This window comes from Suncus etruscus, chromosome 15, assembly GCF_024139225.1.
Source record: "Suncus etruscus isolate mSunEtr1 chromosome 15, mSunEtr1.pri.cur, whole genome shotgun sequence".
NCBI classification, from domain to species: Eukaryota; Metazoa; Chordata; class Mammalia; order Eulipotyphla; family Soricidae; genus Suncus; species Suncus etruscus.
In genome coordinates this window covers 20,487,175-20,548,122 of record NC_064862.1, presented here as the reverse complement: position 1 = coordinate 20,548,122, position 60,948 = coordinate 20,487,175, and the positions used below count along the sequence as shown (strand labels likewise).

At 47.2% G+C, this 60,948-nt stretch overlaps 1 protein-coding gene and 2 non-coding genes across 3 annotated transcripts; 2 read left to right on the top strand and 1 right to left on the bottom strand.

Moving 5' to 3' along the window:
* The first annotated feature begins 649 nt into the window (after positions 1–649).
* Positions 650–36,902, top strand: BRAP (BRCA1 associated protein). Its single transcript, XM_049789343.1, has 12 exons — positions 650–771; positions 2,165–2,326; positions 7,044–7,221; positions 10,806–10,995; positions 13,592–13,705; positions 19,046–19,194; positions 20,485–20,560; positions 23,233–23,371; positions 23,982–24,091; positions 25,974–26,063; positions 29,560–29,663; positions 35,382–36,902. Exons 1-12 carry the CDS (start codon positions 690–692, stop codon positions 35,743–35,745), a joined length of 1,758 nt encoding a protein of 585 aa, XP_049645300.1. The 5' UTR covers positions 650–689; the 3' UTR covers positions 35,746–36,902.
* On the top strand, positions 22,057–22,160 carry LOC126031832 (U6 spliceosomal RNA). Its single transcript, XR_007503652.1, has one exon. It is a non-coding gene; the product is annotated as a U6 spliceosomal RNA (small nuclear RNA).
* A 19,719-nt stretch (positions 36,903–56,621) lies between the features above and the next one.
* Positions 56,622–56,728, bottom strand: LOC126031716 (U6 spliceosomal RNA). The gene has a single exon (XR_007503548.1). It is a non-coding gene; the product is annotated as a U6 spliceosomal RNA (small nuclear RNA).
* Between the last annotated feature and the right edge of the window lie 4,220 nt (positions 56,729–60,948).

Sequence of the window (60,948 nt, the reverse complement as noted above, 5' to 3'; positions counted from 1 at the left end):
TTCAAAGAAACATTGAGCGTGCTATGGAGAAGGCAGAGAAGCGATTCTCTAACTCTCGCGCGCCGAGTGCAGCCGATCCCCGCCAACCGTTCCCGGAGCTAGGGGCGGGATTCGAACCGGCGTCTAGAGCTGCAGGCATGAGTTCCTCTCTCGAAGCCTCCAGAGACCTACAGGGATCACGCGCGTTCTCCGCCAGCTCGGGGCGGAACTGAAATTAAAGTTCCTCGGGGGCGGAGTTTAGGCGCACGTCACGTGACCTCCAATACAATCAACGCACGGCGTCTGCGCAGGCGTGAGTTCCTCCCTCGAGCCCCCGGAGACCTGCAGGGGCCGCGCACGCGCTTCCTGACAGCTCGGGGCGGAACTGAGAGCGGAGTACCCCCTGGGGGCGGGGTTTGGACGCACGTCACGTGGCGCGGCGCAGCCAATCAGCACGCGCGGCGTCTGCGCAGGCGTGACCCCGGGGTCAGCGACGGAAGCCGGGAGGCGGAAGTGGTCGTGAGTGTCGCGCGAGGAGGAGTTGCTGCTTCTGCTGCTGCTGCTGCTGCCGGGGAAGCGGCGGCGGCGGCGGCGGCCTCGGTGCGGAGGCTGTGGCGGCGCTGCCGGCCCCGGGCCGCTTGGCCCCTCGGCTCGCCCCTCAGCCTCGCCGGAGCCCGCCGGGCCCGCGCCGGCCGGCCAGCGCCTGTCCTATGAGCGTGTCCCTGGTGGTCCTCCGCCTGGAACTCGCCGAGCACTCGCCCGTCCCCGCCGCCTTCGGCTTCAGCGCGGCGGGTGGGTCCCGGGGACCGACTTGGGGGGGCGCGAGGGACGGGTTCGGGGTGTGTGTTGGGGGACGGGGGAATCCCTACAGGCAGCCCCCGGCCCCCAAGAAGCCCCCCGGGCGCCCTGAGACCCAGCGAATTGTGTCCTGCAGCCCCCCCAAGCCCCCTAGACGGGGATCCCCACCCCGAGCTGGACTCGATCCCCTCGACTCGGACCCCGTCTCGGGCCAGCGTCCCAGGCAGGACTCGAACCCCGGCTTCGTCGCGGAGTCAGTCGATGGGCTCTGTGGCCCGCCCTGACCCAGCAATCAGTTCTGGGGGGTCCCTCACCCCAACTCACCCCGTGTTTGGGGACAACCGCTGTTTTGCTAAGCCGGCATTCCTGGCACCTCCGCGGTTCCGGGGTCACCCTACTTTGGGCCTCGAGCAGTGCCCCCCGAGAGAAGGAGTCTTGAGCATCCTTCTGGGGAATCCTTACGGGATGGATCTGTTTGTTGGCTTGCGGGGAGGGTTTTGGGGTCCAGGGCACGGTCCCGAGAAGCGAAATTTGGATTTTGGAAAGGTTCATTTAAGACAGGAGCGTGATTTTTTTTGTGGGTGACCGAGTTCTGACGGCCCCCTCCCACGCAGCTCTCCAGCAGTCATTCTTTGCTTTTGGTGATTTTAAGAAATTTTCCCGTGCTGCCCCAATGCCCTAAACCTAAACCTGGAGGAGACTGTAGCAGGTGCAGCAACCTGAATCTGGCGTTAGGTCAGTATCGCATCCTGAGGGTATTTGAGATGAGGCCCCAAACGCCTTTTCCAGTTTTGGCTTTTGCTGATTGCAAAGTGAGCGAACATACAGATTTTCAGGGCAGAAAACTTAAGTCCAGTGTTTAAGAAGGACGTAAAGATGCCTAAAGGATTTGGCTCTATCATTTGGTAAGGGACCTGCTTCTCTTTATTTTGGGCCCACCACCATTGCTTGCACCTGAGGACTTAAAAAAAAAATAGGGTTCATCTGGGGGCCAGAGCGATAGCACAGTAGGGTGTTTGCCTTGCTTTGGGCTGACCCAGGACAAACCTGAGCTCGAACCCCAGCATTCCATCCATATGGTTCTCCCGAAGCTGCCAGGAGTGATTTCTGAGTGCAGAGCCAGGCCCCCCCCCCCCCAAAAAAAGGAGAAGATTCTTCTGAGCATAATGACTTACACCTTTTCTAAAATCTCTGCCTATGACTTTGTTTGATCATGCATGTGATCCCCAAAAACAGCACTACATTTCTGGGTGCACTGCGCTCCATATCTAGTCTTTCTATTTCAGGGGAGGGAAACAAAATGCAAAGGAAAATTAATCCATAGTTCCACTGAGAGTGCTCATGAGGCCGTTGGTTATTTGGCATTAATTATTCATGCGTTCTTTAGCTGGGGAAATGTCTGATGAGGAGATCCAAAGGAAGACGCTAGCATCAGCTGGAGCCTGTTTGGAAGGGAAGTCAGCAGGCGAGAAAGCAGCAATCATACACCAGCACCTTGGCCGTCGGGAAATGACAGATATGATTATTGAGACCATGAAGTCCAGTCCAGGTAAGCTCTCTAAACCTCACCTGCATGATATCAACTTTTTGATATCAGGAATTGAGCCCAGAGCCTTTTTCTTTGGAAGCACTCTTCTACTGAGCTACACACTCAGACTCCACAAAACTCTGCTCTATTTCTAAGTTGGGTTGTTGTTGTTGTTGTTGTTGTTGTTGTTGTTGTTGTTTTTGGGTCATATTGGGCAGCGCTCAGGAGTTACTCCTGGCTCTAGGCTCAGAAATCGCCCCTGGCAGGCACAGGGGACCATATGGGATGCTGGGATTCGAACCATTGTCCTGCAGGAAAGGCAAACGCCTCTCCGGCCCCCTCTACTTAGCAGTTGTACACATGCTCTTGTGCTGTTGAATTGAGCCCATAATTTTGTTTTGTTTTGGGGCCACATCCTGCTGTGCTTGGGGATTATTCCTGGATCTGTGCTCAGAAATCACTCCTGGCAGGTTCAGGAGACTATGGGATGCTGGGGCTCAAACCCGGATCTGTCCTGGGTCAGGAACATGCAAGCAAACACCCTAACGCTGTGCTAACACTCCAGTACCAAGAGCCCATCGTTTTTAGCTTGTAACATACTTTTAACTGCCTGTGTTCCTCATTTAAGGACCATTTTAACTTCTCCTGAAACAGTCTCAACAAGCTAGTCCTCGGGGCTGGAGAGATAGCATGGAGGTAAGGCGTTTGCCTTTCATGCAAGAGGTCATCGGTTCGAATCCCAGCGTCCCATATGGTCCCCCGTGCCTGCCAGGAGCAATTTCTGAGCATGGAGCCAGGAGTAACCCCTGAGCACTGCCGGGTGTGACCCAAAAACCACAAAAAAAAAAAAAAAAAAAAAAAAACAAGCTAGTCCTCACAATTCTAGTCAATGAAGAGAACTGCTCACTGCCTATCTTGGTGCAGATCATGTACAGACCCAGAACCTGATACTCTGGATGCCAGCTGTCTAGACTTAGGGAGTGGCTGTATGCTCCCTCTCAAGTGTGGAAGTGGTTACAAATAGTAGGCTCAGTAGGTGGTTCACTAGCTCACTTAGGCGTGTACGGTGGAGGTGACAGAGCTCCTGTACTACCAAAGTTAAGATTTGTCCATGGGCCCGGAGAGATAGCACAGCGGTGCTTGCCTTTCAAGCAGCCGATCCAGAACCTAAGTGGTTGGTTCGAATCCCGGTGTCCCATATGGTCCCCCGTGCCTGCCAGGAGCTATTTCTGAGCAGACAGCCAGGAGTAACCCCTGAGCACCTCCGGGTGTGATCCAAAAACCAAAACCAAAAAAAAGATTTGTCCATGAGGGGACCGAAGAGATAGTAAGGTGTTTGCCTTTCATGCAGAAGTATGGTGGTTCGAATCCCGGCAGCCCATATAGTCCCCTGAGCCTGCCAGGAGTGATTTCTGAGTAACCCCTGAGCACTGCCGGGTGTGACCCCCTCCCAAAAAAAAAAAAGATTCATCCATGAGTTTCTGAGGACCAGAATAAGATTTTTTTTGCCGGGGGGGGGGGGGCGGGGGAGCCACATCTGGCGGTGCTCATGGGTTACTCCTGGTTATATGCTCAGGAATAGCTCCTGGCAGGCACGGGGGGCCATATGGGACCCCAGGATTTGAACCAACCACCTTTTGTCCTGGGATGGCTGCTTGTAAGGCAGGGGTCTCAAACTCAATATACCTGGGGGCCGCAGGAGGCAAAGTCAGGGTGAGGCAGGGCCGCATAAGGGATTTCACAAAAAAAAAAAAAGTCCTCAAATGTCATTATTAACAGGTTTTTTTTTTTTTTTTTTTTTTTTTTTTGGTTTTTGGGCCACACCCGGTAACGCTCAGGGGTTACTCCTGGCTATGCGCTCAGAAGTCGCTCCTGGCTTGGGGGACCATATGGGACGCCGGGGGATCGAACTGTGGTCCGTCCTAGGGTAGCACAGGCAAGGCAGGCACCTTACCTCTTGCGCCACCGCCCGGCCTACAGTTTTAATTATTTCTTCTGAACATGAATAGAACGTTGAGTGAAGATCCTGAACAGTTCTTTTGAACATGGCATCTTTTTCCTATTCCTTGCTGCCAGAGACTTGACAGCGCTTCTTCTCACAAATCTGAACCACATTTGGCTTTAGAGAGTAAGCAAATAATCGCGAATACTGCGATATTTGAAGAAGGCCGACCGCGGGCCACAAAATGTTGTACGGAGGGCCGCAAACGGTGCTATCTCTCCGGCCCCCAGAATAAGATTTTTATCAGAGCTCTTTCAACTTGAGATATCCACGCTGAAGAAATTGTGCACTGTAATGATTCAGAGTAATGCCCAAATTCTCACTGCTAATGTAAAGATTGCCTCTAGGGTGACCCACCTACTTTGCAAGAAGCCCAAGTAGAGTGATCTACCCGAAAAAAATGTACACCAGATAGTCTTGCATGCAGCTCACTAGGGTTCAATCCCTAACTTCACATATGAGCCCCAAAGCAAAAAAAATTTTTTGATATCCCAAAACTTAACCTTTTTGTTTGTTTATTGTTTTGTGACTACACCAAGCAGTACTCAAGAATTAATCCTGACTTTGCACTCAGAGATCACTTTCAGCCGGCTTGGGGGGACTATATGGGATACCATTGAAAAACACTCTTGGAGGGGCCAGGACCTAAGGTGCTTGGTTCGAATCTCGGCATCCCAAATGGTTCCCTGGGCCTGGTAGAAGCTATTTCTGAGCAGATAGCCAGGAGTAACCCCTGAGCACTGCTGGGTGTTGCCCAAAACCAAAAAAAAAAAAAAAGAAAGAAAAAGCGGGGCCGGGCGGTGGCGCTAAAGGTAAGGTGCCTGCCTTACCTGTGCTACCCTAGGACGGACCACAGTTCGATCCCCCGGCGTCCCATATGGTCCCCCAAGCCAGGAGCGACTTCTGAGCGCATAGCCAGGAGTAACCCCTGAGCGTTACCGGGTGTGGCCCAAAAACCAAAAAAAAAAAAAAAGAAAAGAAAAGAAAAGAAAAGAAAAAGAAAAACACTCTTGGCATTATGCTAGACTAGTGCCTTACCATCTGTGCTATCTCTTCAGCCCCTTATTTGTTGTTTCTTTTTTTTTTTTCTTTTTGTTTGTTTGGATTTGGGCCACACCCAGTGGTGTTCAGGGATTACTCTTGGCTCAGGAGTCACTCCTGGCAGTGCTCTGGGGACCATATGTATGCCAGGGATTGAACCCAGGTTGGTCATGTACAAAGCAAACACACTAGGCTCTGGAATATCACTCCACCCCATTCTGTGTATTATTAAGTAAATTTATTTATTGGTTTGGGGGCCACAGCCACTGGTGCTTGGGAGCTAATCCAGGCACAATACTTAGGGGACCATGTCATGCCAGGGATCAAACCCAGGTTTCCCACATCCAAAACAGTGTTCTAGCCTGGGAGCTGTCTTTCCCACTCCTATGAACATAGTTCTCTCTTTTTTGCTTTCTGGGGAGAGGGATCACACTTGGTGTTACTTGGGCTCCCCCAGTTTAGTGCTCAGGGTTCCTTCCCTGGTGTACAGAGTACCATGTGGTGCTGGGGATCAGGCTTAGGCCTCCTGCATGTGAAGCATGTGTTCATGACATCACCCTGGCTCCCAGATGAAATTTAAACAAATTTTCTGTCAGTAATTTTTCTTCTGATTCAAAAGTTAAATGGCCATACCATCCTGAATGTGCCCGATCTCATCTGATCCAAAAGTTTAATTAGGAGCTGGAGTGATAGCACAGCAGTAGGGCGTTTGCCTTGCATACAGCCAACAGAGGACAGACCCTGGTTCAAATCCTGGCATCCTATATGGTCTCCTGAACCGGCCATTAGCGATTTCTTTTTTGAGTTTGTTGGTTTGTTTTATTTGGGGGGTGGGGGGTTTGCATTACACCAGCAGTGCTCAGGAGTTTCTCCTGGCTCCATGCTCAGAAATCGCAGGACCATATGGGATGCCGGGATTCGAACCACTGACCTGTATGCAAGGCAAATGCCTTACCTCCATGCTATCTCTCTAGCCCCTTGTTTTTTGTTGTTGTTGTTGTTTTGGTTTTTGGGTCACACCCAGTAGCACTCAGAGGTTACTTCTAGCTCTACACTCAGAAATCACTCCTGGCAGGCTCAGGAGACCATATGGGCTGCCGGGATTCAAACCACTCCTTCTGCATGCAAGGCAAACGCCTTACCTCCATGCTAGCTTTCCGGCCCCGAAGCAATTTCTGAGCACTGCCAGGTGTGACCCCAAAGAAATAGTTTTAATTAGAATCCTTTGACATTTCTTTTTTTTTTTTTTTTTTTTTTGGTTTTTCAGGCCACACCCGTTTGATGCTCAGGGGTTACTCCTGGCTAAGCTCTCAGAAATCACCCGTGGCTTGGGGGGGACCATATGGGACACCGGGGGATCAAACCTCGGTCCTTTCTTGGCTAGTGCTTGCAAGGCAGACACCTCTAGCACCACCTCGCCAGCCCCTCCTTTGTCATATTTCTTATCAATTTATAATCTGAGTGATTTTTTTTGTTTTGTTTTTTGTTTTGTTGTTGTTTTGGGGTCATACCAGCGGTGTTCAGGGTTTACTCCTGGCTCTGCACTCAGAAATTGCTCCTGGCAGGTTCAGGGGACCATATGGGATGCCAGGAATCGAACCTGGGTCCATCCCAGTTCAGCTGCATGCAAGGCAAATGCCCTATTGCTATGCTATCTCTCCACCCCCTAATCTGTTCGTTTTTAATTTTTGATAGGTGAGTTGAAAGCTACAGAAACTTCTTCCACTGCACAGAGAAATAAAGATCAAAGTAAAGAATGCATGAACACTGCTCCAGATTCTCCATCTAAACAACTTCCAGAACAGATTTCATTCTTCAGTGGAAATCCATCAGTTGAAATAGTACATGGTATTATGCATCTATACAAAACAAAGTAAGAAAGCCTCTTTTCCTTTGGGGTTGGTCTTTTATTCTTTCCTTATGACAGAGAAAAGAAAAATATTTTGTCCCAAAGGGAAATGGGCATTTTTATTTTTTGTTTGTTTAGTTTGGGCCCACATTGCGGTGCCCAGTGGCTACTCCTGGTTCTACACTGAGAAATCACTCCTGGCAAGGCTCCAGGAACTATATGGGATGCTGGGGGTTGAACTCAGATTGGCTTCATGCAGGGCAAGTGCTCTCCCCCCATGCAATCGCTCTGGATGCTGTAAATGGACATTTTAAATTACCACAAGATTCTTAGATATTTTACAACTTTTCAGTCTTCAGATTTGGTCAAAGCTGTCCCCCTTTTTTTTGGTTGGGGGCCCACACCTAGCAGCACTCAGGAGTTACTCCTGGCTCTACACTCAGAAATGACTCTTAGTGGGGCCAGAGCGATAGCACAGCGGTAGGGTGTTTGTGGCCAATTCCTGGCATTCCATATGGTCCCTTGAGCCTGCCAAGAGCTATTTCTGAGCATAGAGCCAGGAGTAGCCTCTGAAGCCACCAGGTGTGACCCAAAACAAACAAAAAAAGAAATGATTCCTGGCTAGGTTTAGGGCATCATAGGGGATGCCAGGAATTGAACCCTATTCAGCCGCATGCAAGGCAAACACCCTACCCACTGTGCTAGCACTCTGGCCCTTATAAATGGTCATTTTAAGTTGCCAAAGGATACCACTTACCTATATTGTTGTAGAGGGTTCTTAGATATTTTACGACTTTCAAACTTTAAGATTTTAAGATTTGGTCAAAGCTGTTTCTTTTTTTTTGGGGGGGGGGGGTTGGGTTTTGAGCCACACCCAGCGGCGCTCAGGGGTTACTCCTGGCTATCTGCTCAGAAATAGCTCCTGGCAGGCACGGGGGACCATATAGGACACCGGGATTCGAACCAACTACCTTAGTCCTGGATCAGCTGCTTGCAAGGCAAACACCGCTGTGCTATCTCTCTGGGCCCCAAAGCTGTTTCCTTTTTTTTTTTTTTTTTTTTTTTGGTATTTGGGTCACACCTGGCGGTGCTCAGGGGTTATTCCTGGCTGTCTGCTCAGAAATAGCTCCTGGCAGGCACGGGGGACCATATGGGACGCCGGGATTTGAACCAACCACCTTTGGTCCTGGATCGGCTGCTTGCAAGGCAAACACCGCTGTGCTATCTCTCCGGGCCCCCAAAGCTGTTTCTTATTAAAGAAAAATGTGAGCTCTTCTTGAGAAATATTTAAAAAACAAATTGTCTGGAAAGGTAGAAAATAGTCACTGGCAAGATGATTGGGAAATTATGGGGTCGGAGCAATAGCACGGCAATAAGGCGTTTGCCTTGCATGCGGCCAATACAGGACAGACCCAGGTTCGAATCCCAGCATCCCATATGGTCCTCCCAAGCCTGCCAGGAGTGACTTCTGAGCTCAGAGTCAGGAGTAACCCCTGAGCACTGCCAGGTGTGACAACCCTCTCCCAAAATAAAGATGATTGGGAAATTAAAGAAAAAGAAAATGAAATTATAAGTGATCCATAACAACATTGTGGCCTTAAGTCCCCACGAAATCTTTTTTTTTTTTTTGGTTTTTGGCCCACACCCAGCGATGCTCAGGGGTTACTCCTGGCTGTCTGCTCAGAAATAGCTCCTGGCAGGCACGGGGGACCATATGGGACACCGGGATTCGAACCAACCACCTTTGGTCCTGGATCGGCTGCTTGCAAGGCAAACACCGCTGTGCTATCTCTCCGGGCCCCCCATGAAATCTTGACTGCTAAGAACGATGTGTTGTGGGCCGGAGAGATAGCACAGTGGTAGGGCATTTGCCTTGCACACAACAATTCAGGACAGACTGTGGTTCGAATCCCGGCATCCCATATTGTTCCCCAAATCTGCCAGGAGCAATTTCTTTTTTTTTTTTTTTTTTTTGGTTTTTGGGTCACACCCAGTGACACTAAGGTTACTCCTGGCTATGCATTCAGAAATCGCTCCTGGCTTGGGGGTCCATATGGGAGCTGGGGGTCGAACCATGGTCCATCCTAGGTTAGCATGTAGCAAGGCAAACGCTCTACTGCATGCGCCACCTCTCCGGCCCCCAGGAGCGATTTTTGAGCGCAGAGCCAGGAGTAACCAACCCCTAAGCGCTGCCGAGTGTGACTCCTCCCCAAAAAAAGATGTGTTGCAATTTCATTATAAAGTGTCTTTTTCAGGGGCTAAAGGGATGGCATGGGGGTAAGGTGTTTGCTTTGCATGCAGAAGGACGGTGGTTCGAATCCTGGCATCCCATATGGTCCCTCGAGCCTGCTAGGAGCAATTTCTTTTTTTTTTTTTTTTTTTTTTTTTTTTTTTTTTTAGGAGCGATTTCTGAGCATAGAGGCCAGGAGTAACCCTTGAGCGCTGCCAGGTGTGACCCACAAACCAAAAAAAAAAAAATAGTGTCTTTTTCTTTGGGCTGAGCGATAGCACAGTAGATAAGGCTTCTATCTTGCATGGGACTGCCCTGGGTTCCACCCCTGGCATCCCAGGTGATCCTTCAAGCACCACTGGGAGTAATTCCTGAACACAGCTAGGAGTAACCCCTGAGTGTAGCTGGGTATGACCCAAAAAACAAACAAACAAAAACGTTTCTTTTCTCTATTTTCTATGGGCTACTGTAGACCAAAAGGGAAGAAGCATTCGGCTGGATAATTTACAAGCTGTGCCACCGGCTCCTTGGGTAATTGGTAGCTGATCTCTCAATGATCAAGGACTGTCCTTGTCCTAACTTGTTTACTGGGTTCCATCTGGGAAGCAGGGGATAGGTTATATACGAGGTCGTCTGTTTTGGGACACAGCTGTCACACAGCGCTGCCGAGTGTAACCCAAAAACCAAACCAAACCAAAACCAAAACAAAAACAAACAAAAAAAAGAAAGTAAAATATTTTTCTTTCTTTTTTTTTTAGTGAGATATTTTTCTAATAAAAGGTTTATTTTGGAGGGGGTCATACCTAGTGGCACTCAGTGGTTATCTCAGAAATTACTTCTGGAAAGCTCAGGGAGCCATATGAGTTGCTGGGATCAAACCTGGGTTAGCCTCATGCAGGGTAAACACCCTACCCATTGCTATCACTCTGGCGCCCTAATAGAGATTTTTTTTTTTTTTAAATTTTTGGGTCACACCCAGCAGTGCTCAGGGGTTAATCCTGGCTCTACGCTCAGAAATCGCTCCTGGCAGGCATGGGGGACCATATGTGATGCTGGGATTCGAACCACTGTCCTTCTGCCTGCAAGGCAAAAGCTCTACCTCCATGCTCTCTCTTGTACCCCTAGTAGAGCTTTCTAACCAACATAGGCCATTGACTGTTTCAGAGCTTACTGTAAATTCCATTGCAGATCTGTCACAGGGCTTCTGCATTTACCCAGGCTGTATATTTTCAGGTAAAGTAGCAAGCTGTATTCCTTGATTTCTATGATACTATGTTTCATTTTTTCCTATTTTCTTAACTTTAGCAATGGTCTAATTAGCGTTTCTGAACTAAACATACCTCATTTATTCAAGATCCTCTGATGATTGTCTTTCCAGTAAGATGACCTCCTTAAAAGAAGACGTGAGGCGCAGTGCCATGCTGTGTATTCTCACCGTCCCTGCCACAATGACCAGCCATGACCTTATGAAGTTTGTTGCCCCATTTAATGAAGTAATCGAACAAATGAAAATCATCAGAGACTCTACTCCAAATCAGTATATGGTGTTGATAAAGTTTAGTGCACAGGTAAAAAGTATCTAAAATCTCTTCCACAGGGGCTAGAGCAATCATATCGCAGGGAGGGCAGTTTCTTATGCAACCAACCTAGGTTTGATCCCCTTTTACCCTATATGGACCCTCGAGCCTGCTAGGAGTGAACCCTCAGTGCAGATCTTGTAATAGGCCCTGAGCACCACCAGGTATGGCCAGAAAGATCTGCTGCAGAAAATATTTTGAAACAGTTTAATACTATGACTTACAGTGTTTCGTACTTCAGATTTTGGGGCGGGGGGGGGGTTTGAGTTTGGGGTCACACCCAGCAGCACTCAGGGTTTACTCCTGGCTCTGCGCTCAGAAATCGCTCCTGGCTTGGGGGACCAGATGGGATGCCAGGGAATCTAACCACTGTCCATCCTAGGTTAGTACATGCAAGGCAAGCGCCCTATCGCTTGTGCCACCGCTCCGGTCCCTGTACTTCAGATTCTTAAATGCAAAAAATGTTAAGTTCTGGATATTTTACTGCGTCAAAGCCTGGGTCTCCTCAAAGAACTGAAGTGCATGCTTTGCACACTTGGAGGCACGGGTTCAATCCCAGGCACTGCCTGGTCTCCCACTCAAGAGCAGTACCAGGGCTGGAGAGATAGCACAGGGCATCTGCCTTGCACACGGCTAACCTGGCATGGACCCAGGTTTGATACCCTGCATCTCATGTGGTCCCCTGAGCCTGCCAGGAGTAACCCTTGAGCGCTGCTGGGTGTGCCCCCCCCCCCCCAAAAAAAAAAAAAAGAGTAACACCAATTGGAGAATAATTCCTGAGTACCACCATGCGTGTCCGCTTAAGATTAGCAGCTCCTCCAAAGAGGGGAAAACACATCAGGCATTGAGTAGGTTTTATCACATGTTCCAGGTCACAAGAAACTGTGACCCTCTGAGGAGGCCTGGTCGCTTATCCCCTTGTTCTAAAGGTCTGCATTTCCTTACCCAGGGCCTGCAAGCAGGTCCAGATGAGACTTGACACTGAGCCTCACCTGTGATCACTCCCCTTTGTTGCATAAGTGCCTTTGTTCAGAATTGTTTATTCTTCCTTGGTTGCTCAGTTCACTTGGTTATATTAAAACAAAATAATCAAGGATCTTGAATTACATTATCAAACTGAAAGTAAAAGCCAGAAAGCTTATAGTAGTTTCAATGTTTCAGAGCCCTGTGAGGGTAGATACAGGACTTATTGCCTGGTAGACTTAAATTTCTTCCTTATTCTTTCTTTTTTAAGATTTTTTGGACCACAATTTTCCACACTAAAGGGTTAATCTTAGCTCTGTACTCAGAAATCGCTCTTGACAGACTTGGGGGCCATGTGGGAAATCAGGGATCAAACTCAGGTCCATCTTAGGCAGCCGCCCTACCACTGTGCTATCTCTTGACACCCTATTGTTGACATTACGACACATATTTCCTGTGTGACACTCCCAGAAGCAGCCAATTTGAACAGCTTCCTCTGATTGGATATGCTTATGAGGGCATGAAACCCAGAAAAGCTTAGGCTGCCCAGACGACTTTTCAAAGTGCTGAGTTGGCTCCAAAGGCACGTGCTCTGCTCTCTGAAGCCCCAGGCTTAGTCCCTGACATCGCATAGCTCTCCTAACACCATCGGGAATGGTGCTCTCTCAAGCACAGCTGGTCATGGTCCAGAAATCAACAACTAAGATGGAAGCTCTTTCATAACAGTCATTGGTTATAATTTGATTCCAAGCTTCACAAAAATAAGTGTCTATTTTCAGCAGTTGTGAAGGTGCTAACTAGAGATGGGGGGATTAACTATTGGTGGTTGAATCTGAGAATGATACTAGCTGTCAGCTATTGCACTTAGATCCTGGAGAAATAACACAGCAATGTAGGACCTTGTCTTGCATGCAGTCCACCCTGGTTTAAATCCCCAGTATGACATGACCCCTGAGCACTGCCAGGTGTGGCTCAAAATTCAAAAACAAAAATACCAACATCCCAAAACTCACCGATTAGGAAACAGATCTAGGATATAGACCTGCCAAGTTCCATTAATCTATGAACTTGTTTCAGTACTTGTTACTTTGGGCTGCTGTCTTTTCTCCCAAGCATACTTTTTTTTTTTTTTTTTTTTTTTTTGGTTTTTGGGCCACACCCGTTTGACGCTCAGGGGTTACTCCTGGCTATGTGCTCAGAAATCACCCCTAGCTTGGGGGGACCATATGGGACTCCCGCTGGATCGAACCTCGGTCCGTTCCTTGGCTAGCGCTTGCAAGGCAGACACCACCTCTAGTGCCACCTTCCTGACCCCAGGCATACATTTTTTTTTTTTTTTTTTGGTTTTTGGGCCACACCCGTTTGATGCTCAGGGGTTACTCCTGGCTATGTGCTCAGAAATCGCCCCTGGCTTGGGGGGACCATATGGGACGCCGGGGGATCGAACCGCGGTCCGTTCCTTGGTAGCGCTTACAAGGCAGACACCTTATCTCTAGCGCCACCTTCCCGGCCCCTCAGGCATACATTTTTAAAGCTGATGAGAGAATAATTGAAGGATGCATTGTGATTATAAGAAGCTTTTTAAGTCTCGATTTTTTTTCCTTCCCCCTGTTGATGTACTTAGACTGATGCAGATAGTTTTTATATGGCATGCAATGGCCGCCAGTTCAACTCAATAGAAGAAGACGTTTGCCAGCTGGTCTACGTGGAGAGGGCGGAAGTGCTGAGATCCGAGGACGTAAGTGTGATGGGTTTTGTTTGAAGTAAGCATCAGGCTGCTAGAACGCTGAATGTTGACTAATGGAAATCCATTTCTCCAGAATGTGCCAGTCTGTGGAGACAGAGAGTAGAGCAGAGGGGCCGGAGCAATAGCACAGCAGTAAGGCGTTTGCCTTGCACGTGGCCAACACAGGATGAACCCTGGTTCGAATCCCAGCATCTCATCTGGTCTTCTGAGTGCAGAGCCAGGAGTAACTCCTGAGCGCCACCAGGTGTGACCCCAAAACCAAAAAAAAAATTAGTAGAGCAGAGCCAGGAAGAGGGCAGTGAGGAGGAATTGCTAATGAGGAGGTTTTATTTGGAGTGGTATAAATGTTCTGGGATCATCCTAGGTCAGCCACATGCAAGGCAAACACCCTACTGCTGCGCCACCACTCTGGCCCCTTATCTCAAATTTAAAAATCTTCCTGGGGACCACAGCGATAGTATAGCTGTAGAGCATTTGCCTTGCATTCAGCCGACCCTGGATGGACCCGGGTTTGATCCCTGGCATCCCATGTGGTCCCCTGAGCTTTTCAGGAGCGATTTCTGAGCACAGAGCCAGGAGTAACTCCTGAGTGCTGCCAAGTGTGGCCCAAAAATCCAAAAAATAAAATAAAATAAAATCTTTCTGGGGGCTGGAGCAATAAAACAGTGGTTAGGGCGTTTGCCTTGCACGTACTCAACCTGGGTTTGATCCCCAGCATCCCATATGGTTCCCTAAACCCACGTAGAGTAATTCCTGAGTGCAGAACCAGGAGTACCCTTTGAGCACTGCAGGGTGTGACCCAAAAAACATCAACAATAACAAAAAAGTCTTCCTAGATGATAATGAAAAAAGATATTGTGTATATGGTTGAAATTGACTATTCCATGGGGCTGGAGCAGTGGCACAAGTGGTAAGGCATCTGCCCTTGCCCACGCTAGCCTAGGACGGACCGCAGTTTGATCCCCTGGTATCCCATTTGGTCCCTCAAGCCAGGAGTGATTTCTGAAGCACATAGCCAGGAGTAACCTCTGAGCGTTATCAGGTGTGGCCCAATCCCCCCTCTCAAAAAATAAATTGACTATTCCAAAATATTTTTTAATTGCCTGAAGAATAACATAATTACCCTAATTTTACTTTTTTAAGTGCCTTATTTTGAAATATTAGCCCTTAGAGCCAGAGAGATAGCTTTTTTAAAACTTTATTTAAAGAAAATTTATTACATAGTTGTCATAACTGATGATAATACATTTGTTTCAGGATGACAGAGATAAAGCTATTAAAGAATAAGAGAAAATAGGGCCCGGAGAGATAGTACAGTGGCGTTTGCCTTGCAAGCAGCTGATCCAGGACCAAAGGTGGTTGGTTTGAATCCCGGTGTACCATATGGTCCCCCTGTGCCTGCCAGGAGCTATTTCTGAGCAAACAGCCAGGAGTAACCCCTGAGCACCGCCGGGTATGGCCCAAAACCAAAAAAAAAAAGAATAAGAGAAAATCGATAAAGCTAAAACAGGACAGAGAGGTGGCGCTAGAGGTAAGGCGTCTGCCTTGCAAGTGCTATTCTAGGACGGACCGCAGTTCGCTCTCCTGCATCCCATATGGTCCCCCCAAGCCAGGGGTGATTTCTGAGTGCATACCCAGGAGTAACCCCTGAGCGTCAAATGGATGTGGCCCAAAAAAAAAAAGAAAGGAAGGAAGGAAGGAAGGAAGGAAGGAAGGAAGGAAGGAAGGAAGGAAGGAAGGAAGGAAGGAAAGAAAAGGCTAAAATATTTAATAAAAATAGGGCCAGAGAGATAGTGAAGTCGTAAGGCGTTGGAAGGAAGGAAGGAAGGAAGGAAGGAAGGAAGGAAGGAAGGAAGGAAGGAAGGAAGGAAGGAAGGAAGAAGGAAGGAAGGAAGGAAGGAAGGAAGGAAGGAAGGAAGGAAGGAAGGAAGGAAGGAAGGAAGGAAAAGGCTAAAATATTTAATAAAAATAGGGCCAGAGAGATAGTGAAGTCGTAAGGCGTTTGCCTTAGACGCTGAAGGACGGTGGTTCAAATCCCAGCATCCCATATGGTCCCCTGAGCCTGCCAGGAATAACCCCTGAGCGCTGCCGGGTGTGACCCAAAAAAACATAAATATGGGGGCCGGGCGGTGGCGCTAAAGGTAAGGTGCCTGCCTTGCCAGCGCTAGCCTTGGACGGACCGCGGTTCGATCCCCCAGTGTCCCATATGGTCCCCCAAGCCAGGAGCAACTTCTGAGCGCATAGCCAGGAGTGACCCCTGAGCGTTACCGGGTGTGGCCCAAAAACCAAAAAAAAAAAAACAAAAAACATAAATACATATATATATATATATATATATATGTATGTATATATGTAATAAAATGGAAAAAAAGGAAAGAAAATTTCATTAGCAAGTATATTTGTGAAAATTATTGATATCTCCAGTAAAGCCATTATTACTCTACAAGAGAGTTTAGTAAGGTTCTCCTCTCCCCCCCTTTTTTTTTTTTTTTCTTTTTTTGGTTTTTGGGCCACACCTGGTGGTGCTCACGGGTTACTCCTGGCTGTCTGCTCAGAAATAGCTCCTGATAGGCACAGGGGACCATATGGGACACCGGGATTCGAACCAACCACCTTTGGTCCAGGATTGGCTGCTTGCAAGGCAAACGCTGCTGTGCTATCTCTCCAGGCCCTCTCCCCCTTTTTTTTTTTAACCCTTAGCACTCATCTTATTTTGTTTGTTTTTGTTTTGAGTCACACCCGCTTCTGCATTCAGGCGTTACTCCTGGTTTTCACTCAACAATTACTCCTGGCAGTACTGGCGATCAAATGCTGGTCAACTGCACACAGGCAAATTTCCTACCCACTACACTACCTTCTTGCCTCTTTTTGTTGACTTTTGTTTTGTTTTGGTTTTTGGGTCACACCTGGCAGCCTTAGGGGTTCCTCCTGGCTCTATGCTCAGAAATCGCTCCTGGTAGGCTCGAGGGACCATATGGGATGCGGGGGATCAAACCATCTTCCGTCCTGGGTCGGTTGCTTATAAGGCAAACACCCTACTGCTGTGCTATCTCTGAGGCCATATATAGGTAGCATACCCTGCCTGCTGTACTATTGCCATGGCTCCAACTCTTACAGTTTTAAGATTTCCTTTATTTATTTATTTTTTGTTTTTTTGGGCCACACCCATTTGATGCTCAGGGGTTACTCCTGGCTAATCGCTCAGAAATTGCCCCTGGCTTGGGGGGACCATATGGGACACTGGGGGATAGAACCGTGGTCTTTTCCTTGGCTAGCGCTTGCAAGGCAGACACCTTGCCTCTAGCGCCACCTCGCCGGCCCTGATTCCCTTTATTTTAAAGTAGATCTGAAGATGTTTACCTTGAAATCAACTTGATGGAATAAGATTGGTTATATGTTATTTGATCAGCTAAGATAAAAATAAAGTGATAAAAATTGGCATAGCTTCTTGAAGGATCCTGTGAAATTCCTATGAATGTTCTTTTTGGGGGGGCCACACCTAGTGGTGCTTAGGATCTGTGTTCAGGATCACTCCTGGTAGGCTCAAGAGACAGTATGGAGTGCTGGGGATCGAAGCCAGATTGGCTGTGTGCAAAAGTTCTCTGTCTACTACTGTACTACCTCTCCAGTCTTTGAATATCCACTTTAGAGAGATCTTAGGTTAATGAAGGTTAATGAAATGTTTGTCTGCATGGCCCTATCTATGTACCCCTTACCTTTACTTAATTAAATCCTGTGTGCTTCAGAGCCTGCATAGCTAAAGTCATGTTGCTGGCTTAGGGTATTATTTTTCCACCTACACAGCTATGCCTCTTATTTCCCTGTTAGCGCTTTCTATCATTTGTGTTTCAATGTCACTGTACATGCAAGGCACAAGCTATACCCCACTGTGCCATCTCCTTGGCCTTGCGTCCTGTACTTCTCTTTCTAGTATTTTAGACTATTGGTAACTATACTTTTAGATGTTTTACATATTTGTCTCAGATGCTAAGTCCCATGAGGACAGGGACTGGCTTTGTTTTCTTTGACTGACTTTGCCTGTGTTTATTTTTGTTCCACACCTAGAACAATGTCTGGCACACATAGCAGACATTCGACAAGTATGTGTTAGATGAGTAAATAAACAACAGCAGTGTTGTTGATACTATTAGCACTTAGTAGAAAGTGTTGAATTTTTACTTGCACTCTGGAAAATCATCCAGCTCTTCTAATATCCACTTTTTCTCTTTCTCTGTATAGAGAGCATAAGAACATTTAGAGCTGGAGCTAGGAGTCTGGTGATACTCTCTAGGTTTTTTTCCCTAGAAGTCAGTCCCATGAGGACAAAAACTTTGTTTTGGTTTTGTTATTGTTGCTCTTGGTTTGGGGGCCACATCTGGCAGTGCTCAGGCTTTACTTCTGGCTGTGCACTCGGGATCACTCTTGGCAGGCTTGGAGGACCATATTGGATGTTGGGAACAAACCTAGGTTGGCTGCATGCAATGGAAAACGCCCAACGTGCTGTACTGTACTCTCCTAGAACTTTTGCTTTTTTTCATCACTGTATACAGTGCTGCAAATATAGGTGCTTGATAAATATTGAATGGATAAGATATTATCTCTGTATATATTATTTGCAAGGCAGTTTTGTTTAGAACCCTTGCCAGCAGTCAGAAATTACAGGAAATTTTTCATTTAAAAATAACCAACAATTCTGTAGGCTTTAAAAAAAAAATGGGGCCAGAGAGATAGCATGGAGGTAAGGCATTTACCTTTCATGCAGAAGTTCATTGGTTCAAATCCTGGCGTCCCATATGGTCCCCCCAGCATGCCAGGAGCAATTTCTGAGCATGGAGCCAGGAGTAACCCCTGAGCACTGCTGGCTGTGACCCAAAAACCAAAAAAATAAAATAATAATAACCAATAATTGGGGCTGGAGAGATAGCATGAAGGTAAGGTGTTTGTCTTGCATGAGAAGGATAGTGTTTCGAATTCCGGCATCCCATATGGTCCCCTGAGCCTGCCAGGAGCAATTTCTGAGCATAGAGCCAGGAGTAACCCCAGAGCGCTGCCGGGTGTGACCCAAAAACCAAAAAAACAAAAACAAGAATTGACAAGGCCGGAGAGATAACATGGAGGTATGGCATTTGCCTTGCATGCAGAAGGACGATGGTTCAAATCCCAGCATCCCATATGGTCCCTGAGCCTGCCAGGAGCGATTTCTGAGAGTAGAGCCAGGAGTAACCCCCCTGAACGCAGCCAGGTGTGAACCCCCCCCCCCAAAAAAAAAAACAAAAAAGAACATCAGAACTGATGAGAGAAAGTTAATGCTTCTATTATGTTTGTCTGTAGGGTGCCAGTCTCCCTGTGATGGACCTGACGGAGCTTCCCAAGTGCACAGTGTGTCTAGAGCGCATGGATGAGTCTGTGAATGGCATTCTCACAACATTATGCAACCATAGCTTCCACAGCCAGTGCCTGCAGCGCTGGGATGATACCACGTGAGTGTACCAGCTTGTCCCTTCACATCCCCAGATGGAAGAATCACACCACCAAAAGGGGGCCACCCCAGACATTTGACTCTCCAAACCCAGACCTCTCCATAGGGAAGAGCCCATATGGAATTTCAGCTTCCGGTTTTTCTTCTTCCTGCCCTATTCCTCAGTATACAGGAAGCTCCATATTCTCACACCAAGTTCATTTTAGTCTACTGATTGTGGAATCAGGAAATTTTGTGTTGTTTCCCAAAGCAGCACACATTCTTTCCATTCAAAAGTTAGAGAGTGGGATAAAAAAACAACTCACTGGGGCCTGGAAGGTGACACTAGAGGTAAGGTGTCTGCCTTACAAGCGCTAGCCAAGGAACGGACTGCGGTTCAATCCCCCGGCGTCCCATATGGTCCCCCCAAACCAGGGGCAATTTCTGAGCACATAGCCAGGAGTAACCCCTGAGCGTCAAATGGGTGTGGCCCAAAAACAAAAAAAACAAAAACAAAAAAAAAACAACTCACTTAGCTTTGAGCTCTTATACCAAAAGAAAATTTAGATCTCGAATCTTTCACTCAGTGGGGTAAGGGGTCTTTATCTAATAGTGCTGGGGACCACCAGGACTATACCCTGTGGTACTTAGGGGTGATCAGGATTGCCAGAGATTGAAGCCAGGGCCCGGTTTCTACTATTCCTGAGCTGCCGTCCTTTGAGCTCTCCTCAGCCTCAGGCTTAATTCCTTTCTGTCCCCAGTACTTGATGTTTCCTATTACTTTATAGACCATTGCCTTCTCTCAACTGTATTATAGCAGCCTAAGGTTTGAGATGGTATGGTTGGCAGGAATGACTGCGCCCACAGAGCAGAAGGCTCACAAATTTTGGAAGGATTTCCCTCTTGATATCACCAGGAAGATCAAACCCAAAATAATTTTTGGAGGCATACGCAGGAATAACCTTTTTTTTATTTTACAACAGTGCAATGTTATTTTATACTTGCATCAGTGCTACATCATACCTCCCACTTTAGTGACTGGCAGGAAGAATTTAATCAATAATGGATGAGGTGCTTTATCAGTCATCTTTGTACACTTGGGGTGGGGGACAGGGACTCACAGGCAGAGCTCAAGGCCTGAGTGCCACTGCCATTCCAGGGCCCAGGAATGACATGCTGCTCAAGCCCATGGTGCTGGAGACTTTCAGTACCACAGCCTCTGGTGTTCAGAGGCCTTCCAAACTATACCTGGATTTTGTCAGCTGAGTTTTATATTTACTCTTATCCATTCTCTTGTTGTCTTGCTGGATAGGTGTCCTGTTTGCCGGTATTGTCAAACCCCAGAGCCAGTGGAGGAAAATAAGTGTTTCGAATGTGGTGTTCAGGAAGTAAGTAATGAAGTACAGATCAACCTGGGTTTGATCCCCAGCACCCAATATGATCCCGCAAGCACTGCCAGTAGTGATTACGTAGTACAGAGCCAGGGGTAACCCTTGAACAACACTGAGTGTGCTTTAAAACCAGCCAAACAAACCAATCAAAAAATTATTTTAGGGCCAGAGTGGTGGCACAAGAGGTAGGGCGTTTGCCTTGCACGCACTGACCTAGGACGGACCACGGTTCAATTCTCCGGCATCTCATATGGTCCCCCAAGCCAGGAGCGATTTCTGAGCACATAGCCAGAAGTGACCCCTGAGCGTCACTGGGTGTGGCCCAAGAACCAAAAAGAATTTTTTTTTTAATAAGACAGACGGGCTGGAGCTACGTAAGGTGTCTGCCTTGCTGACGCTAGCCTAAGACAGATGGTGGTTCTATCCTCTGGCATCCCATATAGTACCCCAAGCCAGGAGTAATTCCTGAGTGTCACTGGGTGTGCCCCCCCAAAATAAGACAACTAAAAAAAGAAAACAAAATAAAACAAAAATTTTTTTTGGTTTTTGGGTCACACCCAGCAGCGCTCAGGGGTTACTCCTGGCTCTATGCTCAGAAATTGCCCCTGGCAGGCACAGGGGACCATATGGGATGCCGGGATTCAAACCACCGATCTTCTGCCTGAAATGCAAACGCCTTACTTCCATGCTATCTCTCCGGGCCCCCCCCCCCCCAATTTTTTTTTTTTTTTTAGGTTTTTGGGCCACACCCGTTTGACGCTCAGGGGTTACTCCTGGCTATGTGCTCAGAAATCGCCCCTGGCTTGGGGGGACCATATGGGACGCTGGGGGATCAAACCACTGTCCGTCCTATGCTAGCGCTTGCAAGACAAGACACCTTACCTCTAGCGCCACCTTCCCGGCCCCTCCCCCTCCCCAATTTTTTTTTTTTTTTTGGTGTTTGGCCCACACCTGGCGTTGCTCAGGGGTTACTCCTGGCTGTCTGCTCAGAAATAGCTCCTGGCAGGCACAGGGGACCATATGGGACACCGGGATTCGAACCAACCACCTTGGTCCTGGATCAGCTGCTTGCAAAGCAAACACAGCTGTGCTATCTCTCCAGGACCCCCCAATTTTTTTTTAAACACAAAGTTTTGTTTACTTTTTTCCCTCCTGTATAGCTTAAGTTTTTTTGTTTTTTGTTTTTTTTTTTTTTTTTTTTGGTTTTTGGACTACACCGGTGGTGCTCAGGGGTTACTCCTGGCTGTCTGCTGAGAAATAGCTCCTGGCAGGCATGGGGGACCATATGGGACACCGGGATTTGAACCAACCACCTTTGGTCCTGGATCGGCTGCAAACGCCTCTGTGCTATCTCTCCAGGCTCAGCTTAAGTTTCTTTAAATTCCTCCTGAGGCTGGTTTTTTTTGTGTCTAAGCAAAAAATAAAAATATATGCATTATAAATCACTTTACTCCTAAAGTACTCTGCTTTTGTTTCTTGTTCTTTAAAGTCTAGACTGTGCTTGCTTTTGTTTTATACTAAAATTGGAACTAAACAAAGATTAGCATGGCTCCTGTGCAAGAATAACATGCAAATTTTTGAGGTTTTTTTTTTTTTTTTTTTTTTTTTTGGTTTTTGGGCCACACCCGGCGTTGCTCGGGGGTTACTCCTGGCTGTCTGCTCAGAAATAGCTCCTGGCAGGCACGGGGGACCATATGGGGCACCGGGATTCGAACCAACCACCTTTGGTCCTGGATCGGCTGCTTGCAAGGCAAATGCCGCTGTGCTATCTCTCCGGGCCCAAAGTTTTTTTTCTTTTTTTTTTCAGAAAGGAAACAAAGGTTTAGATTTGGGTCTGGAGCAGTAGTTCAAGAGTCTTTTAAGTACTTTTTTTTTTTGTTTTTTTGTTTTTTGTTTTTGGGCCACACCCGGCGGTGCTCGAGGGTTACTCCTGGCTGTCTGCTCAGAAATAGCTCCTGGCAGGCTCGGGGGACCATATGGGACACCGGGATTCGAACCAACCACCTTTGGTCCTGGATCGGCTGCTTGCATCTCTCCGGGCCCTTAAGTACTTATTTTGCATGCAGGAGACCCACTTTAAGACTGGGCTGAGAGAGTGCATGCTTACCTGCTGGAAACGCAGAGTAGGTCTACCTTGCCACTTCACAGTCCACTGCAAGATGTGGCCCCCAAATCAGAAAGAATAAATTAATGAGTACTTAAAACCAGACTCTAATTGGTAAACTGTGAGGGGTTCTTCTTGCTATTTGTGTAGTGCCATATATTAGAACAAAAATGATTGACTCATTATAAGTTGTATTTCAGACCCCCTTCTCACCCTAGGTGAGCCAGGTCATATATTTCTATTTGACTCAACTTTTAAATTTTAATTAAGGGTCAGAGAGATAGTATGGACGTGGGGCATTTTCCTTGCATGCAGAAGGATGGTGGTTCAAATCCCGGCACCCCATATGGTCCCCCGAGCCTGCCAGGAGCAATTTCTGAGCGTAGAGCTCTGAAATAATTCCTGAGCGCTGCCAGGTGTGACCCAAAAACTAAAAAAAATTTTCTTTTAATCCCCGCAGCACTCAGGGATTATTACTCCTAGCTCTACATTCAGAAATCGCTCCTGGCAGGCTTAGGGACCATAAAAGAAAAGATTTTTAATCAAGATCTTACCTTCTTGGCAGAACCTTTGGATTTGTTTAATATGTGGCCACATTGGATGTGGACGATATGTAAGTCGACATGCTTATAAGCACTTTGAGGAGACTCAGCACACCTATGCCATGCAGCTCACCAACCATCGTGTCTGGGACTATGCTGGAGGTAAGAGCACTGATAGCCCGTTGGATGAATCCCTTCTTTTTGAAAACTCCCTCTGAATGTCTTCCTTCCATGAAATCACCCACAGCTGTTGCAAACTCAAATTCTTGTGGTTGCCCTTCGGGGCATATGTCCTCTGAATTGCCTGAATTCCATATTGTAGAGAGAGTTAATACTCCCACTGTGCCCTTTCTCTCTTCATAAAAGTCACATGACTCAGACAGAGAGACAGGTCAGAGGTAAGGTCTTGCCTTGCACACAACCGCCTTGGGTTAGGTTCCCACCAGGAGTGATCCCTGAGTACAGACCCAGGAATAAGCACCACCTGAGCACTGCCAGGTGTTTTTACCCAAAACCGAAAAGTGAAAATGAATAATAAAACTCAAATGACTTGGTCTACTTTTAAGGCAAAGTCTTTCATGTAGATCTATAAAAATACATATGTTGGGACCGGAGCTGTTTTATCACTCCAGCTCTGATACTGAAGTGTTTTATGCATGGAACCCTTAAAGTTTTGCGAACTGTTGCTAAAATAAAGTTTAGAAAAGAAAGTATTTAGAGACTCTTTTAGCCTGGGAAACATGCTTGGGTGACTCCTTCTTTTTCTTTTTAGATAATTATGTACATCGACTGGTTGCAAGTAAAACTGATGGGAAAATAGTCCAGTACGAATGTGAAGGTGATACTTGCCAGGAAGAAAAAATAGATGCCTTACAATTAGAGGTAAGGTACTTTATCAATAACTACCAAATATCCTATTTTTATTGCCTTTTAGTATCCTGACTTGATAGGGAGTTTGGACCTTGGGCATTGTCATTTACTCTACATGCAAAAAAATTTTTTTTCACTGTGCCATATTTTCACTGTGATGCTCTTAATGGTCTCAAGTTCACGTTTAAACTTTTTCTCTAATGCTGCATTAAAACCAGAAAATAAAACACTCCCAGTTGGCCTCCCAGTGACAGCGGGAATCTCGGTGGGAAAGATTGCTGATTTCGGTGAGAATGGGGCAACCCTAGTGGAGTTTGACCACGTCCTCAGAGCTTTCTCATCAGATTGGCATTTCATGAATCTGAGGCTAAGACATAGGAAGCCATTTACGGGTTTTAGTATATTTTAGGAAACTACCAATTAGTATGTCCGGATATTTCCCCAGCAGTAAACCCCACCTGTTCAAAAATTGAACATGTAAATTTTACATGCATCCAGGGAAAATCTAACACGTGAGCTCTCTTTGGTATCGATTTCACAAAATAATGATTATTTTGAAAAACTGCCTTAGCCTTGAGAGGAAATTGACGCTTGAAACTGCCCATCGCCCCAATGGTTGTCTTTTGTGGTGTCGGGGATGGAAAAACCCAGGCCCAACCCATCCAAGCAAATGCTCTTCCACTAAGTCATATCTCTGCCCTCTTACCTCCAGACTTTTCAAATCTTATAAATTCAGTACTCAAAAAAAGTTGATATTATCATTAGTAAATTATATTAATAGGAAAAAGTTCAGCTCTTCTACATGAAAATCCACAAGTGGAGAATCTTTTTTCTGCCTGGGGCTACTTGGATGTTTTTAACATTACTTGTGGGTCATACAGTTCAAGTAACTAAGCTGTGGACAGTTTATGTGTCTGTCCTGTCACATACCAGGGCCTGGTCACATGATTTCATGGGCTTTACATTCCCCACTGCTGTTTTTTTTATTATGGGCCACACTTGGTGATGCTCAGAGGTTTTTCCTGACTCTGCTTGGGGATTACACTTAGGGGACCACCATATGGGATGCCAGGGATCGAACCCAGGTTGATTGTGTACAAAGCAAGTGCCCTACCCACTTTATTATCTCTCTAGCCCTTCCCAATGCTGGTTTAGAGTGAGTAACTAGCACAGTAATTATAAATATATTCAGGGGGCTGAAATGATAGTACAGTAGGTAGGGTGCTTGCCTTGCATGCAGCTGATCTGGGTTTGAGCTCTGGTACCTCACGTGGTCCCCAAGCCTGCCAGATGTAAGCCCTGAGCACAGATGAAAGTGACTGAAAACAAACAAAACAAAGTAAGTTTTTAAATTAACATTTCTCTTTGCCATAGACTAAGTCAGAAGGGTACTTCATATTTTTGTTCTCCTGGTTTGTGGAGGAGAATGGAATGAAGGATATCATCCATACATTTAGATAGTAGCTCTTCTAAATGTTCTGTAGGTTTTTAAAACTCAGGTTTGGAGGCCGGAGCAATAGCAGAGCGGTAGGGCATTCGTTTACCTTGCACGGAGCAGGCCCAGGACAGACCTGGGTTCGATCCCCGATATCCCATATGGTCCCCCAAGCCTACTAGGAGCAATTTCTGAGTGCAGAGCTAGGAGTAACCCCTGAGTGCTGCCGGGTGTGGCCCAAAAACAAGTTTAAAAATAAAGTCGGATTTTAGGGGCCTAAATGACAGTACAGCGGCTAAGCTCTTACCTTGCATGCAGCCAACCTGGCTTAAGTTCCCAGCACCCCATATGGTCCCCAAGCACTGTTGGCTATAGCCTAGAAACAAAAGTATCTTTTTTTAATTGAATTTCAGAGACTGACAACAGTGACTTAAACTTTGGTGTTTATTCTGTTTCTAGTATTCATATTTACTAACAAGTCAGCTGGAATCTCAACGAATCTACTGGGAAAACAAAATAGTTCGGATAGAGAAGGACACAGCAGAGGAGGTGAGTTTCTGCTTTGTGATGGTGTGACTGAAAACTATTCATCGCTTTCAAAAACCTTTGTTCATGTTAGTTATATCTCATTAAGGCTTCAGAGAGGAGGCCGGAGCGATAGCACAGCGGTAAGGCGGTTTGCCTTGCACTTAACCAACAGGATGGACAGTGGTTCAAATCCCAGCACCCCATATGGTCCCCCAAGCCTGCCAGGGGTGATTTCTGAGCACAGAGCTAGGAGTAACCCCTGAGCGCTACCAGGTGATCCCCCTTAAAAAAAAAGTCTTCAGGGAAAGAAGAGAGGCTCATTTTGGCCACCTCCATTAACCTAACTATATCAGAATTCCAAAGAAACCAAAGACATCTGTTATTGCTATATTAGAGACTTAATCTCTGGAGACAGTATTAAGGAACAAGAAGTCTTTTCTTTTTTTATTGTTAAAGTATCTTTAAACACCGTGATTGTTTTTTTGGGTCATACCTGGCAACACGGGTTACTCGTGGCTTTACGCTCAGAAATCGCTCCTGGCAGGCTCAGGGGACTATATGGAATGCCGGGATTCGAACCACCAACCTTCTTCATGCAAGGCAAATGCAGAAGGACAGTAGTTCGAATCCCAGCATCCCAGATGGTCTCCCGAGCCTGCCAGGAGCAATTTTTGAGTGTAGAGCCAGGAGTAATCTCTGAGCGCTGCCGGGTGTGACCGCCCCCCCCCCCCCCAAAAAAAAGAAATCTTATGTCTTAATGAGTGAAATTTGTCAAAAAGAAAAAGGAAGAGACGGACACTGCTGCACATACTGCCAAACAAGCATGATTTAAGAAGGCAATGGAAGCAGACATCTTCTCACCGAACATTAGTAAATTAAGAAGAATGTATTAAAGTTTTACTCTATACTACATTCTTTAGTAAGTTAAAAATAGAATTTCAAAAAAAAGAAATAGAATTCCAAGGGCCAGAGTGGTGGCACAAGTAGTAAGGCCTCTGCCTTGCACGTGTGCTAGCCTAGGACGGACAGCGGTTCGATCCCTCAGCATGAGCGCATAGCCAAGAGTAGCCCCTGAGCATCATTGGGTATGCCCCCCCCCCCAAAAATAGAATTCCAAGGGCGTATGCAATAGTATAGCAGTAGGGCACATGTCTTGCACATGGCAGACCTGAGTTCAATTTTCAAAACCCTATATTGTCCCCCAAGCCCACCAGGATTGATCACTGGAGCAGAGCCAGGAATAAGGCCTGAGTATCACCGACTGTGGTTCATAAATCAAAAGTAAAATGAAATACCAGGCTGGAATTCTAGTACAGTGGGTAAAGCACTTGCCTTCTGCCTCTCTGACCCAGGCTTGTTTCCCAGCCATGCATGTGGTCCCCTGAGCATAGCAGGTGTGACCCAAAAAAATCTAAAAAGAAAATATCTGGTGTGTTCCCAAATAATGAGGGTTTGGGGGAGAAACCTTGGCTTGAAAGTCTTGAATATTTGGTGTGGGATTTTTTGTTGTTGAGGCTAAGTGAGGGGGCTGGGCTGCTCTGGTCCTGCTCAGGGCTGACACCTGTGCTTATGGATCACTCATGGCAGTGTTCAGGGAACCATATGCTTGGCTTTCCCACATACAAACAAGGTTTTCCCACATACAGGACAAACGCTTTACTCCTGTCTCTCCAGCCCTAAAGGCTTGCTTGCATAGTTTGGTTATTTTGAGATTGGGGGATTGTTTTTTATAACTGAGTCAGGTTATCTCTAATGCCTTGTACGCTTCCAAAGAATTGCCGTAGATACACAGGACTGTAACTTGAGTCAGCCATTTGGTTTGGCAGCTTGGAACAGCTGCTTTCTGGAGGTGACTGTGGGCCTCAGAGGCAGCAAGATGGTTCTTAGCAATTGACAGTAAAATCAAGAAAGACTGAAGCCTAGGAGGGCACCATATTGACTGTTGATGTGGGGGTAGTGGTGCTCATATTTTAACCACAGTTCTTCCCAGAAGATAACATTTATCTGGGGACCTATGAGGAGTCGAGTTGTTACCTGCCTTGCAGACGTGAAGCCACCGAGTTGGGTCCCTGGGTCTCTGACATCACCCCACATTCCCAGGGCAATCCCAGTGGTTCTGCCTTTGGGCTCTGCCTTGGTGCTGCAACAATCTTGAGTGCACCTCAGCCAGGTGTGTGCAGTCTCTAGCAAGTTTCACGACCTAGAGTAAAACTGCCAGTCTGAGTGAGCACCACAGCTGAGTATGTGGCCTAGGTCTCCACAGAACAAAGGAAAGGGGACCGGAGAGATAGTACAGCGGGTCGGGCACAGGCCAGACCTGGGGGGGTTCTAGTTCTGTCACCACATACATTGAGGGAAAGCACTTGCCTTTTATGAAGCTGACCTGTTTCTATTCGCAGCATCATACATACATGGTCACCACAAAAACATCCAAGAGAGATTCCTGAGCACAGGCAGGTGTGGCATAAAAACAATAATAGGAACAGAAATAGAATCTAATCTTAGATTGAAAAGGATGATGATGGGGCCAGAGAAATAGCATGGAAGTAAGGCGTTTGCCTTTCATGCAGAAGGTCGGTGGTTCAAATCCCGGCATCCCATATCGTCCCCTGAGCCTTCTAGGAGCGATTTCTGAATGCATAGCCAGGAGTAACCCCTGAGCGCTGCCGGATGTGACCCAAAAAGAACAAAAACAAAACAAAAACGAAAAGGATGATGAATTTTTGGACCACACCCTGTGATGCTCAGGGATTACTTCTGGCTATGCACTGAGAAATTGCCCCTGGGTTGGGGGACCTTATGGGATGCCGGGGGATTGAACCACAGTCTGTCCTGGGTCAGCCGCATGGGTCAGGCAAATACCTGACCGCTTGCACCATCGCTGTAGCCCCTTTGGCTTGTTTTGAGATTATACCTACCGGGGCTGGGCGGTGGCGCTGGAGGTAAGGTGCCTGCCTTACCTGCGCTAGCCTTGGACGGACCGAGGTTCGATCCCCCGGCGTCCCATATGGTCCCCCAAGCCAGGAGCGACTTCTGAGCGCATAGCCAGGAGTAACCTCTGAGCGTCACCGGGTGTGGCCCAAAAAAAAAAAAAAAAAAAAAAGTAAAAAAAAAAAGAGATTATACCTACCAATGCTCGGGGGTTATTCTTGGTTCTGCACTAGGGATCATTCCTGGCAGTGCTCAGGGAACAAACCTGGGTTGGCTGCAAGCAAAGAAGTGTTCTTCCCCGTTGTGCTCTTTCTCCAATCTCAGGATGGTGAGTTTCAAATGGTGATCTCTGGTCTGGACTTGAACAAACCATCTGCTTTACTGACACACTTCTTGACTTTTGAACTGTGTCTCAACAATCAGTTGTCTATCCTGGTGTAGAAAAATAGAAAAGAAAGAAACTTTTCATTTTATAGTAGATGTCTAGGATACATAATAGATTATTGGAAAGGTTGTAGTTAGTCCAAACTTCAGGCAATTTTATTTTGATGAAGTGAAAGTGATTTATTTTTATTTTTTCCTTCAGATTAACAACATGAAGACAAAATTTAAAGAAACAATTGAGAAATGTGATAACCTGGAGCACAGACTAAATGACCTTCTAAAAGAAAAGCAGTCCGTGGAAAGAAAGTAAGTATAATTTGATCTATTCTTTTGTGTTTTGTTTTTTTTTTTTTTATGGTCATAGATAATTTCCATGTTATTTCCTTCTTTTTTTTTTTTTTGGTTTTTGGGTCACACCTGGCAGTGCTCAGGGGTTACTCCTGGTTCTATGCTCAGAAATTGCTCCTAGCAGGTTCAGGGGACCATATGGGATGCCAGAATTCAAACCACCGACCTTCTGCATGCAAGGCAAACACTTTACCTTGATGCTATCTCTCCGGCCCCAGTTTTCAAGAGCCTCTCATAGGGAACAAATTCAGTAACTTCTTGTTTACTGAAAAACCTGGTGTTTCTAGAGCCACCAGGAGAAATAGTACAGGGGGTAAGGCACTTGCTTACATGTGGTTCAACCCCCAATACACCAAATAACCCTGTGCCCACCAGAAAAGACCCCTGAGCTCAGAGCCAAAAGTAAGACCTGAATACTGCTGGCTGTTGCCAAAAAAAAAAAAAAACAAGTCCGGTGTCTCGTGGCAGATGACTCATTTGGAATGCAACCCTCAATGCTGGAGTTTTTAAGCCACATCTGGTGGGATTCAATTTCTTCTTCTTATTTTGTGCTCAGAAGTCATTCTTTGTAGTGCTGGGGCACCATATGGTACCAGGGATCCAACTCAAGTCTCCTGAATACAAAATATGCATACTTTGCCCTTTGAGCTAGCTCCCCTACCCAAGACTGTCCGTGTTGGCCTATAAGAAGCAGTTAGTTTCCTTGTGTCCACAATGGCTGCTGCTCTGAGTAGCAGTAGCTGAGGCCTGATAAGTTAGAGATTTTTGTCCAAGCTGAGGATGGCAGATGTCTGGCCTTGGAGAGCAGTGAGAGGACAGAGATGTTAATGAAGCAAGAACTCACGGTTCACATGGTAAGGACATATATGAACCACTGTGATTTGGGAGACGGATCTACTGTTGAAAAAAAATTGGCTTCCTTGTTTAAGTTATACCTGCAAAAATAGTTGGATTGGGGTAATACAGTTTCTGAAGGTGTCTTTGACCACACCAGCTATATTTGGGGGGCTTTGCTGTGCCAGAGATCAGACTCCAGTCAGCAACTTGAAAAACTAAGTGTCTTGCCCCCTTTGCTATCTCTGTAGCCCAAGTGACTGAATTTCTATCTCTAGACAAATGGATCTGAAATCATTTCAAAGAATTTCAGGCTTAGGGATCTAGTTTGGTAGTAGAACATCAATCTCACTCACATGTGATAGTCTGGAGTCTTTTTTTCCTTTTATTTTTTCTTTTTTCGGTTTTTGGGCCACACCCAGTGTGATGCTCAGGGGTTACTCCTGGCTCTGCACTCAGAAATTGCCCTTTGCAGACCAGGGCCCACATGGGATGCTAGGACTCAAACTTGGTCCCTCCCAGGTCGGCTGCATGCAGGCAAATGCCCCACTGCTGTGCTCTCTTTTCTGGCCCTTGGAGCCTTTTTTTTTTTTTTAAAGAAACCTCTTAGGGGCTGGAGAGATAGCATGGAGGTAAGGCGTTTGCCTTTCATGCAAGAGGTCATCGGTTCGAATCCCAGCGTCCCATATGGTCCCCCGTGCCTGCCAGGAGCAATTTCTGAGCATGGAGCCAGGAGTAACCCCTGAGCACTGCCGGGTGTGACCCCAAAAAAAACCACAAAAAAAAACAAAAAAAAAAAGAAAGAAACCTCTTACAGGGCAGAAAAAGCTCAGTAGGCTTACCACATAGTTTGTGTGTTTATCCCTGGCACCATGGGCGTGGGCCAATCTACTTACCCCAAAAGAAAAATGAAAAGCAATTTTTTTGGGTTTGGGGTCACACCCAGCAGCTTTCAGGGGTTACTCCTGGCTCTATGCTCAGAAATTGCTTCTGGCAGGCTCGGGGGACCGTATGGGATGCTGGGATTTGAACCACCGACCTTACACATGCAAGGCAAATGCCTTACCTCCATGCTATCTCTCCGGCCCCAAAAAGCAATCTTTATTTTCTTAAATTGTAGATTTATTGAAAAGTTGTAAAAAGGGGCCAGAGTGGTGGTGCAAGCAGTAGGGAATTTGCCTTGCACGCACTAACCTAGGACAGACCTGCGGTTTGATCCCAGGGCGTCCCATATGGTTTCCCAAGCCAGGAAATATTTCTGAACGCAAAGGCCGGAGAGATAGCATGGAGATAAGGCATTTGCCTTACATACAGAAGGATGGTAGTTCAAATCCCGGCATCCCATATGGTCCCCTGAGCCTGTGGGGGGTGATTTCTGAGGATAGAGCCAGGAGTGGCCCCTGAGGGCTGCTGGGTGTGACCCAAAAAAAAAATTTCTGAGCGCAAAGCCAGAAATAACCTCTGAGCATCACCGGGTGTGGCCCAAAATCCAAAAAAAAGAAGAAAAAAGTTGTAAAAACCATGCCAAGTATGCCATATACTTTTCACCTATCTCCCCTCGCCCCCATTATCAAAATGTGGGTTTTTAAAAATAATCCTTTGGGTTTGGGGCTGTAAACTCTGAAAACATAAGTTTTGCCATTTGGGAGGTTTTTGGAGCTACTCCCAGTAATGCTGAGGGGCTTCTCCTGGCTTCTCCTGTGTGCTCAGTCAGAGATTATTCCTGATGGTGCTGGGGGACCATCTACAAAGCCAGAGATCAAAGTGAAGTCAGCCACATGCAGTGGCTACTTCACCCCAGTGCTACCTCTGAGGCCCCATTTCACTTCTTTGAGAGGTGTTGGTTACACCCAGTAGAGCTGGGGTGGTGAACAGGCAACTCTTGAGCCGCATGTCTCCCAGCCAAAATGAATGTGGCTCTTTGCCTCTTATGTGTTTAATATATTATTAAAAGTATATGCTTTTGTGTGAGTGTTTGTCTGTTTTGGCAGGTCACTGCGTGGTGTGGCTCTCTGACTCTCACAGTTTAAAATTTTGGCTCTTTGTGTCGAACTTGTTCGCCACCCCTGCAGTAGAGGTTAGGGAGTGACTGTGCTCAGGAGTCAACACTGGTCTTGCTCAGGCAACCACATCTGGGTGCAAGTGCATGACCTCCTGGCTCTCTTTAGCACCCTTACCATTTTTTTTTGGGGGGGGGGGTTGGTTTTTGGTTCACACCCGGCAGCACTCAGGGGTTACTCCTGGCTCTATGCTAAGAAATCGCTCCTAGCAGGCTTGGGGGACCACCTGGGATGCCGGGATTCAAACCACCAACCTTCTGCATGCAAGGCAAACACCTTACCTCCATGCTATCTCTCCGTCCTGTCACCACCATTCTTAAACTTTTTATCACTGCAAGCAGAAGTTAACTAGAGATATTTGTTTCTATTTTCTTGGGGCCAATCCAGCAATGTTTAGGGTTTTCTCCTGACTCTCTACTCAGGCATTATTCTTGGTGGTGCTCAGAGATGCTAGGGATTCAATCCAGGCCTGCTCCTGCCAAGCAAACACACTTCTTGTTGTACTATCTTAGAGATATTTTTATTTTTATTTTCTTTGGACCACACCCAGTGATGCTCAGGGATTACTCCTGGCTAGGTGTTCAGAAATCACTCCTGGCTTGGGGGACTATATGGGACACTGGGGGCTTGAACCGCTGTCCATCCTAGAGCACCATATGCAAGGCAGATGCCCTGCCGCTTGCGCCACCACTCCATATGTTAGAGGGTTTTTGTTTGTTTTTGGGTCACACCCAGCAGCACTCAGGGATTACTCCTGACTCTACACTCAGAAATTGCTCCTGGCAGTCTCAGGGGACCATATAGGATGCTGGGATTCGAACCACTGTCCTTCTGCATGCACGGCAAATGCCCTACCTCCATGCTATCTCTCCGGCCCCAGAGAGATGTTTCTATTTTATTTGTGGGGTAGGGGCACACCTAGTAACATTCAGGGGTTATTCCTGGCTTTGCTCTGAAATCACTCCTGGCTTGGGGACCATATGGATGCTGGAGGATCGAACCTCGGTTCGTCCTAGGTCACTGTGTGCAAGGCAAATGCCCTACCGCTGCACCGCCGCTCCGGCCCCTAGAGATTTTTTTTTTTGGTTTTTGGTTTTTAGGCCACACCCGGCAGTGCTCAGGGGTGACTCCTGGCTGTCTGCTCAGAAATAGCTCCTGGCAGGCACGGGGGGCCATATGGGACACCGGGATTCGAACCAACCACCTTTGGTCCTGGATTGGCTGCTTGCAAGGCAAACGCCGCTGTGCTATCTCTCCGGGACCCCCTAGAGATATTTTTAAAACTGTTAAAATATGGGGCAGAATGGGGGGCTGGAGAGATAGAACAGCGGTAGGGCTTGCCTTGCAAGCAGCCAACGCAGAACCAGCAGTGCTTCAAATCCCGGCATCCCGAATGGTCACCCCTGCCTGCCAGCAGTAATTGCTGAGCACAGAGCTAGAATTAACCCCTGAGTGCCACCAGATGTGGCTCCCAAAACAAACAAACAAAAAATGGGGCCGGAGAGATAGTATAGTGGTAGGATGTTTGCCTTGCAGGTGATCCAGGACAGACCTGGGTTCAATCCCCAGGTTCCTATAAGGATCCCTGAGCCTGCTAGGAGCAATTTCTGAGTACAGAGCCAGGAGTAATTCCTGAGTACTACCTGGTGTAGCCCACACACACACAAAAAAATGAGCAAGGACAGTTAACTAAAACTCTACCTCCAACTCTAGCCCTTCCAGTTAACTTACTTAAGTGTGGAAGTTTGTTCTTCCCTTTTCAGTATTTTTTTTTTTTTTTTGGTCTTTTTGGGGGTCAAACCTGGCAGCGCTCAGGGGTTACTCCTGGCTCTACGCTCCGAAATTGCTCCTGGCAGGCTCGGGGGACCATATGGGATGCCGGGATTTGAACCACTGATCTTCTGTATGCAAGGCAAATGCCTTACCTCCATGCTATCTCTCTGGCCCCAGTTTTTTGTTTTTTGTTTTTGTTTTTCTGTGCAAGGAGCAATTTCTGAGTGCAGAGCCAGAAGTAATCTCTGAGCACTGCCGGATGTGACCCAAAAAAACAAAAACAATAGTAATAATTATAATACTAAAATATATAGCATAGTGGTAGAATACATGTTTTGCATGTATGAGGCCCTGGGTTTGATACCTAGCACCTAAAAAGAAAAAAACAATATGTACCTTCAACACCCTAATTAATTGAACCTGTAGTAAAGAATTAAAAGTTGGGTTGGCTGGTGGCTAGGCAGTATAGCTGGTAAGACATTTACTTTGGGGGCTGGAGCAGTGGCACAAGTGGTAGGACGTTTGCCTTGCACATGCTGACCTACACAGACCCTGGTTCGAACCCTCAGCGTCCTTTATGGTCCCCCAAGCCAGGAGCACTTTTTCTGTTTTGTTTTGGTTTTTTTGGTTTTGGGCCACACTCAGTAATGCTCAGGGGTTACTCCTGGCTCTAGTGCTCAGAAATTGCTCCTGGCAGGCTTGGGGGACCATGTGGGAAGCCAGGTATTGAACCCAGGTCAGCCAAATACAAGGTAAATGCCCTACCGCTGTGCTAGCACTCCAGCCTCTGCTACTGAGATTTCTGGTTTTGAATATATGCTGTGTTCTCTAGAGAAAAATCTTGTTTGTGTGGCTGTTGCAACAGCATCTAACAGGTCCACATTTGCGGGAGGCACTCTCCTGAGGGCTCACCAAGGTCAAGGCTCCTCTGTTGAGTCCCAGAGCTGAGAGGAAATGGCCAGCACAATTTCACGATGGGCTTTTGCCTTTCTCTGTTGTCCGACCAAAGGTGCACCCAGCTGAACACGAAAGTGGCGAAACTCACCACGGAGCTGAAGGAGGAGCAGGAGATGAACAAGTGCTTGCGCGCCAACCAAGTGCTCCTGCAGAATCAGCTGCAGGAGGAGGAGCGGGTGCTGAAGGAGACCTGCGAGCAGAAGGACCTGCAGATCACCGAGATCCAGGAGCAGCTGCGCGACGTCATGTTCTACCTGGAGGCGCAGCAGAAGATCAACCATCTGCCCGCCGAGACCCGGCAGGAAATCCAGGAGGGACAGATCAACATCGCCATGGCCGCAGCCCCCAGTCCCCCCACCTCGGGGAGCAGTGGGAAGCTGTCCAGCAGGAAGGGCCGCAGCAAGAGGGGCAAGTGACCCTTGGAGCCACCCACTGCCCTGAGACTCTTTCCCTGGAATCCCGACTGTGCTGGGGCCGTCAGCTCCCTGTTAGGGCTGCCCTAAAAAGTCCAAGTGAGCTTCGAGCCATGGCCGTTGGGTCTTTTCTTTGCTGGTGTGTGGTTCAGCGAGTGGTGATGTTGCCAAGTAGGAGAGCGGATGGCAGGGGCCAGGATGCTACAAGGGGTCTGCTTTTCATCCTGTCCTTAGATGTTTTGTCTGAGGTCCACGAGGTCCTAGTGGACATTTTGCCTTTCTACTTGATAGCTGCTCCAACTCCGCTGTGTTTTTTTTTCCCTTTCATTGTATTTATTGACTTGTATATTTGACTTTCGTTTTTGTTTTCTTTTTTTGGTGACCTCAAAGGCAACATTACCTCGCACTACAGCACCAAATCTTCCTGAAGTCAGTGTGGCTGCTTTAAAGAGAGGTGCCCATTGACTTCTGAGGAGTCACAAAAATTTCCTGGCAATTTCTCTTCCCTGGTCTGCCGCCCTGCCTGCCTTTCAGGAATTGAAGAATGGGCTGGATGCTGTAGAGAACGACTGGGTCGGAAGCTGCCGGCACCAGCTGGCCTCCACAATACCTGCAGCTTCTCTTCCTTGCTCCAGGGCCAGCCAGGAAAGCTCAGGAGCCAGGGCACATTGAGAAGCTCCAGGGTGGGAAAATTGGTGTTTCCTTTTGTTTTGTTTTTGATGATTCCACACTTCAGTCTGAAAGTCAAATACGTTGTCTTCATGGTACTCTTGCACTCGCATCTCAAGAGTAGATTCCCTAGCATCGAGCAAGAATAAGCAGGCAGATTTATCACCCCTGTGAAAGTAGAGAGCAAGGCCTCTGGCTGGTTGTGTGTTTTGCTGGGATCAGTATTTTCTGAATGTTCACAAAAGATTGGGCCGCAGCTAGAGGGAGCTTGGGCAGATTTCCAGATATAACCAAAGGCTGTGTCTAAACCCGAAAATTAGAATCTCAACAGAGCTCCCCCAACCACATACGTAAAAATAGAGAATGCTCGTTGTGGGTCAACAGAAAAAGGCTGTGTATTTTATCTAGAGCAAGAAATGTCCAATAGGGGCCGGAGCCATGGTGCAAGCGATAAGGTATTTGCCTTGCATGCACTAACCTAGGACGGATCGAGGTTCCCATATGGTCCCCCAAGCCAGGAGTAACTCCTGAGCGTCACCGGGTGTGGCCCAAAAACCAAAAAAAGAAAAAAGAAACGTCTAATAATTTGTAATATTCAGTCATTGAGCAAAACTAACATAAAACCTGTGTTGGAATTTCACTCCACAAAAGGTAGATGGAGAAGTTAATGACACATAGTGTTAATGATGGGGTATGTTTTCTGCTTTATAACTAGCCAAAGTTTTCACATTATCATTTTCAGATATTGTTTTATAGCTTAGGAATAGGCCTCATCCCCTTTACCTAAATATCTCACCTATTACTTGTTTAGCACAACTATATGGATAATCCATCAGTTTTTATGGGATGTGCTGGAGCATTCCCAAAGAACCTTACTTTGCAAAATGAATGTGCTCAGACATCATGTGTTTTTCCATAGGGCAGAGGAACTTAAGTCTCCCTTGGATTTTGGGAGCAAAGAGTGGGAATGTAAAGCATAACCTACTGCTTTTTCCTATAGAGATTCTATTTTCTTTAAAATCTATTTTTACACTAGTTAGATCCTTGCTTTTTTGGTCAAGTATTTGTGTTGCATGTCTTACCTTGCAGAAGCTGGGATGGATTGTAGCATACTAATGAAGAAAGTTAACAGTAGTTGACAAAGCTTATTCACTCTTCTTTCTCAATGATCACCTCCATCCAGCACCCCAACCATCAGCAGGGAGAACAGATTTTCAGAAATCAGTGTTCTGAAAGGCTCTGTGCCCAGATAATGAGCAAATAGGCAAATGTTTCCAAACTACTTGAAGGTTTAAAAAAAAATGTTACAGGGAAAAAATCTTACCAAGATGCATAAAGAAAATGATTAGTTTCCTTTAGTTAATGGTCAGAGTTCTCTTTGATTTTTACCAAATTACATAAGACAAGCTGTTGGTGGGGTAGGGGCAGCACGATAGCACAGCGGTAGGGCGTTTGCCTTGTACATGCCAGATCCAGGACGGACCTGGTTCAATCCCCAGCGTCCTATATGGTCCCCCTAGCCAGGAGTGATTTCTGAGCACATAGCCAGGATTAACCCCTGAGTGTCACCAGGTGTGGCCCAAACCCCCCCTCCCCCGCAAAAAAAGACAAGCTGTTGGTGTTTTCTTTGGGTTGAAAATGAACCACTTAAACATATCCACATTACCTTGAACAATGAAAATGCATTAAAATATCCAGACTTTGAAATGGTTCTGCCCAGTGAGAAATTTGTGTCTCTGGTTGATGTTTTCTTTTCTTTTCTTTTTTTCTTTTTGGGCTACACCCGGTAACGCTCAGGGGTTACTCCTGGCTATGCGCTCAGAAGTTGCTCCTGGCTTGGGGGACCATATGGGACGCCGAGGGATCGAACCGCCGTCTGTCCAGGGCTAGCGCAGGCAAGGCAAGGCACCTTACCTCTAGTGCCACCGCCCGGCCCCTGGTTGATGTTTTCTTGGGAGTGTGACACGAAATAATCCAAGCACACATCAGTAGTTTATATTTCAAAAGCAACTGTCCATGCAAGTCAGACTTGCAGCTGAATAGTGAGCAGCTGGACTGTGGGTCTTACTGTCCCGTTGCTCTGACTTCCCAAAGGATCCAAAGGCTGAACCAAAATACAGCAGAATTGGGAGGCTCGAAGTCCTGGAACACCACAAGCACTTCTCCATTGCAACCTCAAAGCAAACCTAAGGCTTTTGTCCAGGCCTTCCCCCAAGCTAAGGTTGCTTTATTTTTGGAAGCTGTCACAAGTATGAGTTTTCGGGATACACTGAGTAGTACAAAGCACGGATGCAGCGCCCTGCCCCACTTGCTCCATGAGGGCTGTCAAAAGGGCAAAGAAGCCACTTGAAATGGGAATTTGGAGAATGGCAAGTAAACAGATTTCTGTCACCATTTCGACATAAACACACACACCCATGGGGAAAATCAGCTACAAATCCCCTCTGGCAGACTTGGCTACTGTACACCAGGCCATGCCACGTTGCTGAGACTGGTGACAAATTTTGGTTCCTGGGATGGAGCTCATGGGCTTAGATAAAAGAAGATAAATCTTGGGGCCGGAGCCGTGGTACAAGCGGTCTGCCTTGCCGGCACTATCCTAGGACAGACCGCAGTTCAATCCCCCAACATTTCATATGGTCTCCCGAGCCAGGAGCAATTTCTGAGTGCAGAGCCAGGAGTATACCCCTCAGTGTCACTGGGGTGGTCCAAAAACCAAGAAAAAAAGGTAAAGTCAGCCTTGACAGCCTTTGAGGAAAGCTATTTTCTCCAAGATCCAGCTGAATGGACTCCGTGGGAGTGATTTTGCTGCATCGCTTCTCCCTTGGCAGCAACATCTTAAGAACTGGCTCCTGCTCCCTCAAGATACGGTGACATCCCGAGTCCCCGATGACTTGGCCACCACCCAAAGAGATCGGAGGATGCCATTCAGGCTCCTTGGCTGGCCTCTTGCATCGCCAGGCTTGTTCCTGGCCTGAAAGAATGCTTGGAAATGGGAGTCCTAGCTGAGCAGATGGAATTTTTTTTAAAGTTGAAATGTTGAAATCACAGGAAGCAGCGAAATAGGGGGCAGGGTCTCCCCTCAAGTACTCATGGCTTTACCCCAGAACCAAAGGCTATTGTCTCTCCCCCTCGACAGTGGGAGGTGTTAGCCCTTAAATGCTACACTTTGGTCCACATCAAGCTAACCTCTGCATTGGGTGCATTGAGGGAATTAGTGAAAATAATTAGTGAAAACAAAGTGTTTCCTTTGAGAGAAAGGTGTTACAGCATATTTTGGGGGGGAAGGGGCTGTCACACCCACTGGTGTTCAGGTTTTATTCCTGTACTCATAGATCACTCCTGATGGGGCTCAGGGAACCAATGGGATGCCTGGGATCGGACCCGGTTAGCCATGTGCAAGACAAAACAACATGGCTCCAGCCCCATGTTGTGGCCTCTTTCCTCAGTGAATGTCATTCCAGCCCCATGTTGTGGCCTCTTTCCCCAGTGAATGTCATTATCAGCTTTTCACTGCATTCCTCAATGGCAACCAGTTCCCTGTCTCTGGTATCTCTGCCATCCTGAAACTCAAACACACACACCCGGAAAATGCTCACTTCGAAAAGTCAGTTTTAACAGACACTAATTTTGCAAGTTGTCCTTTCAGAAGCCAGACTATTTCAGAATTGTTCTTGCTAGTGTACTTTTTCTGCCTGTGGAGCGAGCAATCTCTTGCTGTAATTCTGGAAGCTGAGGAGAGGAAGAAAGGGGCCCTGCAGTTGGCTCTAAATCTGGATTTGGCAGTCTTGCTACATCAAGGAGGCCAGGAAGAGATGAACAGTCTGTTGTTTTATACAAAATGACTGGTCTTTGGGGCCTAGTGCTGAATCGCTTTGGGTCGAAACTTTTCTCTGGAATCGTCTGGAAAATGTGGTTTGGGTGCTGGCACAGAGCGGCGCTGGTGCAGATAACATTGGTTACTCGGAGGCTAATTATCAAGCACAGTCTGTGAATTCAAGCAGCTTTGCTTCTTTTCAAATCATGTTCTCAATCCCTTGACCCAAAACTCCTTCCAGATCCAGTTTCTCAAGATAAAAGCAGAGAGCTTTTATCCAGGGTGGGAGGTCACAGTGTGTTCAACAGGAAAGGTTTATGATAATCAGGCTCAACCTCCCGCAAACTACAGTGGGGCTAAGTGATGGGGCAATTATTTTGCAAAGATGAAAGTGAGCCAAGAGCACTGACAAAAATGTTGAAAAAGAGGCCGGAGTGATAGGGCAGCAGGTAGGGTGCTTGTCTTCCACATAGCCGATCCGGATTCTATCTCTAGCATCCCAGGTGATCCCCTGAGCCCTCCCGAAGTAACTTGACCATCGCAGGTGTGACCCCAAAACCAATCAAAAAATGTTGAGTAGGGGGGCTGGAGTGATAGCACAGCGGTAGGGCATTTGCCTTGTATATGTCTAACCCGGGACAGACCCGGGTTCGATTCCCGGCATCCCATATGGTCCCCAGAGCCTGCCAAGGGTAATTTTATTTTTTAAGAGTAATTTCTTGGGGCCGGAGAGATAGCAAGGAGGTAAGGCGTTTGCCTTTCATGCAGAAGTTCATTGGTTCAAATCTCGGCATCCCATATTGTCCCCTGTGCCTACCAGGAGCGATTTCTGTGCGTGGAGCCAGGAGTAACCCCTGAGTACTGCCGGGTGTAACCCAAAAACCAAATAATAATAATAATAATTTCTTAACCCTTAAGCGCCACCGGGTGTAGCCCAAAAACAAACAAACAAAAATGCTGAATAGGCCAATATATTCTGACCTGTCTCCTAGAGATGTCTTTTGCCTGGAAGACAAGTCCCAAGTCAGACCTCCTTGTCCATTTGTTGCCTTGTTAAGGAAAACTGTCCACTGAGCTCTCCCGCTGCATCACTTCCTAATAAGAAACTCTCAATCCCTGCTTTGTGACCCTGTTAGTAGGAGGCCAGAAGTCAGATCTTCCCTCCAGGCTGACAGAAGCTGAACACCCTTCGTTAAATGAATGAGGTGTCACCTCCATTTAAACTTGTCTGTCTCACTTTATATCATTAACATCATACTTCGCACCAAATGACTTCAGTGCTAACTGGGAAGGGACAGGAACCAATTTGGAGGCAGAAGAAGAGAAAGACCTAGACATAGGAAAGAAATGGAAACTTTTTGGAGGAATGAAACCCAACCAGTCAGTCCCCCTTCCCAGCCACACTCCAATAGAGAACCAACAAATTGTGACTTCTCACACACAGTGGATCCTCCCATTCCATTCCCCAAGAACAATCTTGCGAAAGACTTCACCGAACTCTCAGCTATGCCCCTTCACACAGTCATGATTAGTTTATCGTCATGCAAAAATGCTGAACCCCAAACGGTTTACAAAGAGGGCAGCGGTGTAAAAGCAACATTACAAACCCACCTCCCCCTCCACACACACAATATGTCCTCATCCCACCTGTCCTTGGAGGGGGATTGAAATCCTCTTCCCAAAATGCATGCCTCAGGAAATCTGCTACCTCCTGTTTTCCATGCTGCAGAACACCACCAACTAGGGGCCGCAGAGATAGCATGGAGGTAGGGCATTTGCCTTGCATGCAAAAGGACAGTGGTTTGAATCCCAGCATCCCATATGGTTCCCCGAGCGATTTCTGAGCATAGAGCCAGGAGTAACCCTAAGCGCTGCCGGGTATGACCCCAAAGAAAAAAAAAAAAAGAAAAACACACACACCACCAACTGGCTGGGATCCCAAATGGGGCCAAGTGCAGATCTGGGAGGGAGGGTGCATTCTGCAGCCAGAAGGCTCAGGAGGCCTTTGACCATCCTTCCCACCCCCACATTCGACTCCAGTTATGTGGGAACATGCCTGGGCCAGGGGGCTCTGCCAGAAGTCTCCTTGGCCCAGTGGAGGAGGCCCCAAGCTGTGGCCCAGAATCTTTCCTGAAAGTCCATCCAGGCTCTCTCCTTGCTGCCAACCCAGCACTTTTGTGTTGGCTGGATTCCTGGCTCCGCTTGGCCAGAGCAGGGCTCAAGCTCTCTCCGATTCCTCCCTGCCCAAATGCCGAGTTCTCCTCTCCCTGCCGCCCCTTGGCCCTTCACCCTTGTCAAGACAAATGTCCCACAGCTTTTCAGCACCAGAAAATGAGCTGAAAAACAGAAGCCATGCCAAGCCCCCACCCCCCATCCCCTGCTCTGTGAGCTTCAGGATTCACACTGTGCTGCCTTTTGGTGAAGAGTTTGAAGAAACAGTTTTCTTTTCACCTCCGGAGATAACATTCTTGTGGGAAGGGAGGTAATTGAGGCTTAACAAGGCTGATTGGATTACTGTTGGCTTGTGTGAACCTGTGGAGGAGGAAAAACCTAGAAGGCCATCCTGGGAAGAGATGGCTTGGCCATGCAGAGGGCAGAGCCAGTCTTCTTTCTCTCTCCTCTCTCTTCTCTCTCTCTCTCTCTCTCTCTCTCTCTCTCTCTCTCTCTCTCTCTCTCTCTCATCTCTCTCATCTCTCTCATCTCTCTCTCTCTCTCTCTCTCATCTCTCTCTCTCTCTCTCTCTCTCTCTCTCTCTCTCTCCCCCTCACTCACTCACTCCCTCCCCCCCTCTCCCCCCTCCCTCTAGAGGCTGATTCGGGGCTATAGGAAACCTGGCATACCCCAAGGCAAACCTGGCATACCCCAAGGCCACTCACGCCCTGTCTCCCTCACACTGCTGTGGGTTACCTCGTTGTAGGCCAAGCCTGTGCTGTGCCTCCCACCCCAGAGCCAGCTTGTGAGGAGGATCGAGCCAGGAGACCGGAAGGAACGTGCCCATCGAGGTTGCATGGCTGTGGGGGGATACAGGCTGCCAACCAACCATCTCACCAGTGTGATCCCCCCAATCCAGGTCCTCACCCCTGCTGGGGAGTTTGGGGATGGGTAAACCACAGCACCCAGATTGGGTCTGTGGGAAAGGTGTGAAAGCACCAACTTCTCTCTTTTAGAAGTTTTCAGCTTTGTCTGGTTCTGTTTCCCAGTCAGCAGAGCCAAAGCGAGGAAGGAGGAAGAAAACAAGGCTGGTGCTTTTGACAAGCTGGCTTTGGACAAGGAGCAACGGCCTTGTCACACCCCGGGGCCTGCGCCCAGGTTACCCAACCCTGGAAGCTCATGTCTCAGCATTTTCTTTCACAGGACAGAGCTTCATGGACATTGAGGTGCTTTCCTGGCTGGAAAAGTTGCTTCTGGAACAAAATTATCTAAACTCGAAGGAGTCCTTTCTCTGAGAGCATTGCTGCAGTAACTGCCCCCAGAGGCCCCGTGAAACACGCAAACAGGCTAACTGGAAACAGTATGTTCTGGAGGGACTGGCTTAATTTGTGGCTTCAATTTATTACAGCAGAAATGAGAGAGGAAAAATTCTTGAAAATTTTTTTTGCATAAACTGCAAAAGGATATTTTTTATCAGTGTTGAACTGACAGGTGTATGTCGGTGGTGGTGGTTGCTTTCCAAGAGCTTTTAGTGTTTGTTTGTTTGGGTTTTTTTTTTTTTTTGGTTTTTGGGCCACACACCCAAAAGCAATGCTCAGGGGTTACTCCTGGCTGTCTGCTCAGAAATAGCTCCTGGCAGGCACGGGGGACCATATGGGATTTGAACCAACCACCTTTGGTCCAGGATCGGCTGCTTGCAAGGCAAACGCTGCTGTGCTATCTCTCCGGGCCCACCTTTTTGTTTTTGTTTTGTTTGAGGGGAGGGCCTCACCCGGCACCACTCAGGGCTTACTCCTAGCTCTGGAGGCTCAGGGGACCATATGGGATGCTGGGGATCAAACCCAGGTCAGCCGCGTGCAAGACAAATGTCTTACCGCTGTGCTAGCACTCCGGCTCCACAAGAACTTCACCTTTCTTTTCTTGTCTTTACCTTTTGTTTTTGAACCACACCTGGCTGTGCCAGGGCTGCTCCTGGCTCAGTGCTCAGGGGACTCTCAAACCCACCCATCCTATATGCAGAGTATGTGCACAACCCATTGATCTTTTTGGGGGGAGGCTATACCCAGAGGCACTCAGGTTTTACTCCTGGCTCTGCACTCAGAAATCACTCCCGGCAGGCTCGGGGGACCATATGGGATTCCTGGGATCAAACCTGGGTCAGCCATGTGTAAGGCAAAAGCCCTAGCCGCTGTGCTAGTGCTCCAGCCCCCTCCAGTCTTTTTTGGGGGTAAGGGGTTTGGGTCATCCCCGGTGGCGCTCAGAAATCACTCCCGGGGCCGAAGCGATAGTGCAGTGATAGGATGTTTGCCTTTTACCTGGCTGACCCAGGACAGACCTCGGTTAGATGCCCCATGTCCCATACAATCCCCCAAGCCAGGAGGAATTTCTGAGCGCTTAGCCAGGAGTAACCCCTGAGCCTCACCGGGGGTGGCCCAAAGACAAAAACAAAGAAAAAAAAAAAGAAATGGGTATTTTTGCCACTGAAACAAGAGGAGGCGGGGCAGGTGAGGGAACGGAGGAGAAGAAAACAACTTTAACCTTAACCCATATTTCTTCTAGACATCTGTAGACAGGTGTAACCCCTGAGCGTCACCAGGTGTGGCCTAAAAACAAAATAAAAAATAAAAAGAAATCACTCCTGGCAGGCTCAGGTGAGCAGGGAATTGAACGGCTCCGTCCAGGTTGGCAGAATGCAAGGCAAATGCCCTTACCGCTGTGCTAATGCTCCAGGCCCCCTGAGTCTTTTATTTTTTCCTTTCTTTTTTTCTTTTCTGGTGGGGTAGTGGTGGTGGTGGTGGTGGGCCCCCTGAGTCTTAACATTTATGGTTCCCTCTTTGGTGAGGCCCTCCTTAAATAATAGTATGCCCCATCTGCCACTGGCCCAGCTAGCTGTTCACCTCTATTCCTTTTCAGTGCCTTTCTTTTTTTTTGTTTTTTTGTTTTTTGTTTTGTTTTGTTTTTGGATCACACCCGGCAGCGCTCAGGGGTTACTCCTGGCTCCATGCTCAGAAATTGCTCCTGGCAGTCTCAGGGGACCACATGGGATGCTGGGATTCGAACCACCGACCTTCTGCATGAAAGGCAAACACCCCACCTCCATGCTAACTCTCCGGCCCCTTCAGTGCCTTTCTAATGTTTGTATTTGCAACCATTTTCTCTGTCTGCATCTGTATATTTTTTTTCCCATTTCTTTCCTTAACTGTAAACTCCTCCAAGCCAGACTTTATTTTTCTCCCTGTATCCTTGCATTTCTGAAACAAATATTGGGTCCAGGTTAAGGTCCAGGTACTCACACCTTGGAACTGACTCCAGATCTCTTCCACCATAATCACTCTGGCCTGTCACAATTCTAGCCTAAGAAGGTTTCTTTTACTTGAGGGCTGTTTTAATTTAGGGGTATTTTGTTGTTGTTGTTGTTGTTGTTGTTTTTGGGGCACACTCAGGTGTTACTCCTGGCCCTGTGCTCAGAAATCGCTCCTGGCAGGCTCAGGGGACCATACGAAATGCCAGAGATTGAACCTGGGTTGGCTGTGTGCAAGACCAATGCTCTAACCTCTGAACTATCACTCCAGCCCCTGGGCTTTAAGGGTTTATGGACTCGGACCCATCTTGACCATGTGTGAAGTGAGCGTCTTACCTGCTATACTCCAGCCTCTAGTTTAACTTTTTTGTTAATTTTTGGGCCATATCTGGTGGCACTCATGGGGTTTACTTCTGCTCTGCACTCAGAAATCGCCCCTGGCAGGCTCAAGGAACCATATGGAATGCTGGGGATCAAACCTGGGTCGGTCCTGGGTCAGCCACATGCAAGGCAAATGCCCTACCCACTGTGCAATCGCTCCAGGCCACTAGTTTAATTTTTATTTATTTTTTTGGGGGGTCACACCTGGCAGCGCTCAGGGGTTACTCCTGGCTCTGCACTCAGAAATCACTCCTGGCAGGCTCAGGGGACCATATGGAATGTCGGGATTTGAAACACCATCCATCTGCATGCAAGGCCTTACCTCCATGCTATGTATCTCCAGCCCTAGTTTAATTTTTAGAAGGGCCATTTCTGATGGTACTGGGGAGTCCATACCATGCCAGAGCTCTAAGTCAGGGGTTTGCTTGTGCCTTACCACCTGAATTATCTTCCAGCCCCTGAAATGCTCCTTTGGCTTGCAGGTGACTGATTGGGAGAAGAGGTGGCAACCTAGAGGGGACTCTGCCACTTTCTCTCCTCACCCTGGTCCCTGGGGAAGTTTAGGATTACGGAGGGTCTCTGAGCACTGACTCATACAGCTCCAGGTAGCTGTCCTCAAACTACAGCTGCATTCCACTTGTTCTGCCTGGCGTGGGAAATAAACCCTGCAACCTGATTTCTCTTGGGAATGATTTAGAACGCAGGCTGGAGCAAGGAATTATTCTGCAGCAAAGGAAAATCAGCCGTAATTACTACCCAGATTTCCCAGGAATGTCCCCTTCCCTCAATTCAAAAGAATCTAAAAAGGAGAAGGGGGGGGAGGAGAGTAAAGTAGACTCAGAGATTATGAGGAAGTAAAGAGAGCAGCACATTTAAGAGAGAACCAGGGACTTCTCCAGAAAGGAGACAGCCAAGAGACCACTTGAGATGCAGATGACTCCCACCCCAGAACAGGGAGACACCTGCTTACCTTTGCAAAGTTGGTTTATAGGTTTTCTTTGGCCTGGCAGGGGTTAGAGCTCACGTACATTGTTACGGTTCTCCTCAAGCTCACTCCCCTTTAGTGGTGATACCTTTCCTGGTGCCCACCATGCTCTGTAGCTGTCATGATCAGGGAATGTATTAATTAAAGCATATTCAAATGTGAGCAACCAATGGTATAATCCAGTGTCAGTATGTCAGCTTTAATCAGTGACCACCAGATGCCAGATTTTTTTACTTTCTTTCTTTTGAGGGTGGGGGGGTCACACCTGGTGGCAATCAGGCATTACTCCAGGCTCTGCACCCAAAAATTGCCCCTGGCAGGCTTGGAGGACCATATGGGGTGCTGGGAATCAAACCGGGTCCATCTGAGGTTGGCCACGTGCAAGGCAAACCTACCACTGTGTTATCACTCTGGCCCCCAGATGCCAGTTCTTTTCTTTTTTTTTTTTTTTTGGGTTTTTGATTTTAGGGTCACACCTGGCAGCGCTCAAGGGTTACTCCTGGCTCTACGCTCAGAAATCACCTCTGGAAGGCCTGGGGACCATATGGGATGCCGGGATTCAAACCACCGTCCTTCTGCATGCAAGGCAAACGCCCTACTGCCTATCTCTCTGGTTCTGAGATGCCAGTTCTTTTTTTGTTTGTTTGTTTTTTTGTTTTGTTTTGGTTTTTTTTTTGTGTGTGTGTGTGTGGTGTTTTTTTTTTGTTTGTTTGTTTTTGTGGTTTTTGGGTCATACCCGGCAGTGCTCAGGGGGTTATTCCTAGCTCCAGGCTCAGAAATTGCTCCTGGCAGGCACGGGGGACCATATGGGGCGCCGGGATTCAAACCGATGACCTCCTGCATGAAAGGCAAACGCCTTACCTCCATGCTATCTCTCCGGCCCCGAGATGCCAGTTCTTAATCTACCTTCATCTTGTTTCATTTCCCCATCAGACTAGCCCAGCCATCATGAGCCTTATTTAAGCACTAGAAAATAAGCAATGCTCTCTTCCAAATCTGCACAGTCAGTTCTGCTCTCATCTCCACTGGATAGATCAGGAAACTGAGGCAAAGAAAAGTGAAACCATATGTGCATGTTCACCCAGTTAGCCAAGTGAAGAGCTGGCTTCTGTCCCAGGCTAGTTTACTGGAAGCGAGGTTGTAGAGGCCAGGGGGAGGAAGGGTAATGGATGGGAGTTTGGGACACTGGTTTTCTGGAAATGAACAGCAGACAAGATGTGTTTAGAGATCAGGACAGGGAAAATGAAGGGATTTCGTCACTGTATAGACACAACTCAAGTGTTTGGTAAGAACAACTGGAAGAGATTGGAGGACTAAGAAGCTAAAAAGAGGAGCCCGAGCAATACACAGCGGTAAGGCATTTGCCTTGAATGCAGCCAACACAGGATGGACCCGGGTTCAAATCCTGGCATCCCAGATGGTTCCCCAAACCTGCCAGGAGTGACTTCTGAGTGTATAGCCGCCAGGTGTGACCCAAAAACAAACAAACTAAAAGAAACTAAAAAGATTTGAAGGCTTGGGACCAGAAGGATAGCACAGTGGTAAGGCATTTTGCCTTGCATGTGGCCAACCAGGGACCAACCGGAGTTCAATACCCAGCATTCTAAATGGTTCCCCGAGCCTGCCAAAAGCAATTTCTGAGCATAGGTTTAGGAGTACCACCTGAGTGCTCCTGGTTGTTACTCAAACCCCCACCCCCCAAAAAGAAGACTTGAAGGCTGCAGGCAGAGCCAGGAAGCAGAGCCTGAGAACAATTGTCAGTAGGGTAGGGGTGAGAGAAAAAGTTCCTCTCACAAGTGGGAAGAGGACCAATTGGGAAGATGCCTAGAGAGGAGCTTGATGAAGGCCTGGATTCAGCTTGGGTGTGCAGAGAGATCAGGCAGGAGACAGGTGGAATCAAGGCCCACACCACTGCCCCCAATATTTTGTGTCAACTGGCTAGACTGGAACCCATATTATTTGGCATTGCATATAAAAGTCAGGAGGTAGGGCAGAAGAGATAGCATGGAGGTAAGGCGTTTGCCTTTCATGCAGAAGAACGGTGGTTTGAATCCCGGCATCCCATATGGTCCCCCAAGCCTGCCAGGAGCGATTTCTGAGCGTGGAGCCAGGGTGTGATCCAAAAACAAAACAAAAACAAAAAAAGTCAGGAGGTTCAGCCATCCTGGTATAGATTATGAGTTTGGCAGCAAAGCAGAGGGTGCCAAGCAAATGCCGAGGGAAATGCAGAATGATTTGTTTTCTCTGAAAGCTGGAAGAGACCAGGATGTTTACACAAAGCGTCAGGACACAATGAAAGTTAGGAAAAAAAAAAAAGTTAAAAAAAAAAAGAAAAAGTTAGGCAGAGAGAGCTCAGCTTTCTCTGGCCACTTTTCTGGAAGGCTCATCCTTGTCATTCCACTAAGCCTGGATCCACACTTGCCCATGACTTGCCTGTAGCCGTGTGACCCAGGTCTGGCCAATCAACTGTACTAATCCCTAGGTCACACTGTTCATGTGATATAATTCCACTCAGTGATCATTTGTCCTGGGACTTTTGCTGGAACTCTGTCTTTTGGGACTGCCCAACTTGTCAGGATGAAAGCATGGATTAGTACGGTGTCTTTGCTAAAGTGAACAGGCCTGGGAATGAAGTCAGCACAGATGGACCTAGTGACAGTGGCATCGTTTGGGCCCTGAGTCTAAGGGGTTTTTGTGTCCCAAGTGTGGGACTTTGAGTTGTTTGTAATGTAAGAAAAAGGAGGATTGGGGGCCGGAGAGATAGCATAGAGGTAAGGTGTTTGCCTTTCATGCAGAAGGACAGTGGTTCGAATCCCAGCATCCCATATGGTCCCCTGTGCCTGCCAGGGGCGATTTCTGAGCACAGAACCAGGAGTAACCCTGAGCGCTGCCGGGTGTGACCCAAAAAAAAAAAAAAAAAAAAAGAAAAGAAAAAGGAGGATTGATTTGTCTGGGACAGGAGTGATTCCTCCTCTCACACACAGGGATCAGAGTGATAGCGCATTTGCCTTGCCTTGCCCCGAGCTGATCTGGGTTCCATCCTTGGCATCCCATTTGGTCTCCTGAGCCAACCAGGAATAATTTCTGAATGCAGAGCCAGAAGTAACCCCTGAATGCCTCTGAGTGTGGCCCAAGAACTAGAGTGCATGACTGATGACTGACATCCATGGAGCTCCAAGAGTACCCAGAAGCAAAGTCCTAAACTCAGATAGTTGTGGCTCTGATGAGCACTGAGTGACTGGCTTTAGTGACTCCCAGAACCACCAGGGACCAAGCAGCATCAGGGTGCTGGCAAGAGCATTAAAGTGCCCTCCAGGGGCCCGGAGAGATAGCATATCGGCATTTGCCTTGCAAGCAGCCGATCCAGGGCCAAAGGTGGTTGGTTCGAATCCCAGTGTCCCATATGGTCTCCCGTGCCTGCCAGGAGCTATTTCTGAGCAGACAGCCAGGAGTCACCCCTGAGCAACACCGGGTGTAGCCCAAAAACCAAAAAAAAAAAAAAAAAAAAAGTGCCCTCCCAGCATTTTCACCCCCCCAACACTGGGATCACAACCACATTTATCCCCATAAAAGAACAGTCGGTGATGCTAAATCAACAGCCATTGCTGTAGGGATAGCGGGATCCTGGTGGTATCTGCTAAGAGGGACAGAGATTTCAGGGGAGAAGTGCTAAATTCCACACTGGGGGAGTCAGCTTTTTTGGGAACATATTCACACGAATAAAGAGAAGCAGATGAATGGAGTTTCCTCTCTGACTTGGAACCTAGTTTTATTTCCTCTGCCCTAGAAAGATTATAATTTGTGTTATTTATTGAGTCACAATAATCCTTTTTATCACTGAGTTGCTGCGGAAATAAAAAGGTTATTTCTTACATAAAACAAGGTTGTGTTAGTAAAAGGGTTTCTCAGGAGACAGTGTGTGTGTGTGTGTGTGTGTGCGTGTGTGTGTGTGTGTGTGTGTGTGTGTGTGTGTGTAACTGAAGTAAAGTTCACACGACATAAAATGAGCCAACTAAAATTCTATTTCTTTTTAGGTTTGATTTTGGATAGAACGTAGCGGTGGACCAGGACTATTCCTGGTTCATTGCTCTATGTTTATGAATTGCTTCCAGCAGTGCCAGGAACTGAACCCAGAACTCCCACAGAGAAGCATGTGTTTTAGTCCTTTGACTAATCTCCCTAGCCCAAATTAACCATCTTAAAATGAACAGTGCAGGATTGGGTAGTTAGCTCAAAGGGCTGGCACACAGGCTTTGTACACTGGAAACCCAGATTCTGTCTCCAACACAGCAAGTCCCCTGAGCACCGCACAGAGAAACCTCCAAGCACTGAGTCAAATATAACACCCTGAACATTGCCAAGCATGGCCCAAAAACAAACAAAAATGTGCCCAATGCAGTGGCATTTACAGTATTTGTAATGTACAATCACAACCACTCTCTAATTCCAGGACATTTGTATCAGAAAATCTGGGACCTTTTTTGTTTGTTCGTTTTGTACCACACCCAGAGGTGCTTAGGGGTTACTTCTGGCTCTGTGCTCAGAAATAGCTCATATAGGCTCAGGTGACTATATAGGACCCTAGGGATTGAAACAGATTGGCTGCATGCAAGGCAAATGCCCTACTATTGCTATTGCTCTGGCCCCCAACCTGGGACCTGTTTATTTATTTTGGTTTTTGGGCCATACCTGGCACTGTTCAGGGCTTATGCTTGACTCTGTGTCAGAAATTTGTTCTGGAGCTACTTGGGGGATCATATGGGATGCTGGGATTGAACCTGGGGCAGCCATGTACAAAGCAAATGCTTCACCTGTGGTGCTATCCCTCCAGCCCCCACCTGGAAACTTTTATTTTATTTTTGTTTTTGTGGTCACAACCGTTGGTGCTCAAGGCTTACTCCTAGTTCTACATTCAGAGATCAATCCTGTTGGGCCTGGGGCGGGGGGGAGGGGGAAGCCCATATGTGGTGCCAAGATTGAATTCAGGTTCCTCATGCAAGGCAAGTTTGCCTTCCCCACTATTCTATCATCTTCTTTTTTTTTTTTTTTTTTTTTTGGGTCACACCCTGCAGTGCTTAGGGGTTACTCCTGGATTCACGCTCAGAAATTGTTCCTGGCAGGCTCGGAGGACCATATGGGATGCCAGGATTCTAACCACCGACCTTCTGCATGCAAGGCATGTTATCTCTCTGGCCCCCTATTCTATCTTCTGAGGCCCATCCTGAACTGTCTTACTCGGTTCTCTTTTCCCTCCCTGTAAGTGCAATTTCTTCTTTGTCTCTCTGGTCTACCTAGCTTAGATATTTCATAGACATTGAATATAATATATGCTATGTGACTTTTAATGCCTCAGTTCTTTGACTTGGCACAAATTTAAAATTCTGCACTAGGCTGCATCAGAGCTGAATAATATTCCACTGCCTAGGTGTCCCCTACTACTGGTGCATTTACCCTGTATGGAGTATTTGAGATGTATATTGCTTGGCTGTTGTGAAAGTGCTGCTATGACATTCATGTACAGAATTACTTTGCCTGTTTTTAATTTTGGTGGTCATATTCCTATGAGTGAAATCATATTTCTATGAGTCATATGATATTTCTATGTTGAACTTAAAATCAGTTATGGAGGGGCCAGAGAGATAGCATGGAGGTTGGGCATTTGCCTTGCATGCAGAAGGATAGTGGTTTGAATCCCAGCATCCCATATGGTCCCCTGAGCTTGCCAGGAACAATTTCTGAGTGTAGAGCCAGGAGTAACCCCTGAGCGCTGCCAGGTGTAACCCCCCAAAAAAAATCAGTTATAGGACTGAAGCGGTGGCACAAGTGGTAGGGCGTTTTTGCCTTGCTCACGCTAACCTAGAACGGACCTCGGATCGATCCCCTGGCATCCCATATGGTCCCCCAAGCCAGGAGTGATTTCTGAGTGCATATCCAGGAGTAACCCCTGAGCGTCACCGGGTGTGAACGAAAAAGAAAAAAAAAATCAGTTATGAAGCCACTTGTAGTGGCACTCAGGGAGGCATGTGGTGGCCAGGATTGAACCCAGGGTCTTTCTTGTATGTGCCAGCCATGTGTCTACACTTAAGCCACATCCCAACTGCTAGACTAAATTTCTTGAGAAACTCTCAAACTTCTTTCTAGAAGCAACGACACCATTTTACATTACCATCAGCATATATAAATGTTCCACTTTCTCTACATCTTTGCCAATATTTAGTACATTTTCATTTTTTTGAATATGGTCACTCTAATGGGTGTGAAGTGGCAAAACAGATGTAGGATGTGCCATTAATTTACTAATAATGTATGGCAGATCAATAAGGACTTTTTTTTTTTTTACCATTTTTATTGAGGTACCAGGATTTAGTGCAGCTAATGATACTTTTGTTTGATTTTGCTTTGGTTTGGGGTCAGACCTGGCGGTGCTCAGGGGTTACTCCTGGATCTTCATTCAGAAATGGCTCCTAACAGGCTCAGGGGACCATATGGGATGACAGGATTCGAACCACTATCCGTCCTGAATCAGGCACATGCAAGACAAACATCCTAACTGTACTATTGCTCCGGCCCCTGTTAATGATACTTTCATGCTTGCATTGTTCCAACACCACACCTCTTACCCGAGACCCTGCTTCCTGTCTCCATGTCTTGGCGGTCTCTCCAAGCTCCTGATCCCTCTATGATAGGGGTGCCAAACAAGTTCGACACAAAGAGCCAAAATTTTAAACTGTGAGAGTCAGAGAGCCACACCACGCAGTGACCTGCCAAAACAGAGAAACACTCACACAAAAGCATCTAATTTTAACAATAATCTATGAAACACATATTGCATTTTGCCATTTTGAGTGAGGGTCAAAGTCCTGCAATGATGGTGAGGGTGTGCTGCGTCCTCCACACTAAGAACTGACGGCAAGATGTGACCCAACATGTGCCACACGGGTCCCCCGCTCGCTGGCCCGTGCAATGGTTTCCGAGGGATGGGAGACGGGAGGACGCAGCTTGGGGAAGGGAGGGACCACACGCTGGGAGATCTCTCCTCAGAGACCCCTCCTCAGAAGCAGCAGAACAAAATCCAAACTTGGCAAAGAGCCACAGTATACAAAATAATAAGAGGCAAAGAACCGCATTCATTTTGGCTAAGAGCCGCCACCCCTGCTCTATAAGATCAGTTCTTTTTTTTTTTTTTTTTTTTTTTGGTTTTTGGGCCACACCCGTTTGATGCTCAGGGGTTACTCCTGGCTATGTGCTCAGAAATCGCCCCTGGCTTGGGGGGACCATATGGGACGCCGGGGGATCGAACCGAGGTCGTTCCTTGGCTAGCGCTTGCAAGGCAGTCACCTTACCTCCAGCGCCACCTACCCGGCCCCTCTTTTTTTTTTTTGGGGGGGGGGGCCACACCTGTTTGATGCTCAGGGGTTACTCCTGGCTAAGGCTTGGGGAGACCATATGGAATGCCGGGGGATCGAACCGTGATCCTTTCCTAGCGCTTGCAAGGCAGACACCTTACCTCTAGCGCCACCTCACCGGCCCCTATAAGCTCAGTTCTATGGGCAAAATTTCCAGTTGCCTTTGGACATTTGTTGTTCCTTTACTAATCTTCTTTGTATCTTTATATTTCACATATGAGAGAAGGGCTGGAGAGATCACAGGCTGAGTGCATGCTTTCCATGCATGAGGTCTGGGTTTGGTCTTCTGTGCCAGCTGATTCTCTGAGCACTTCTGGGTGTAACCTCCCAGTCACAAAAAACAACAATAAAACATCTTCTAAGGCTGGGAATGTGGCTCAGTGATAGCACTTACCTTGCATGTGTGAAGTCCTGAATTTGAGTCCTGGCACCACATGGTCAACCTGTGCACAGCTAGGAGTACTAAGTTGGGAATAGGTCCAAGTACAGCTAGGGTGGCCAAACCCCCCCCCCCCCCCATAAAACAGAAGGGCTGGGCCAAAGTATAGTGGGAAAGGTGTTTGCCTTGCACATGCTGACCTGGGTTCAATTCCCTGGCACCACATATGGTCCCCAAGGCAAATCAGGAGTGTTCCCTGAATGCATAGCCAGGAGTAAGCAGTAAGCACTGCTGGGTATGACACACAGGTACAAAAAAATCCAAATGGAAACAACTGTAAATGCCTTTTATTATTCATCATAAGGATTATCTTTCAGTTGGAGGGTAGAAGTAGCCCCACAAGTGATTATAGAAGATTGAATTAAGATTTAGAGCTGGGGGGGGGAATTTAGAGCTAGGGGGATGGAGAGATAGCATGGAGGGAAGACGTTTGCCTTGCATGCAGAAGGACGGTGGTTCGAATCCCAGCATCCCATATGGTCCCCTGAGCCTGCCAGGAGCAATTTCTGAGCACAAAGCCAGGATTAACCCCTGAGTGCTAGCTGGTGTGACCCCCAAAAAAAATCCCCTCCAAAAAAGATTTAGAGCTGGTATGCCTGGAATCCAGAGTCGGTCTTATGCCAATAAACTTCAGGGGTGAGGCCTTCTTGTAATCAGGCCAAGGATATATTTTTCCGTTTTCTCCATATTTTGCTGGGCCTATGAAAACAACGGCGATTGCCACTTTCACACCTTTACTACTTTATTTTTTTAAACACTTATCCTTTAAGAAAGAAAAAAAAAACAGCTTACTGAACTTAAAAAAAATAACTGTAGTAGAATGCCTGTCTCGAATACAGGCAGGGGAATGTAAGGTGGGAATGGGGGCATTGGGGGTGGGATTATTGCACTGGTGAAGGGGGGTGTTCTGTTTATGACTGAAACCCAACTACAATCATGTTTGTAATCATGGTGCTTAAATAAAAATTTTTTAAAAAAGGAAAAAAAAAAGATTTAGAGCTGGAACCGGAGCTGCCTTGTATGCAGCTGACCCAGGATGGAGCTGGGTTCGCCAACACCCGATATGGTCCTCCAAGCCAGGAGCAATTTCTTTCTTACTTTCTTTTTTTTTTTTTTTTTTTTTTTGGTTTTTGGTTTTTGGGTCACACCTGGCGGTGCTCAGGGGTTACTCCTGGCTGGCTGTCTGCTCAGAAATAGCTCCTGGCAGGCATGGGGGACCATATGGGACACTGGGATTCGAACCAACCACTGTAGGTCCTGGATCAGCTGCTTGCAAGGCAAACACCGCTGTGCTATCTCTCCGGGCCCTCTTTTTTCTTTCTTTCGCTTGCTTTCTTTTTCTTCCTTCCTTCCTTCCTTCCTTCCTTCCTTCCTTCCTTCCTTCCTTCCTTCCTTCCTTCCTTCCTTCCTTCCTTCCTTCCTTCCTTCCTTCCTCCCTCCCTCCCTCCCTCCCTTCCTCCCTCCCTCCCTCCCTCCCTCCCTCCTTCTTTCCTTCCTTCCTTCCTTCCTTCCTTCCTTCCTTCCTTCCTTCCTTCCTTCCTTCCTTCCTTCCTTCCTTACTTTCTTTCTTTTCTTTCTTTCTTTTTGGTTTTTGGGTCACATCAGCAGCGCTCAGGGGTTACTCCTGGCTCTACGCTCAGAAATTGCTCCTGGCAGGCTTGGAGGACCATATGGGATGCCAGGATTCGAACCACTGACCTTCTTTTATAAATTTTTACTTTTTTTTTTTTTTTAAAGTCTAATGCTTCACGAATTTGCATGTCATCCTTGCCCAGGAGCCATGCTAATCTTCTCTGTATCCTTCCAATTTTAGTATATGTGCTGCCGAAGCGAGCACACCACTGACCTTCTAAGCATGCAAGGCAAACGTTTTACCTCCATACTATCTCTCCGGCCCCCCCCCTCTGGTTTTTGGGTCACACCTGGCAGCACTCAGGGGTTACTCCTGGCTCTATGTTCAGAAATCGCTCCTGGCAGACTTGGGGGACTATATGGGACGCCAGGATTTGAGCCACCGTCCTTCTGCATGCAAGGCAAATGCCCTACCTCCATGGTATCCTCCAGCCCCCCCAGGAGCAAGGAGTAACCCCTGAGCATCACTGGGTGTGGCCCAAAAAAACAAACAAACAAAAAAAGATTTAGAGCTGGGGCCAGAGAGAAAGCTCAGCCGTAGGGAATTTGACTTGTGCGTAATTGATTTATGACCAAATGGTGGTTTGAATCCCGATCCCTTGACCCTGCCAGGTCCAAGTTCCACCACTGGGTGTGACCCAAAAACCAAAAACCAAAAAAAAAAAAAAAAAAAATTAGCGCTGAGGGCCAGAGTGATAGAATAGTGGTAGGGCATTTGCCTTACATGCTGCTGAGCTGGAATAGACCCAGGTTCAATCCCTGGCATCCCAGATGGTCCCTGGAGCCTGCCAGGAGTGATTCCTGAGCATAGTACCAGGAGTAACCCCTGAGCACCGCTGGGTGTAGCTCAAAAACAAACAAACAAAAAAAGACTTCGAGCTGGTTGGGGCCAGAGGGATAGCATAGTCATAGGGCATTTGTGGTAGGGCATTTGCCTTGCAAGCAGCTGTCCTGAAATGGACCCCGATTTGATCCCTGGCAGTCCATATAATCCCCCAAGCCTGACAGGAGCAATTTCTGAACAGTCAGGAGTAACCCCTGAGCACTGCTGGGTGTGGTCCCAAAATAACACAAAAAAAGATTTAAAGCTGGAGAGAGATTGCACAGGGCTGGAGTGCAGACAAGGCCTGCTGCAAGCTGTTAAGGAAAAGAGAAATTTCAGTCCATGTGTGAACATACATTTCATCCAAACCACACATGTAAATAAGGAAGCCTCATGTTCACTGTACTTTGTCCCCATCATTTTGGCCCAGGACTGGCGCCACTAGTAGGTCTAGACAGGAAGCAATGGTCATTTTAGGTTCGAATAAGCAAATGTGTTTAAACTGAGAATCTCTGACTAGTTTCCTTGGATGAGGACATGGGTCAAAGGGCTGGAGTTTATGTTTTGCATATATGGAGCTCCAGGTTTGATCCCCTGGCACCACATGGTTCCCTAAGCACTTCTGGGTGTGGGCCACAAGAACAAAACAAGAAAATAAAAACAAGAAAATCAAATGGGTTTATTAAATGCCAACTGTGTACTGATTAACTCTACGTGGGAAGCCAGAAGGAAGGGTCCTGCCTGTTCCAGCACCCCCTACATTAGGCCACTGTGACACTTCAGCAAAAGAATACAAATGTGGGGCTGGTGATATTCCAGTGTAGAAGCCATTACCCTGCATGCTGTTGACCCAGGTTCAATCCTCAGTAACCCATATGGTTCCCTGAGCACTGAGCAGAGTAAATTTCTGAGTTGAGCCAAGAGTAAAGTCTAAGCATTGTGGGCTTCAAAGCACCCCAACCTCCTCAAAAAATTAAAAAAGAAACAACAACAAAAAAATACAATACAAATGTGGCAGAAAGGTCTAAAATCGTAAGTTCCTGAAAAGGTATGAGGTGCAAGTTTTCTTTGTGAACTGTAGAAACGGAACGTTTGAGACTGGTAGTTTGTGGTCAAGTGAGATAAAATTAAAGTGGTAGCACCCTGCTCTGATTTTGGAAAGGAAGGAAGGGCGGACTGAGGCAGAGCAGGTGACTTTGGGCCCCTCCTGCAGTTTCAGATGTTGTCATTTCAAAAGGGATGAGTGAATGCCAAAGGGAACAATAGAAGTACAAGTGTTTTGTGGGGCTGGAGAGATAATACAGCAGGTAGAGCGCTTGCCTTGCCTGTGGCCAACTTGGGTTCAATCCCCGGCATCCCATATAATCTTCCAAGACTACCAAGAGTAATTCCTGGGTGCAGAGCCAGGACTAACCTGTGAGCATCTCTGAGTGAGGCCCAAACCCCCTCCCTCAAAGTTATTTTGAAAACCAATGAGCATCACACACTTATTTCTCAGAAGGCCCCAATATTTTATTTAATGCTTTTAATAGGCAATAATGTCACATGGAAAAGTAAATTTTTTTTGTTTTTTCGGGCCACACCCATTTGATGTTCAGGGGTTACTCCTGGCTAAGTGCTCAGAAATTGCCCCTGGCTTGGGGGGACCATATGGGACTCGGGGGGATCGAACCGTAGTCCTTTCTTGGCTAGCGCTTGCAAGGCAAGACACCTTACCTCTAGCGCCACCTCGCCGACCCCCCCTTTTATTTATTTATTTTTTTTTTGTTTTTTTTTTGTTTTTGTTTTTGGGCCACACCCGGTAACGCTCAGGGGTTACTCCTGGCTATGCGCTCAGAAGTTGCTCCTGGCTTGGGGGACCATATGGGATGCCGGGGGATCGAACCGCAGTCCGTCCTAGGCTAGCGCAGGCAAGGCAGGCACCTTACCTCTTGCGCCACCGCCCGGCCCCTATTTATTTATTTTTGTGTGTGTGTGATTTTTGGGTCACACCTGGCAGTGCTCAGGGGTTATTCCTGGCTCCAGGCTCAGAAATTGCTCCTGGCAGGCATGGGGGACCATATGGGATGCCGGGATTCGAACTGATGACCTCCATGCTATCTCTCCGGCCCTTCTTTTTTTTTTTTGAAAAGTAAATTTTTAAATGGCTTCAAGGGTAGAGGGTAGATATTCTCCTTCCTGTCCCCTTGTATTAATCTTGTGTAGCCCACTTAGCCATAGTTTGTGCCTATACTGATTGGAAACTTGAAGCATTTCACACAAGGTAAGTATGCACCCCACAAAGATTATATATAATATTTTTTTGGTTATTGGGCCACACCGAGCAATGCTCAGGAATTATTCCTGGAGCTACTCAAGGGATACCAGGGATTGAACCCAGGTTGACCACATGTAAGGCAAGTGTTTGACACACAGTACTATCTTTCCAGCCCCTGATTGTTTATTTTCTGATGTTTGACTTAGTAGGTCTTCCCAACCCCAACTTAATGAGATATAATTGGCAAAACTGTAGCTCTTGGGCTGGGAGATACCTAGCACAGAGCTAGGAGTAAGCCCTCAGCACATCTGGATGTGGTATAAACAAATAAACCAAACAAATCCTTGCTCATTCTTAAGGGTGTACAAGGTAGTGATTTGCTGTGGACACTGAAACAATGGCTACTTTCAAGTGAATTAGCATGTTCGTCACCTGAGTTCATATGTTTTCACTGTTATTGTGGTTGATGTTGCAGTACCTCACATCTCATGGGGCTCAGACCGAGTAAGTAAGGCTTATATCTGCCACTTGAATAATAGCTTGATCCTCTTTTTTCTTTTTTGTGGTGAGGGGAGAAAGTGTTTGAGTCACACCCAGGGGCTATCCCTGGCCATGTGTTAAGATTCTTCTGGTACTTATGGGACCAGATGTGGTGCTTGGATTAGAGTGGGGTCAGTTGCATGCAAGGTAAGTCCTTCTCTCTGTACTCTCTCTCTCTCTCTCTTGCTCTTTCTTCTTTTTACAACAATTTTGTGGGGTGGCACTCAGGGGTTACTTCTGGCAGGCTTAGGGAACCATATGGGATACTGGGGGATTAGACCCAGGTTGGCTGCATGCAAGGCAAATGCCCTACCCACTGTGCTATTGCTCAGGCCCCTTAACTACAAATAATTTTTTTTTCGGGCCACACCCGTTTGATGCTCAGATATGCCCCTGGCTTGGGGGGAACCATATGGGACGCCGGGGGATCGAACCGAGGTCCTTCCTTGACTAGCGCTTGCAAGGCAGACACCTTACCTCTAGCACCACCTCGCTGGCCCCTTAACTACAAATCTTTTTTTTTTTTTTTTGTGGTTTTTTTTTTTTTTGGGGTCACACCCGGCAGTGCTCAGGGGTTACTCCTGGCTCCATGCTCAGAAATTGCTCCTGGCAGGCACAGGGGACCATATGGGACGCTGGGATTCGAACCGATGACCTCTTGCATGAAAGGCAAACGCTTTACCTCCATGCTATCTCTCCAGCCCCTTAACTACAAATCTTAAAGATCCTTTTGAGTCCATAAAAAGATTGATGCCTTCCTCTTTATACAGTTAGATTATTCCATTATTCTATACTCTGGAATACC

Coding starts and splice junctions, on each gene's coding strand:
- BRAP (XM_049789343.1), top strand. CDS start 690: ATGAGCGTGTCCCTGGTGGTCCTCCGCCTGGAACTCGCCGAGCACTCG. Junction 13,706..19,045: donor AAGTGCTGAGATCCGAGGAC/GTAAGTGTGATG, acceptor GTTTGTCTGTAG/GGTGCCAGTCTCCCTGTGAT. Junction 19,195..20,484: donor CAGCGCTGGGATGATACCAC/GTGAGTGTACCA, acceptor CTTGCTGGATAG/GTGTCCTGTTTGCCGGTATT.